Genomic DNA, 72089 nt, shown 5'->3' on the forward strand with positions numbered 1-72089 from the left:
TAATCGAGCATGTCGGTTAAGTCCTCGACAGTAGCTATGTAGTGGGTGGCGGGTGGGAAGCGAAACTCCCGTCATCAGCCTCCAGTTCGAATCGGACATAGTTCGGCTGTGAGTCCCCTGCTAAGGATAGATTTTTTAACGATTTCAGCACGTGGCCTAAAGGCGAGTGCCGGAAGATGTCCGTGGTGCTGAATTCGGCGATTGGTGACCAATCTGGCTCGACGTAAGCGGACGCCTATGGTTCGGAACTTATCACCAGATACGAGTCCGAGGTTCCGGAGACACAGATATCACCCGAGGTTAGGTCTGTGTGTGGCTCCGACGCCGCGGAGTCTGCGTCTTCTATGGCGGGGTTGAGCTTCCCATCCTCGGATGGCGCGATCTACTCCGGATCTAAGGCCAGAGCGGTCACAGGTGCAGTTTCCTGAGTATGGTCCGATGACAAATCTAAGTCATGTTCATCGTAGGGATAGGGAGCGACTGCCGTGGTCTCGAATCCGTCGAAGATCAAGTCTCCGCGGATGTCCGCGACATAGTTCAAGCTCCCAAATCTGACCTGATGACCAGGGCGTAGCTGTCGATCTGGTCCAAATGGTCAAGCGAGTTGGCCCGCAGTGTGAAGCCGCCGAACACGAAGATTTGTCCGGAGAGGAAGGTTGCCCCTTGGACGGCATCATTGTTGACGATTGAAGGAGCCATCAAACCTTTTGAGGACGGCACAATGGAACTCTCAATGAAAGCACCAATGTGGGTGTCAAAACCGGCGGATCTCAGGTAGGGGGTCCCGAACTGTGTGTCTAAGTTGATGGTAACAGGAGACCGGGACACAATGTTTACCCAGGTTCGGGCCCTCTTGAAAGGATCGAGAAGAGGTGTCTAGAGGGGGGGTGATTATACACTAAGTACCAAAAGTTGCAGTTTTTAATTTCTTTAAGTTGAAGTGGAGTTTTGGCACAAGTTTAACAAAAATGATACATATCAAGCAAGCATGCAAAGAGTACATGAGCAGCGGAAAGTAAAGCATGCAACTTGCAAGAATGTAAGGAGAACGGTTTGGAGAATTCAAACGCAATTGGAGACACGGATGTTTTTGTCGTGGTTCCGATAGGTGGTGCTATCGTACATCCACGTTGATGGAGACTTCAACCCACGAAGGGTAACGGTTGCGCGAGTCCACGGAGGGCTCCACCCACGAATGGTCCACGAAGAAGCAACCTTGTCTATCCCATCATGGCCATCGCCCACGAAGGACTTGCCTTACAAGCGGTAGATCTTCACGAAGTAGGCGATCTCCTTGCCCTTACAAACTCCTTGGTTCAACTCCACAATCTTGTTGGAGGCTCCCAAGTGACACCTAGCCAATCTAGGAGACACCACTCTCCAAGAAGTAACAAATGGTGTGGTGATGATGAACTCCTTGCTCTTGTGCTTCAAATGATAGTCTCCCCAACACTCAACTCTCTCTCTCACAGGATATGGATTTGGTGGAAAGAAGATTTGAGTGGAAAGAAACTTGGGGAAGGCTAGAGATCAAGATTCATATGGTGGGAATGGAATATCTTGGCCTCAACACATGAGTAAGTGGTTCTCTCTCAGAAAATGTGTATTGGAAGTGTAGGTATGTTCTGATGGCTCTCTCCACGAATGAAGAGTGGGTGGAGGGGTATATATAGCCTCCACACAAAAACTGACCGTTACACACAATTTACCAATCTTGGTGAGACCGAATTGAGAAACTCGGTCGGACCGATTTAGCAAACCTAGTGACCGTTAGGATTTTCGCTGGGACTGAGATGCAACTCGGTAGGACCGATATGGTTAGGGTTAGGGCATAACGTAATCTCGGTGTGACCGATTACACAAACTCGGTGGGACCGATTTTGGTAATAAGCTAACCAGAGAGTTGGTCAGGCAAACTTGGTGAGACCGATTACACAAACTCGATGGGACCGATTTTGGTAATAAGCTAACCAGAAAGTTTGCATTGTAATCTCGGTAGTACCGATTTCTCAATCTCGATGATGCCGATTTTGGTTATGGACATACACAGAGAGATTACAATCCCATCTCGGTGAGACCGAGATCCCTATCGGTGAAACCGATTTGCCTAGGGTTTGTGGCAGTGGCTATGACATCTGAACTCGGTGGCGCCGGATAGAAAGAATCGATGGGGCCGAGTTTGACTTTTGGTTTAGGTCATATGTGGATGTGGGAAGGTAGTTGAGGGTTTTGGAGCATATCACTAAGAACTTTGAGAAAGCAAGCCATTAAGCAACACCTCATCCCCTCTTGATAGTATTGGCTTTTCCTATAGACTCAATGTGATCTTGGATCACTAAAATAGAAAATGTAGAGTCTTGATCTTGAAGCTTGAGCCAATGCTTTGTCCTTAGCATCTTGAAGGGGTTCCACATCCTTTAGTCCATGCCACTTAATTCGTTGACCTTGTCTGAAACATACTAGGTAAAAGTATTAGTCCAACAAGAGATATGTTGTCATTAATTGTCAAAATCACCCAGGTAGCACTTGTGCTTTCAATCTCCCCCTTTTTGGTAATTGATGGCAACATACATCAAAGCTTTAGATAAGGATATAGAGAATAGCAAGTAAAGCTTTGGAAAAACATGTAACAAGCATAGGCTCCCCCTACATGTATGCAATCATGTCAATATGGAATATAGAAGCATGTGAGAGCATAACCATAACAGAGTAGGCAATGTGTTACATGTATCTTGGCTATATGCATCAGGGCAAAAGATATGAATATGGGAAATGTACCTTCATGCCCATGAGTCCTTCTTGCAAACAGCATGTACATCAGCAAGAATTTCTCATACACATGACTATGATGCATATACTTACCTTGTGGTCTTGAGTTGGCTAGGATGGGATGAGCCTGCGTAAACAAGGTTAGATAACACAGATGCACCTACTAGCTGGAGCAAACAAAAGAAACCACAAGAGTACCAAGACTGGGATGACATGTAGAGTGAGTACAGAGTACCACGATAGATATTGACATGTCCCCAAAGAAAAAAGATATGCAAATAATTTAAGAATTTTCTCTCCCTTGGATATCTTGCTCCCCCTGAATCTAGCATGGGATACTGGGAGAAGATAGGGAACAGAAAAACAGAGCTCAAAGAAACAAATGAAAAGAGCTAATGCAAATAAGCACATATGAACATGTCTTTCCCCCAAGAACACATGTGGCATCTCTCCTCTTGAACATCAAGCATCTGGGATCCTTGAAGATTACTCTTTCCCGGAGTATTGCCTCCCCCTAGAGATCTCTCCCCCTAGAGATATGATTAAGATTTGATGTGATCTCTCTCTCCCCCTTTGACATCAATTTCCAAGAAGGGTCTTATGGAATTTTTTGTGAATGGGTTCGGTCCTTGAATCACAGTACAAAGCATTAAGGTAAATGTGATGCTTGCAGAGGACAAGATTCATTGAGTGGAGCTGGATTAAGAATAAAGCAGGAATAAATGGCAAAATGTTTTTCCCGTAGTGAAATCGGTGTCACCGAGTTGTATGCTTCGGTTGCTCTGAAAATCTTCGGCTAGACCGGAAACATGAAACCGGTGGAACCGAGTTCATCACAGAGAAAAACACTTGTCACCTCATCTCACTAGACAAAAAGATCTCACAAAGATTTGCAATGAATTGGATGCAGAAAATGCAGAACAAAGAACAAAGAAAAGAAACTAAAAGATCTAGATGAAGTTTTTTTGGAGAGAGGAAACAAATATGCATGAGACAAATGCAAGAACATAGAAAAGAACACAAGAGAACTTCATCTAGAGTTGGGTGGTGACAAAGTCACCTATGTTAGAGTATATTGACTTAGGAGTCAAGTGAGATCACTTGATCACAGGTCGTACTCATCGTTTAAGCTCAAAATGGGGTTACCATTTTTCGTTTAAGTATCTTGATGTATTCACATCTTGTCGAGTTGCTTTGACTCATGACTTGGAGTAGAGCTTCTCTAAGATGGAATAACATACCTTGGGTGGCGGTGTTGATCTTTCTCATGTAGTTGAACTTGTGTGGGTTGCTCAAGGTTGATGTAGCCCATCAAGAGTTGGGAGTACCCTTTGGATTTTTAGTTCATCTACCTACATGGGTTAGTTTTCGCAAGGAAGAGCACTTGTGTATCCAACATGACAATTATGAAACTCAACATAGAATTTGTCAAAGGATATGTTTGAAAGGTTTCGTGTTTCCTTGTCTTCAACCACCATTGTGTAGAGACTTGGTGATGTAGAGATTGCTCAAGATGTGAGTGAGTTGCAATCTCATAGAATTAGATTCATCCAATTACCTACAAGGGTTAGATAACATGCAAGATGCAAACTTTCAAGACATAAGATAATCATCATAGGAGAAATATCAAGTGATTAGTCGTAAGCTCAAGTCTTGCATGTATCCAATGGAGTTACTACTCCAAGTTTGAAGCATCAATGATGTTAAATTCACCTCTTAACCTGCAAAACACTTTCACATCAAGTGGTTTAGTGAATATATCTGCTAATTGCTTATTGGTGCGAACATGCTTAAGGTTTATGTCACCCTTAGCAACGTGATCTCGAATGAAATGATGACGAACTTCAATATGCTTAGTTCGAGAGTGTTGCACGGGATTGTGAGCAATCTTGATAGCACTTTCATTGTCACAAAGTAATGGAACATGTTTCACATATATCCCATAATCTTTAAGAGTTTGGGTCATCCAAAGTAATTGAGCACAACATGAACCAGCAGCAATGTATTCCGCTTCGGCAGTGGATAAGGATACTGAGTTTTGTTTCTTGGAAGACCAAGACACAAGAGATCTACCAAGGAATTGACAAGTACCCGAAGTGGACTTTCTATCAACCTTGTCACCGGCATAGTCCGAGTCGGAGTAGCCAACAAGATCAAAGGAAGCCCTCTTTGGATACCAAATGCCAAAATTTGGTGTATGTATTAAGTATCTCACTATCCTCTTCACGGCCTTAAGATAACATTCCTTAGGAGCAGCTTGATATCGTGCACACATGCACACACTTAGCATGATATCGGGACGTGAAGCACATAGATATAATAATGAACCAATCATAGAGCGATGAACCTTTTGATCAACCGGTTCACCATCTTTGGTCAAATCAAGGTGTCCACTAGTAGGCATGGGTGTAGTCATACCTTTGCATTCTTGCATATTGAACTTCTTGAATAAGTCCTTGGTGTACTTCGTTTGAGAAACAATGGTACCTTCCATAGTTTGCTTGATTTGAAAACCAAGAAAGAATTTGAGTTCACTCATCATAGACATCTCAAACTTCTCCGACATTAGCTTCCCAAACTTTTCACTAAAATGAGGGTTAGTTGATCCAAATATAATATCATCAACATAAATTTGGCATAAATAGTTCTCCATTAACCCTTTTAGTAAAAAGAGTAGAATCTATTTTTCCAATTTCAAAGCCTTTTTCAATAAGGAACTTGGTCAAGCATTTATACCATGCTCTAGGAGCTTGTTTAAGACCATAAAGGGCTTTGTGAAGTTTGTAGACATGATTAGGTTTCTTAGGATTGACGAAGCCGGGAGGTTGCTTAACATAAACTTCCTTCTCAATTTCACCATTTAGAAAAGCACTTTTAATGTCCATTTGGTACAAGGTGATATCATGGTGATTAGCATAAGCAAGTAAGATGCGAATGGACTCAAATCTAGAAACGGGAGCATATGTCTCACCATAGTCCATACCTTCGACTTGTGTGTAGCCCTGGGCGACGAGACGTGCTTTGTTGCGAACCACTTGTCCATCTTCATCATGCTTGTTGCGAAACACCCATTTGGTACCAATGATGTTGTGGTTGTTGTCGGGCTTCTCGACTAATGTCCACACTTGATTTCTCCCAAAGTTGTGTAGCTCTTCATGCATAGCGTTTATCCAGTCCGGATCCTCCAATGCTTCTTCAACCTTCATAGATTCAATGCTAGAGATGAATGAGTAATGTTCACAAAAGTTAGCCAAACGAGTTTTAGAGCGAGTGATTCTCCCGGTTCGGATATCATTGTAGATTTGCTCCATGGGATGATCTTTAGCAATTCTTGCTCGAACTCGTGAAAGCTTTTGCTTGGGTCTTGGTTGAACATCTTCTTCATCTTGTCCTACTTCTTGGCCTTCCTCATTGTTAGCGTTGTCGTTCTCTTGTCGTGGTGGAGAAGGAGGTTGTTGACGTTCGTCTTGGTGCACTTCCTCGTTTTCTTCATCTTGGTGTGTCCCACTTGTGGATCCTTCCGTATCAACTCTTGGTTCACCTTGTCGTGAGGTAGAAGCTTCCACTTGGACGGACGAGGTACTCTCCTTCATCTTCGTTGGACGATTCTTGCCAATAGACAAGTCTTGGATTGCTTCCGAGGGATCTTTGTCTCCTACATCAATTGGCAATTGCTCTACTTGCGCGCCGTTAGATTCACCAAACTTCACATCTACCGTTTCTTCAACCTTTCGGGTGAAATTGTTGTAGACATGGTATGTGTGAGAGTTTGAGCCATAACCAAGTAGGAAACCTTCATGCGACTTAGGAGCAAATTTAGAATGACGATGCTTATCAAGAATGTAGCACTTTGAGCCGAATACTCAAAAGTATCCAACTTGGGGTTTGTTACCGGTGAGGAGCTCGTATGCCGTCTTGCCGAGTAGCTTGTGAAGATACAAGCGATTTGTTGCATGACAAGCTGTCTCAACCGCTTCCGCCCAAAAGTGTTTTGGCGTCTTGTACTCATCAAGCATCGTTCTTGCCATCTCGATAAGAGTCCGGTTCTTCCTCTCAACGACTCCATTTTGTTGAGGTGTGTACATAGCCGATAACTCATGTGAAATCCCTTCTTCGTCAAGAAAGGTGTCCACATTTCCGTTCTTGAACTCCGTTCCATTGTTGCTCCGAACCTTCTTGATCTTTACGTCAAATTGATTTTGGGCCTTCCTAGCAAAGTTTTTGAAGATCTTTTGGACCTGCGATTTGTCATCAAGAAAGAACACCCACGTAAATCTTGAAAAATTATCAACTATGACTAGACCAAATGAGTTACCACCGAGACTCTTGTAGGCATTTGGACCAAAGAGATCCATGTGAAGTAGCTCGAGTGGTCTTCTTGTGGTCATGATGTTCTTAGCGTGATGACTTCCTCCAACTTGTTTCCCTGCTTGACAAGCACTACAAAGTCTATCCTTGTCAAATATGACATCGTTAACGCCAAGGATATGATTTCCTTTAATGAGTTTGTCAAGGTTTCGCATGCCCACATGGCCAAGCCTTCTATGCCACAACCAGCCTTTAGAAGATTTAGCAATTAAGAAAGTTCTAGGTTGAGCCTTTTTAGTGAAATCAAGAATGTAAAGATCTCCTCTCCATATACCCGTAAAGACCATTTTATGATTATCTCTACGAAACACTTGGCAGTCTACTTCAGTAAATAGCACATTGAAACCGAAATCAGCAAGTCTAGATACTGAAAGTAAGTTGTAGCCAAGAGATTCAACGAGCATGACATTTTGTATGGAGATATCATGTGAGATGGCCACCTTACCAAGGCCAACCACCTTACCCTTTGAATTATCACCAAAAGTGACATACTTTCGAGGGCCGTCGTTTCCAGCAAGCTCATGGGACATGTCTTTATCTCTGGTCATATGATCAGTACATCCACTATCAAGAAACCATTCCTTTCCTCCAGCCATGTAGCCACGAAGATTTGCCATAAGATCAAAGTGTCTCATCGCATCATCGAGATCATAGTCACTATCATCATCCTCATCATGGTATCCATGTTCAACATCATTTTGTGATTGATCAATTCCTAGAGAGGGTAATTCATTAGACAAATGCTCATCACAATGGTCACCTTTATGGATTCTAATAGCTTCGGATATGATATCGCTAATGATCCCAACATTTCCTATTGCACGCATGAGATTGGTAAGCTCAAATAGACAATCACCAAAGCTAGGATCACTGGAATTCATCTTACTCAAAGCAATAGACTTATAGAGAATTTCATCTAAATTTTTCAAGGAATAATCTGGAAATCGTTCCTCAAGAAATTTCCATATAGTATAGGCACAATCAAGAGTAGGCAAACTAGCAATCAAATTTTTGGGCAATCCTCTTATGATATGATTGATGGTTCTAAGATTGCGAATCATGTCAAGATCCTCTTCGGGTGTGGGATGCAAGGGATCAATATGAGGTGCACAAGGGCTAGCAATGTACTTGTTCAAGTGATATTAATTGAAAATCTCAAGCATTTCATTTTTCCACTCATGAAAATATTCGCCATCAAGAATAGGCACTCTATGTCTAAGACTCCCCAAAGTAGACACATCCATCTTCCTCCAAAGGTGTTTAAACCAAGGCAATGGAGACCAAAGCTCTGATACCAATTGAAAGGATCGAGAAGAGGTGTCTAGAGGGGGGTGATTAGACACTAAGTACCAAAACATGCAGTTTTTAATTTCTTTAAGTTGAAGTGGAGTTTTGGCACAAGTTTAACAAACATGATACATATCAAGCAAGCATGCAAAGAGTATATGAGCAGCGGAAAGTAAAGCTTGCAACTTGCAAGAATGTAAGGGGAAGGGTTTGGAGAATTCAAATGCAATTGGAGACGCGGATGTTTTTGTCGTGGTTCCAATAGGTGGTGCTATCGTACATCCACGTTGATGTAGACTTCAACCCACGAAGGGTAACGGTTGCGCGAGTCCACGGAGGGCTCCACCCATGAAGGGTCCACGAAGAAGCAACCTTGTCTATCCCATCATGGGCATTGCCCATGAAGGACTTGCCTCACTAGCGGTAGATCTTCACGAAGTAGGCGATCTCCTTGCCCTTACAAACTCCTTGGTTCAACTCCACAATCTTGTCGGAGGCTCCCAAGTGACACCTAGCCAATCTAGGAGACACCACTCTCCAAGAAGTAACAAATGGTGTGTTGATGATGAACTCCTTGCTCTTGTGCTTCAAATGATAGTCTCCCCAACACTCAACTCTCTCTCTCTCTCACAGGAAATGGATTTGGTGGAAATAAGATTTGAGTGGAAAGCAACTTGGGGAAGGCTAGAGATCAAGATTCATATGGTGGGAATGGAATATCTTGGCCTCAACACACGAGTAGGTGGTTCTCTCTCAGAAAATGTGTATTGGAAGTGTAGGTATGTTCTGATGGCTCTCTCCACGAATGAAGAGTGGGTGGAGGGGTATATATAGCCTCCACACAAAAACTAACCGTTACACACTATTTACCAATCTCGGTGAGACCGAATTGAGAAACTCGGTCGGACCGATTTAGCAAACCTAGTGACCGTTAGGATTTTCGGTGGGGTTGAGATGCAACTTGGTAGACCAATATGGTTAGGGTTAGGGCATAACGTAATCTCGGTGTGACCGATTACACAAACTCGGTGGGACCGATTTTGGTAATAAGCTAACCAGAGAGTTGGTCAGGCAAACTTGGTGAGACCGATTACACAAACTCGGTGGGACCGATTTTGGTAATAAGCTACCCAGAAAGTTTTCATTATAATCTCGGTAGTACCGATTGCTCAATCTCGGTGAGACAGATTTTGGTAATGGAAATACACAGAGAGATTACAATCCCATCTCGGTGAGACCGAGATCCCTATCGGTGAAACCGATTTGCCTAGGGTTTGCGGCAGTGGCTATGACATTTGAACTCGGTGGCGCCGGATAGAAAGAATCGGTGGGGCCGAGTTTGACTTTTGGTTTAGGTCATATGTGGATGTGGGAAGTTAGTTGAGGGTTTTGGAGCATATCACTAAGCACTTTGAGCAAGCAAGCCATTCAGATACACCTCATCCCCTCTTGATAATATTGGCTTTTCCTGTATACTCAATGTGATCTTGGATCACTAAAACAGAAAATGTAGAGTCTTGATCTTGAAGCTTGAGCCAATCCTTTGTCCTTAGCATCTTGAAGGGGTTCCACATCCTTTAGTCCATGCCACTTAATTTGTTGAACTTTTCTGATACATACTAGGTAAAAGTATTAGTCCAACAAGAGATATGTTGTCATTAATTATCAAAATCACCCAGGGAGCACTTGTGCTTTCACCTCTCTATGGAGCTAATACCCTACTTCCTGCTTGATTGATCTTGATTATGAGTATTACAAGAGTTGATCTACCACGAGATCGTAATGGCTAAACCCCTAGAAGTCTAGCATGTATGGTTGTACATGTTTCCGTACTAAGCCCTACGGTTTATATAGACACCGGAGGGGACTAGGGTTGTACAAAGTTGGTTACAGAGAAATGAATGTTCATATTTGGTCGCCAAGCTTGCCTTCCACGCCAAGGAGAGTCCTATCCGGACACGGGAGAGAGTCTTCGGTCTTGTATCTTCACAGCCCATTAGTCTGGCCCATGTCCAACAGACCAGATGCCCGAGGACCCCTTAGTCCAAGACTCCCTCAATTACTACTAGTGAATATGAAATCATTTGGGGCAGACATAAAATATATCACTTCAACCCAATTATCGTAGTAACTATTTTAAAAGAAACTAGCTAGATGCCCGTGCATTGCATGGAACATCAAGATGCATTTGTATCACTAGTTTATCTTGTGAGAGACTAGCAAGATGCCCATGCGTTGCACGGAACATCAAGATGCATTTATATGAGTAGTTTATCTTGTGAGAGAAAAGGATGAACGAGGGAAGGCCTTATTTGCAAATGTGGAGAAGGGTGTGGGTATCTTTTTGCAAAATTGCCATAGTTTCCTTCCTATCTGTCAGATATAAATCGGACAGCCTATATTGCAGGATGGCAGGCACACCATCATCACCAACTCTGTTTTTTATCTCTACTAGCAAGTTGGCCATGCGTTGCACGGAACATCAAGATGCATTTGTATGAGTAGTTTATCTTGTGGGAGAAAAGGATGAACGAGGGAATGCCTTATTTGCAAATGTGGAGAGGGGTGTGGGTATCTTTTTGCAAAATTGCCATAGTTTCCTTCCTATCCATCATATATAAATCGGCTGGCCAATATTGCAGGATGGCTGGAACACCATCATCACCAACTCTGTTTTTTATAAGAGTAGAGACTCCTATAAAAGACTCGGTTGGTGATGATGGTGTGTCTGCCATCCGCCATTTCTGACCTTCAGATCTGCATCTAACGACTATGATGTAAGTCATGGCATTTTTGCAACAAGACACCACTTCTCTGCTTCAAATTGCAGAAATCCCTTAGTATATTTAAACCAACCACATCCCAACCCCACCTCATCAAAACAGCAACAAGGAATATATTTTGAGTGAAACCTAATACGAGTATATTATTAGTGATATATACACCAAATTAGAGTGTTTTTTCTTTCAAGTCTGTGATTATGTATTATTATACTCCCTCCGTCCGGAAATACTTGTCATCAAAATGGATAAAAGGGGGTGTATCTAGACGTATTTTAGTTCTAGGTGCATCTCTTTTTATCCATTTTGATGACAAGTATTTCTGGACGGAGGCAGTATTTTGGCTCCGTTGCAACGCACGGGCACATTGCTAGTAAGAGTAGAGAAAAGGATGAATGAGGGAAGGCCTGATTTGCAAACGTGGAGAAGGGCATGGGTATCTTTTTGCAAATTGCCATAGTTTCCTTCCTATCCGTTAGATATAAATCTGACGGCTTATATTGCAGGATGGCACGCACACCATCATCACCAACTCTGTTTTCTACTCCCTCCGTTCCTAAATATTTGTCTTTTTAGAGATTTCAACAAGTGACTACATACGGAGCAAAATGAGTGAATCTACACTCTAAAATATGTCTACATACACATCCGTATGTGGTAGTCCATTTGATATCTGGAAAAAAAATTAGGAACAGATGGAGTATAAGAGTAGACATGGAGATATATCTCCAGCATAGTCTACAACAAAAATGTGTTGGACTGGTTAGCGCCGGATGCTCGCAACGCGATGACATGATTTCGAATTCTGTCTTTAACTTTAGGTTTTTATTTTATATATTACTTATTCTTCTTTCGCTATTGTACTGACAGTGGAACCCACAGAGTACTTAGAATACAAGATTAAGGATGGACTTGTTTCTTTTTAACTTTCTGTACGAAGCTATAGCCACCCTGCAAGTCACGTGTACACTGTACATGCAATTAACTTTTTATAGAGGGAGAATCATACACGCAATTAACTCAAATGGATTGGATGTGACTCTATTATTTTCAGCATAAGAGCTTCTCCAACGGTAGCTGGCAAATTTCCTCCCGCTTCCTTCCGCGGAGGATGACATCAAACGCCAGCGGCATACATTTTCACAACTCTAACCAACCAGATGAAATTCGTGCAAATATGGACTGTTTTCATATAAGCATGCAGAATTTCGTATAAAAAAGCTGGATCTTCATATAAACATGATGTATTTCATTACATTTACATGAACTAAGCAGTGCTAATCCGACTCTCTTGGTATATTTAATACTCCCTCCGTCCAGAAATACTTGTCCTAGAAATGGATGTATCTAGACTTATTTTAGTTATAGATACATCCAATTTATCCATTCTTAGAAAAAATATTTCCCACCAGCCAAAGAGGGAGTACCTAATCTAAATGGCCGTCCGCGGATCCCTTTGTCTTCCTCATGTCCGGCAGACACTTGCGGGGCCGACGGAGGTCCTCGGAAGAGACGAAACAGTAAAGAAACCACCTGAATGCGCAGTCGTCGCCTCGGCGGTGGCCTTCATGAGACCCAAGTGGTGGTGGCCTACCGTGTTCTACTTCTCAATGATGGCGGCAGACATGGAGAAGCTTGTCACCGACTCGTCGCTCTCCATGCACTTGGCTTCTATCTCTGCCTGCATGGCATTGCAGTAGGCACGGGAGGCGCGGCCGCAGGCATGAGAGGCGTGCCCACAGACACGGGAGGCGCGGCCACCGCAGACACTAATGGCGCAGTACGACGCAGCAGCCATGATGCCCGTACCGGCGTGCTCGCCGCCGTGCCGGCGTAGAGCAACTCGCCACTCCTCATCCAGCTGAACTGGAGCGGTGAGTTGCTAAACCACGCGCCGGATTAGGGCGGCAACTGCCTCCGTTGGGCCAAGCGAGGTTGATGAAGCACCAAGCGGCCTCGCCCGTATTCGGAGGGCTCGGCGGGCCACCCAACCGGGTAGTATGCCAGAGAACGGCTCCTCGGAAGCCATCTGAAGAGTGGAGAAAATGGTGAAGGAGGACATGGGGGAGCGCCGGAGGGGTGCGATTCTTGCCCGCTGTCTGTCTGGCCTCATTTCAATAGAGGGTGGACAGTAGGAGCTTGGCCAGCGTCTAGCCTCGTTTAAACTAAGGGCGGACGGGAGGAGCTCGGCCGGTGTTGCGTTTAATTCTGGCCTGCTCATGAATGGACGTGTGGTCGGAGTAGGTTTCTCGGTTTGCATGCGGGTTTAACGGAGGGGCTTGATGGAGGCGAGGAGGCGTGTTCAGCCGGGCGTGCGGTGGGCGGCACAATACTATTCGATTTGAGAGCGGGCAGCATAGTTCCCGATACGGCTTTAATGCAGATGAGGGAGGGGTAGCGGTTCCCGAAATGTTGAACGGCCAATGATGCATCCTCCTTAAATTAGCATCATGCATGCATGAGGGAAGTAATGGGAAAAGGACTAGGAAAAGGGGCTGCACGATATGAATGAAATGCAGTTTGCACTCATATAAAGGCGCCCCTCCATTCCAATGCATCTACCACATCGTACGCACCTAAGCATTTGCCTAAGCACCTACACTAAGTGCAAAAGTGCTCACTTCAGACCCATGGCGGCGATGCACGCGAGCGGCAACCGGCTGTGCCAGATGGTCCACAATGTCGGCCTGCGGCATGGCGCCGAGGATCGTCTCAAGACGGTGTTCGCAACCGGCTGGTGGATGGCCGCCGTCGACGCCAACTATGACTCTTAGTTGGACCAGATGGTCATTGCCACCACCAACATGTTCACCATCCTCAAGAAGCTCGGGGACGACATCACCGTACTCCTCCAGCCCGCGCGCCCGGGCTCCTCATTGCCTGCCACCCTAATCGGCCTCCATGGCCGGAACATCTTTCAAGCACTGGTGGCCCTGCGACTGCCCGTCGACGCTACGAAGAATGTCCACGTGGAGGTCACGCTCGCCGCGAGGCGCCTCGCCCTACAAGAATTCGTCGACCTACACATCCACATGTATGAGAAAATCGTGTACATAGGTATCTACAAGGCCATTGAGGAGGCTACGATGTTGGCCTTCCTCAACTGGCTGGAAGCCTTGGATGCCTTTACTGAGAAGCACCTTTACCTCGCCACAAAAGCCGCCGCTCCTTAGCCGCCGGTCGGTGGCCCGACGCACTGAGTTGAGGAGGAGGAGGTCGTACGTTGATGGATGCATCATTCTTCTTGCCTCCTGTAACCACCGCAGCGGTCGCATAATCGTGGCCTTAATTCTTATTGTGCTATTGCATTCTCGTTCCAGTCAATACTGACATGTGCGATCCCTTTGCTTAATTATATGCATCATTGTAACTAGTACTCCATCCGTCAATTTATAAGTTGTGCTTACCTTTTCCATCAACTTCGTGCAACGCACGGGTATCTTGCTAGAAACACTAGAACATGTCGGACCGCATGTGACCAAACCAACGATGTGCCAACCTAGCTACTACGTACCCTACTTATCTGGCGGAAATAGCCCCGCCCTAGCGTTTCCAATCGTTATTTCTATCTATCGATCGTGCCAAGGAGCAGAACCAAATGTTACAATTTATACATTTTTCTCTACTCCTACTACTCCTATAAAAGACTCAGTTGGTGATGGTGGTGTGTCTGCCATCCGTCGTTTCTGACCATTAGATCTGCATCTAACAGCTGTGAGGTAAGTTGTGGCATTTTTGCAACAAATAGCCCACTTCTCTGCTCCAATTTGCAGAAAACGCCTTATCATCTTGAAAGCAACCACATCCCTCCCTCACCTCATCAAAACTGCCTGAGAAATATATTTTGAGTGAAAATTAATATATTAGGAGTATATCAAAACAAGAGTGATTTCTTTCAAGTTTGTGAACAAGTACTACTATTCTACTACTTTGGATCCGTCGCAATGCACGGGCACATTGCCAGTAAAAGGAAAAGGTCTGCCGCGTTCGCGTCGCACCCCCACATGCCCGGGAATCGGGAGTACTCCATGGCCTGTCCGACACGCCACATAGCTAGGGAAGGCATGTTGCCTAGCATTTTCACTTTCATGTGGGACCGCCGTTGAGCAAACCGACTATGGGCAAACCACACCCCGCCCGCCGCCGGGTTGGGAAACAGAAACGAGGGGAAGATCTAGCTATAGAACGGAAGCCAGGAAATTTGGTGTCTGATGGGGCTCGTTGATAGAGTGTTATTTATTCATAACTAGCAAGATGCCCATGCGTTACACGGAAAATCAAGATGCATTTGTATGAGTAGTTTATGTCATGGGAGAAAAGGATGAACAAGAGATGGCCTTATATTTGCAAATGTGGAGAGGGGTGTGGGTATCTTTTTGCAAAATTGCCATAGTTTCCTTCCTATCCGTCAGATATAAACCACACGACCTACATTGCAGGATGGCAGGCACGCCATCATCACCAACTCTATTTTTCATAGAGACACGTAGACAGGATGCACATAGAGGAATTTTGTTACTACATGTTGTTACATACTACTAGTACCTACTCCCTCCTTCTGGTTCACTACTATTACTCCCTCCGTCCTGGCTTATTGGTCCCCTTTGTACTCAATTCATGGGCTCGTTTTCCTCAAGAAATTGTCTTTACCAATGTATTAATATCAGGAATGCATGCGCGAACAACGAATGATTAAACCTTGCATGCAACGTTTTGACAAAGCATTGACTTACGAACATGTGAACGTGAGGGACTACAACCTCGTGCATGCATGCAATAGTAACACGTACACATGGACGAAAAAACGCGCGCGACGCCCTAATGCATGCATGTCTGAGCACACGACGGAACACACACGGTCACGCTCAAGTGCTCAACCTACACGTGCATGCACACACATACTCAGTCAAGGTAAGTTAGTGACAGTATAAACACCAGAAAATGTATATGTTGACCGCAATGAGCGTATTATGAAGTCCACTGACCGTATTTTTACAAATATACAGATATAGAGAGTAGAGATTTGGTTACCAAATCTTATGCGTGCAATGCACGTGTACAATACTAGTTGGTTACCAAATCTCATCTGGGTTTGGCATGAGCTCGTACTGCGGGAGCACCACAAGGCCTTCCGCAGGATTTACATTTCCCTCTCGGGGCCCACGAGACCGAGCTTCAGTGGCTTAGTGCACCGGCCTATGAGTAAATGACATGCGGACCTTAAATGCGGCTGGCCCACATGTCATTCTCATGGTGGTGGCGTTGTTTGTGACTCACTCATTCGAGATGAACCGGCCGGTGGTGGCGTGGCCGTGGCGAGGGTGCCACAGCTGGGCGTCGAGGCGTAGATGGCCACACCGCCAGGTACTACCTGTAGTACAGAAGTACTCCAGCTAAGGATTGATGCCTGAGATGAAATGTGTCACAGCCGCTGGATGAAAATTCAACGGTGCGGGAGTACGGATCGGAGCACAGGAGCGGAGCAGGAAAACCGCGTCCAATCGGGTGTGGTATGGTACAAAGTTGATGGTCGCCGCAGTTTAGTTGGCCCGCATGTCATGCACACAAAGGCAGAGGAGCGGTGGGGCCGAGAGGGATGAGGCGCATGTCGGGGGACGTCGTGCTGTGGGTTGGAGCGGCATCGTGGGAATCGCGTGTGGGTGTGGGAGTGGTAGAAACAAGAAATGTGATGGTCGCCGTGGTTCAACTTCCATGGACAAGCTGTCATGTCTGCTGACACATGCATTGCATACCGCTCACTGCAAGGAGCAGTAGTAGAGAAAACTTGTTCCAAAGATATCATTAGTTTTCACAGATGGGATTACTCCTGCAAGGGTCATTCACAATAGGTGTTTTGTAAAAAAAATGCATCTTGATGTTCCCTACAATGCACGGGCATCTTGCTAGTTACAGAAGAAGCCCACATGGGCATCTTGCCGCAGGGTGTGCCACGGACCCAAACTCAATTTTTTTTTCACACGCTTAGGTGCACCGGATGTCGTGCCACGCTACAAAATGTAAAAAAATAGCTCCAATTTTCTTTAAAACCTATTATCTTCAAACCATCAAAACAGCCCAAGGAATATATTTTGAGTGAAGCATGATTTACTTTTACTGATATATGTATATCAAAACTAGAGTGTTTATATTTCAAGCCCGTGAACAAGTATTATTCTACTACTTTCGATCCATAGCAACGCACGGGCCAGCACATTGGTAGTTGTAGTCTCTATCTCTATCTCTACTCTACTCTTACTAGTAAGGTACATGTGTGTTACACGCATGAGATTTGGCAACCAAATTATGAACAAACACCACACTATAGCATGTAAGCTTTGAGTCATATATGCATGATGTAGATGTTCGTTTAATTTTTATAGTTCATCTCATTCAAAATCAGTTAGCTTTTATAAAAAAAGTTAATCTATTTTAAGATTCATGGAATTGTGCATTGTAAAGCATAAAGTAAAAACAAATAATGGCAAATCATCTAGGAATTTTTTTAGCAATTATGATACGGAAGATTCTAGAACAAAGGAGAAGTGCTTGTGTTTTGAGATTTGTGCATTATGCTTTATTTCAACCATGGAGTATTCTACATGTCGCATAATCTGGTTAAATATAGATGATATCAAATGGTCGGTAGTGCTCGGATTTGCTATCTCTGCACCGTCGGATTGGCTTCATCCAACGACCATCTTTCAAAATTATTCGCACACTATATAGGGGTATAGATAAAAAACAGAGTTGTTGACAATGGTGTGCCTGCCATCCTGCAGTATATGCCATCCGATTTATATCTTACGGATAGGAAGGAAACTATGGCAATTTTGCAAAAAAAATACCCACACCCCTCTTATACTAGCAAGATGCATGTGCATTGCACGAAACAGCAAGATGCATTTGTATGAGTAGTTTATCTTGTGGGAGAAAAGGATGAACGAGGGAAGGCCTTATTTGCAAATGTGGAGAGGGGTGTGGGTATCCTTTTGCAAAATTGCCATAGTTTCCTTCCTATCCCTCGGATATAAATCGGATGTCCTATATTGTAGGATGGTAGGCACACCATCATCACCAACTCTGCTTTTTATAAGAGCTCTTATAAAAAGCAGAGTTGGTGATGATGGTGTGCCTGCCATCCTGCAATACAGGTCGTCCGACCTATATCTAACGGATAGGAAGGAAACTATGACAATTTACCCGCACTCCTCTCCACATTTGCAGATAAGGCCATCCCTCATTCATCCTTTTCTCCCAAAAGATCTTGATGTTCCATGCAACGCACGGGCATCTTGCTAGTCTCTACTCTTATAAAAAACAGAGTTGGAGATGATCGTGTGCATGCCACCCTGCAATATAGGCCGTCCGATTTATATCTAATGGATAGGAAGAAAACTATGGAAATTTTGCAAAAATAAACCTACACCCGTCACCACATTTGCAAATAAGGCCTTCCCTCATTCATTGTTTTCTCTCACAAGATAAACTACTCATACAAATGCATCTTAATGTTCCGTGCAACGCACGAGGATGTTTCCTTGGGGGTCTCTCCAGCGCTGCGTGGCCGTAGTTGCAAGTTGACGCCCCTTGAGATGCCGACGTTGAGGGGCACTCGGATCTTGTCTGATGAGCAGGTAAGATGACTTTGATCAGGTAGTAAATGCATTCTAAAGACTATTTCTGTGTCCATTTCCTAATTTTCCCCCTGCCCATTGTTTCATAGGTTAGGCTCGGTGCGAGTGGAGATTGGCTTGCATATGTGCGGGAGGGTACCAACATCAATTTGCACAACATTTACAACGGTGACACCGTTCCCGTAGAACCTTTGTCCAACATTGGGATCAGCCATGCAACATGCCATCGCCTGAATCGATGGAACCATGGTGAGATTGAAGAAGATAGCATGAACCTTGCACATGGCGGTCAAAGGTGGACGATGCTGTCTACGGCCGATTTGTTGCCGTACAAGTACGAAGACGCTGTGCTCCTTTCTAACCGTATCTTCGCGGTGATAAACCAGGGGACTTGTTTCGTATGGGACACATCCTATGGTATACTCCCTATCTCCAGTTTATTTGTTTTGAATTTTTTATTTTTATAGGTTTCAAATTCAAATTTAGAGCTCCCCATCACATGTTGAGATTACAATGTCCATTAAATTGTTGCGTGCATGTATAGTAAATAAACAAATCTCGAGTTTGCCCCGAGTTCATGCAGCGGTAGCACCACAAGGCCTGGCGCATGAGTTACATTTACCTCCCGGGGCCCCGGGTCTGAGCTTCAGCGCCTTACGACACCTGCCTTTGAGTCAATAACATGTGGACCCAATAGGTGGCTGGTCCACATGTAATGCTCCCGAAGGCAGAGGGGCAATGGGGCCGAGAGGGGTGAGCCATAGGTCGGGGGACGTGTGGTGTCATGGGTTCGAGCGGCGTCGTGGGAATCGTGTGTGGCTGTGGTAGAAACTTGATGCTCGCCGCATTTCAGTTGGCCCACATGTCATGCACACAAAGGCAGAGGGGCGGTGCGGCCGAGAGGGGTTGAGGCGCACGTCGGGGGACGTGGTGCCGTGGGTTGGAGCGGCGTCGTGGGAAACGCGAGTGGCTGTGGATGAAACGTGATGGTCGCCGTAGTTGAACTTCCATGGACAAGCTGTAATGTCTACGGACACATGCATTTCATACCGATCACTGGAAGGAGTAGTAGAGAAAGCTAGGCAGATAAATAGTTCCTTATAGTCAAGCGGACCCACGCTACTACTTGTTCCAAAGACATGCACACCATCGAAATAGTCCATCTATATCAATATACACAGAGAGGGAATATATTTTTTACAAGAGAGGAAATAGTTCATCCATCCATAATGCCCTGCTGCTGGTGCAACATGTTCTTCTTCTTCTTCTTCTTCTTCTTCTTCTCATTTTCTATGGGAGACGGCTTCGCAACAAGCTCTCTGGACCTTGCAGCTATCTCAAAACTCACACGGGCATCGAGGGCAGCATATTTTATCCGCTCGTACGTCAAGGGATAATTCTCCCATCCAGAAGACCTTAATGAAAGTGCTAGTTATCGACTAGAGGGGGAGTGAATAGGCGATTTTTATGAAAGTCTTCAAAACATGGAAGTTTCGAAGACAAACAATAGAAATGACCCTATTGATATGCAGCGGAAGATAAACTACACTAAGCAGGCCATAGTCAAGTATGCAATAACATGAGAGTACGAAGACAAATAGCAGCTAGGTAGTAAGGATCAGGATGGAAGATGGTATGAAGCCAAACTACGACACTAGTCAGACAGTGAAGACAAATAGGTAAAGCAAACAGGCAATGACTTCACAAAGATAAACTCTAAGTAAAGAGAAGGAGAGGATAGAACCGGTCACTTGTTGAGGACACAGGATTTGTTGGACGAGTTCCAGTTGCTGTGACAACGGTACGTCTGGTTAGGGAGGCTGAGATTCAACTCAGAAGACCGCGTCTTCACCTTATTCCCCTTGAGCAAAGGACACCCAGTCCTTGCCGAATTACTCTGGTAAGTCTTCAAGGTAGACTTCCAAACCTTCACAGACTTCGTTCACCGGCGATCCACAATGACTCTTGGATGCTCAGTACGCGACGCCTAACCGGCTGGAGGATTCACAGTCCTCAAGTGTAATAAGTCTTCAGGTCACGCAGACAGAAAGACTTCAGTGATGCCTAACACTCTTTGGCTCTGGGTGTTTGGGCTTTGTCCTCGCAAGGATTTCTCTCTCTCAAAGGCTTCGAGGTGGGTTGCTCTCAATACGACAAAAGCCGTGCACTAACTCTAAGCAACCACCAATTTATGGTGTAGGGGGTGGGCTATTTATAGCCACTTGGCAACCCGACCTGATATGTCCGAAATGACCCTGGGTCACTAAGGAACTGACACGTGTTCCAACGGTCAGATTTCAAACACACGCGGCAACTTTACTTGGGCTACAAGCAAAGCTGACTCATCCAGCTCTGGATAAGATTTGCTCTCATTGTCTTCACTCGAAGACATGGGATTTTGGTTGAGCATCACTTCAGTCACTCTGACTTTGTTCACTTGGACTCCACTTAACAGCACGGTGGTTCCTATGACTCAACAAAGAAGAAAAGGAAACAATGAAACGACTAAGACTTCCCGCTCCATAGTCTTCACTCGATGTCTTCTCATGTCATAGTCTTCAATACGAATATCTTCACATACCACCATTGTCGTCAATGTCTTCATACATTTTTAGGGGTCATCTTCGGTAGGTAAACCGAATCAATGAGGGACTACTACCTGTGTTATCCTGCAATTCTCACAAACACATTAGTCCCTCAACCGGGTTTGTCGTCAATACTCCAAAACCAACTAGGGGTGGCACTAGATGCACTTACACTTAATGCCAGCGTCTCATCACCCTTCTGAAGATTTGTTCCTAGCACAAAATTTGCTACGTCGAATAGGGATGGTGTCGGTTTATCACAATCTTCTACAGGAATTTTTATTTTGGTTTGTACGTCAGCCATGCTTTTCAAATCAAGGTTGTACGGCTCCAACTTCTGTTTGTCCCCTGCGATGGCTGTCCCACAGAAGTATATGTCCTCCTGAGACAAGAAATCATGAAGCTCACCTGGTATGGAGGTGCGTGTATGATGTGGTACACCAAAACATCATCTTTGAGGCACAACTAGAGGACAGTGGCGCGTTGGATCTTCCCAGTGGCACACTCTGTGTACTCTGCGTCGAGACCGATGACCTTCACCTGCACCTTTTGGAGGGAGTTGTATACATTGTTGATCCACTTCCGAACCTTGGGTGGTCGGTGATTGTGGCAACTATGCTCAACGAGCCTTCGACGAGGACATGTTGGACGATAAAAACCTGCATCCCGATCTCTTTCGCCATTTGGAACCGCTGGACCAAAGGGCTATGGTTTGGAGAATTAGGATTAGATGGCTAGTCGAACTAAAGAAGATGATTATTTAAATGGGCTTCGGAATTACTCCAGGAGGATGTGAAGAGGTTAAAACAATGTGAATGCAGTGTGGTTTGGATGCAAATGTAGATGGAGGAGTAGTGAAGAAGCCGAGGAAAATTGGTTCCTGATGGAGAAGTAAATGGGAGAAGTGGCCTGTAGGCAGTTGATTAGACGGCTAGGTAGACTAAATGAAAAGGCTACGCGGGTAGACTGAGGAGTGGGGCCTGTCCCTGTACGAGACATTTTATGATTCCTTTTTATTTCTGCACCCCTCCTGACAGGTGGGACCTATGCAAACGGATAAAAAATGTGTCGCAGGTGGTTCGGATGGATATTGGTGCGTGCGTGGGAGACACAACATTCTCTAGTTAAGGAATATGCAGTTATCCTCAAAAAAGAAAAGTCCTTCTTCGCACTACTGCATGCACGAGAATTTGGTTCTGCTCACAATATGGATGATACCTGGAGGATGAAGTGAACCCAGAGGCATGCTAGCACGGGAGTACTACTCATGTTCCTACTACTCCTACTAGTAGTAGTAGTAGTACAACTATGGCACACTTGATGGTCAAAATACTATTATTCATCAAGTCCTCACAGTGAAGTGACAAGACCCTGCGCCCGAGGTGACACCAGTCCAAGCGGCGTGTCCGGGTTACCAAAGTCAAACTCACCTTGTGCACTGTGCAGTCACTGTCACCGCCGCTGTATAGTATGCCTCGCCTCGTCTCCCTCCCCCTAGCACCACTCCATCTCCATCTCCGTCTCGCCGGAGATCCTCAGGTCACTCTTCATCATCTCACTGTGCCCCCGCGTACCCTCGCCTCGCTCGCCTCCCCAGTACCACTATTCCCTCGCTAGCCGCTCCAGCACCGAGAGCCTTCTCCCCCGTAAATCAAGCCCCCCAAAAACCCACCTTCCAAACTCCACCATGGCCGAACGTGAATCGCGCAGCATCCATATGAGCCACGATTGGAGCAATCTCCCCAGTGATGTCCTCGACCTCTGTTGTTCGTGTATGGATATGTTGAGGGCCCTGCGGCTGGCTGCATGCTCGAGGGGCATGCACACGGGCATCGTCGAAGCGAGGCCTAAGCTTTTCAAGACACCCTGCTTGCTGCTATCTAGTCTTGCGAGATTTGCTCACTATGATATGGAGGTGTACATGATGCCCCTCGACTTCAATCCGACCTCCATTAGCCGAAACTCCTTTTCATGTATGTAGTGGGTCACCGTACATCATTGCCCTCGACTTCGATCCGATCACCATCGCCCGAAACTTCCTGCAGGTATGTACTGGGTCGGCATGAACTCCCAGTGGATGGCTGCCGTCAGAGAAGACGAGAAAAAGTCGGTGCTCGTGAACTTACAGACCTCCCATGAGATTATCCTTCCTTCGTTGGATGACATAGAGTTTTACCGTCACGGTCCAAGTCATCTAGATTACGTGGTCAGTTGGACGCACCTTGTTTTGCAGAAGATTGTAATCTGCCAACTGCCCACACGACATGCAGATTATGCAGACTTCAAGCTAATTGCCTTGTTCGACAAGGGACTCGCCTATCTTTCAGCCGGTGACTTCTTTAGCTAGAGATAGCTCAGCTCGCAGTGGATCGTTGTCAAAGCCGATACACACTTCTTTGATGCTATTGAACACAATGGCATTATCTACGCGATCGACAAAGCAGATGGCACCACGTATTACTGGGACGATGCGAGTATGTTGTTTCCATCTGATGTTAATGATGACGCCATGAAACTGTTTGAACTTTTTGTGATGATTGACATATCCCTGTTTGAGTAGAATTTGAGTAGAACTATGGCAACGTATTAGAGACGCCGTAAATCAGCTACATTTGGAATGAGTTAATTCATGCGATTGTGACCATGTCATTACAGCCAATTTGTACCCCTGAATAATCAAACGGTTAGGAAGATATTGATATTCTCCTTATTTTATAGTAATTTATATAGTACTAAATATGAGTGCGTATCAATGGCCATGTTAGTTTCCTTATTGTCATGATGTAGAAACATGCATCACACTGTTGGTTTCATCTAACCATACATTAGGGAAGTAAATGTGCATATGGAGAACTCTATATTTGGAAGTAGTGAAATCCTGTAATGCTTACCATGTGTACATACCTATGTTCCCCCTTCAGCAATCAATGGCTAGAATAATATGCTCACAAAATTTTTGCCCACAGAACATGAGTATATAACAATGCATGGTCTGTTAGTTTCCTTGAAGAATTTGTTTGTGAGGATAGAACATGATTACATAACATGCATGACATGGTAGTTTCCTGTGAAGAATCGATTGTGAGACAACATGAGTATAACCATGCATGGCACTTCTATATTTTCGAACCCAATATACATTTCCCTATATTTTCCTCCTAGTTCCAACAGGGACATATCAATGATGTTTCTTGCATTATCCTACTCATACTCTGAACAATGCTGATCTTACATTAACAATGTGTGACGCCCTCGATTCAATCGTACACTAATCATACACGCAAATGTGTACGATCAAGATCAAGGACTCGCGGAAAGATATCACAACACAACTCTAGACACAAATTAAAATAATACAAGCTTTATATTACAAGCCAGGGGCCTCGAGGGCTCGAATACATAAGCTTGAATACACAAGAGTCAACGGAAGCAACAATATCTGAGTACAGACATAAGTTAGACAAGTTTGCCTTAAGAAGGCCAGCACAAAAGCATCTACGATCGAAAAGGCAAGGCCTCCTGCCTGGGAGCCTCCTAACTACTCCTGGTCGTCGGCAGTCTCCACGTAGTAGTAGGCATCGACGGTGGCATCTGGCTCCTGGGCTCTGACATCTGGTTGCATCAACCGGAAAGAAGAAGAAAGGGGGGAAAGCGGGAGCAAAGCAACCGTGAGTGCTCATCCAAAGTACTCGCAAGAAAGGATCTACACTACATATGCAACATTATCAAAGGAAGGCTGTATATGTGGACTGGGCTGCAGAAATGCCAGAATAGAGGGGAGAACCTAGTCATGTCGAAGACTAGCATCTTCTGGAAACCACCATCTTGCAGCAACAGGAGGGAGTAGAGTAGCATAAAGTAAAGTAGTAGTAGTGTTATCAACCTCGGCCAGAGATCCTTTCTCGACTCCCTGCGAGAAAGCAATCCCAGAGCCATACTATCCAGTTATCATCACAATCCATTTCTCATCACAAGTATCCAGTTCTAGTTGTATCGATCAGGATACAACTCCAAGTGTTCGTTACCGTAGGATAGCCTATCGATAGATGTTTTCTTCCCTGCATGGGTGCACCAACTTACCCACCACGCTCGATTAACTCCGGCCGGACACACTTTCCTGGGTCATGCCCGGCCTCGGCCAAACAATATGCCGCAACCCAACCTAGGCTTAATAGAGAGGTCAGCACGCCGGACTAAACCTATGCCCCCAAGGGTCATGGGCCATCTCCCCGGGAACTCCTACACATTGCGTACGCCGCCGGTGAGCAGACCTAGCTACCTCCTTCAACAAGGAAGGTGCTTACGCAGTCCAACCTGGCGCGCACCGCTCAGTCACTGGCGTCTATTAAGCTTCAGCTGATGTATATGATGCAGAACGCCCATACTATGCCCACGTGATGGTTAGTGCTATCAGGCTAGAGGCCCCTCGGATCAAATATCCAAATCATAGTGGATTAGGAACGCGCGGTAACAAGCAGAGACTCACGAAAGATGTGACCCCGTCGCCCTGTCTCGAGGACTTGCGGCAAGGGCTAAGAATGCCCAGCCACGCCTCGTAATTATCTCGCGGGCACCCTCCAGGTCAACGCAACTCCACATCACTCGCAATTAAGCTCGCGCGGGTACCCCTCAGAGCCGACCCGTCTTTCCAAGTAACAGTGGTAAAGTCCAAGTATCCGTGTGTACAAACATCAAGGGGAAAACCCGAGGAATCACCCCCGGTGAATTCCACTCGATGTAATCATCAAGGTGAACATAAGAGGAACCACCCCTGAGGTTCACACTTGAGGGGTTGCACGACAGAGTCGTATCAGAAGTGGTTAAGGCAGAATCACCCTCGATGACCACGACCGAATAGCTACACTACAGGGTTAACATCAGAAGTGCTGTAGAGGTTTCACCCTCGGCACTCGATAGTAACCTAGTAGTGTCGAGCAACTAAGGGGAAAGTGATGTGCTGTGCCGGGGCCTGGTCTTCGATCTCATTGATCGGGTCTTCAATGATGAAGCAGGGGCAACAAGGACAAGGTGGGGGTCACTGATGGATGACTAACCAATCTATACTAAGCAATTTAGGATAAGTACGTAGGTAACAATGAGCAGGTTACAAAAGCAGGCTATGCATCAGAATAGGAGCAAACAATAACAGTAGCAAAATCTAATGCAAGCATGAGAGAATGGAACGGGCGATATCGGGATGATCAAAGGGGGGCTTGCCTGGTTGTTCTGGCAAGGAGGGGTCATTGTCGACGTAGTCGATCACAGGGGCAGCATCGGTCTCGGGGTCTACCGGAGAGAAGAGGGGGAAGAAACAATAAATATAAAGCAAACATAGCATCACAAAGCATAACATGGCAATACGCTGTGCTAGGGGTGAACTAACGCGGTACTACACGTGGAAGACGGAGGGGATTAACATCCGAGGATGAATTCCCGGCGTTAGGCGGATTCCGGAGAGAGGAAAAGAGGGGGAAAGTTCCAAGTTCAGCATACTAGGGGTATGTGACAGATGAACGGACCACGTACTCAGATTTGTTGGATTTTTCTGAGCAACTTTCATGTAGAAAACATTTTCATCCGAGTTACGGTTTAATTTCTATGAATTTTCAAAGATTAAAGAATTATGTGGATTTATTAATATTAACGGAAAAGGAATACTACGGCAGCATGACATCACTGTGACGTCAGCAGTCAACCGGACGGCTGACTAGGTAAAACTGAGCAGTGGGGCCACAAGGGACCCACATGTCAGCCTCTGTGGGTTAACAGTGAATTAACTATTCACACAGGGTTAATTAGGGGTGTGGGCCCGATGTGTCAGTGAGTATTCTAATTAGCAGATTAATTTGAAAAATTAATTATCTTAATTAAGTGCAAGGGCCCACAAGTCAGTGGCAGGGGGTGAACAGTGCCCGCGTTGACCGTAGTCAACGCGGTCAACTACAGCGCTGGGGCTCATTGTCACCCTCACCGGGGTGGGCCCTACGCTTGCCAGGTCAGCGGCGGCGCCGGAGGAGCTTCGGCGATCTCACACACGACGGCAGATCACCGGAGATGCTCGAAAAAGCGCCACAAGACACCAAATCACATGCGGTTTGTTGCATTCGAACGATGTCTCGAAGCCGCACCGCGTGGTGTGGTTGGTTGGACTCAAGGGTGACCGAAACTGCGCCGGCGACGAGTGGGGGTGGCGGTGGCTTTCGGGTGGAAGTGGATTAGCAGTAGCAGTGCACAAACGGGCGAGGCAAAGGGGGGAGCGAGGTCCTACAGTGCGGGTGAGCTAAACGGGCACTGGCACGGGACCATTTGGTCGTCGGAAGCTCGTCGGCGATGACCCCCCATGGTGATTGGCTCGGGCACGTACGAGACAGCAACTACGGGCATGTTGGGGGCGAGGAGAAGAGAGCGGGGAGGAAGGAGAGCTCACCGCGAAGCATAAGGAGGCTCGGTGGCGGTTTAGGAGCTGCAGGGGCGGCGCCGGAGATGAAGAAGATCGACGGCAGCTGGAGATGGGGACGAGGACGAACGGCGGCTGCGGTGCTTCCCAGCTCCACCTGAGGGCACCAGACAACGGAGTCGACCCCGGCGGAGCTTCACGACAAGACGGCGGAGCGAGGCGGTGGTTGTGGCCGTGGTGACGACGGAGAACGGCGGCGACCGCGTCGGTCTCCTCTCCAAAACGAAGCAGAGGGAGAGGTGGATCTGGGGGAGGAGAGGTGGAAGTGGGGGGGAGAGGGGATCAAGGCTACAGGGAGGGAGGGGATCCTTATCCCTCTTCGGTGAGGCGCGTGGTGACGAGCGGGTTCGACAGCGACCGCTCGCGCGGGTCGGTCGAACAGGAGAAAGGGGAAGACGACAGGGGAGGGGAAGTGGGCCGGCTGGCATGGGTCGACGGCCAGCTGGGCCATTTGGCCAAGTGGGGTAGGGGCCTTTTTTCTCTCTTCCCTCTGCTTTCCTTTTCTTTTCTTTTTTTTGATTTATTCCTGTTTTGCAAATTGCTTAGCCACCATTAGAGTTTTATAAAATATGTGACTTAGCTCAACAATTATAGTGCAATATTTACAACTGCCAAAAAATGGTTTGGAGCCAAAATGATTTCATTTGAATTTTTAATAAATGATACCGCACTTTAAATTTCTGTTTTGATGCTGTTTCATGTTGTTTGAGTCACATAATGAATTTAGGTGATTTTTTTTCTGAAGATAATTAGTTATGAATTATTTTCTATTTAATGAACAATTTAGTTTGCATGTTTGAGAAATTTTGAATTTCACTCATAAGTTGAATTTGAATTTGACTTTGATTTTTCATCAAGTGATAAATAGCTCAGTAAGCATGGTGACTTGGCACCATTAACAGGGGATTACTGCAGCATGGCACTGGGGGTGTTACAAATCTCCTCCACTACAAGAAATCTTGTCCCAAGATTTAAGTGGTGAAGTAGAGAGTAACTTCGGGAGAACTAACCCTTATAGGGTTAATTATCTAGTGAACAATTCAGGGAATGAGGCAGAAGTATCTCTCGAGTTGAAACTTAATTAACATCAAGAGAAAAGTACGAAGGTACAATAGGAAGTTTCAAGAGAATGGATAAACAATTGATACCTGAACAAAGTGTGAGGAAGGGGTTCAGAGCATCGGGAACAGATCATCTCTCAAAAGGTGGCTCGTGACATGATACGAAGCCAAATGCAAGAATATTTCGGAAGCAAAGATGTACATGAGACTCAGGTTCCGATCCTGTGGAACTGTGGGTTATGAGCCCACCATGTGGGTTAAAAGTAGAAAGGGGGCCGATAGCAAGGCATGTCAGATGATAGACTGTCAGTTATGTTGTCAACAACATTGGTACCAAGGGCGAGGGATGGAGAGAACTATTTTCCTGCTCGTTGAACGAGGCGGACCAATAGGCAAAGTTCTCATCCATCGATGGTTACCGGAATGTCAGCAGCAATAATAACAAGGTCTTACAGACAAATTGTACACCGAGGTGTTTTCATAAGCAGGGAACTATTACTGCTTAGATATCATAAACCACCAGAAAGGTTAAACAAAACAATGGAAAAGAAAAGGTGATCATTAGATTAATCAGAACATTGTAAAGGAAAATGTGTTCACACACCAGGATTGGGAGTATATCCTTCCCAAGGGGAAGCAGAGCCGGATATACATGATATGACAGCAAATTCAAAAGCATTTAGATAACGGGGCGAGGGAAGAATCATGATATTACCCATACAACGGTGTTTGGATAATAGATCAAGAAACATTCGACAATCACTACAGGAATCAGCTACTTTGCCGTCTGCCACGGCGGACGGCAAAGGCCTGAACGGCGGACGGCAAAGGCCTTTGCCGTCAGCCACGGACGGCAAAAGGCTCCGGCAAAGTAGGCTTCGGTAAACAGCTACTTTGCCGTCTGCTACTGACGGCAAAGTTTTTGCTGTCTGCGGCGGACGGCAAAGAGAGCGCGGCGGACGGCAAACAGAGCGGACGGCAATAATTGCGCTGTCAGTCCGTTAAGTGGCTAACGGAAGGCCTTTGCCGTCCGCCGCTGACGGCAAAATTTCAGGGGCTTTGCCGTCCGCCGTGTGATGTCATCTACACGTCACTACATGGCAGGTTCTTTGCCGTCCGCCACTGACAGCAAAGTCTTTGCCGTCTGCCACTGTAGGCAAACTGACCAAATGGGTCAGCTCCCAGGAAGCATAGCTGGATGCCACGTGGCTTCTTTGCCATCTGCGGCAGACGGCAAAGAGCCCGTTGCCGTCAGTGGAAGACAGCAAAGTGCCTGCATTGCCTCTGTTTTTTCATATACCCAACCATTTTCACAGCAAATAGATGATACATATATATTTTTCACATGGCAAGTTCACAGCAAACATATGAGATATCCAACACATATAATTTCATCATACATGCATAGTTCCATCAACCATACATAGCAAGTTCGACATACATGCATCCAACCATACATATTACAATAGTGTCATCCTACCATACATGCATAGTTCATAGATACAAAGGAAACATAGTTCATCCAAACAAGCACTCCATCTATGTAAGCTTCGTGAAGTGAATGAATTCTGCAAAATGGGAAATAAGAAAGTTAGAAGAAGAAGATTAGAAGAAGAAGAAGAAGATTAGAAGAAGAAGAAGAAGAAGAAAATGAAGAAGAAGAAGAATATATGACATTTATGAGCTAATTTAGGTGAAATTGATCATTTGTGAGCTAACTTAGGTGAAATGGATCATTTATGAGCTAACCTAGGTGCAATGGATCGCTTATGAGCAAACTTAGGTAAAATGCATCATTTTAGAGGTAACCTAGGTAAGATGGATCATTTTGGAGCTAACCTAGGTAAAATGGGTCATTTTAGAGCTAACTTGGGTAGAATGGATCATTTATGAGCTAAGTAAGGTTAAATGGGTCATTTTAGAGCTAACGTAGGTAAAATGGATCGTTTATGAGCTAAGTAAGGTAAAATGGATCATTTTAGAACTAACTTAGGTAAAATGGATCGTTTATGAGCTAACTAAGCTAATTATGCCATTTTTGACATAAGTAAGCTAAGTACATGTCATTATTGAGCAAACCTAGTTAACTAAGCATATTAGAGCTAACTTTGGTCATTTTGGAGGAAACAAAGCTAAGTACAGATCGTTTGAGAGCTAACTTAGGTAAAATGGATGGTTTTGGAGGTCAGTAAGCTTATTAAGTCATTTTGGAGGTGAATAAGCTAAGTCTAGGTCATTATGGTAAGCATTGGAGGAAATAAAGCTAAGTCTAGGTCTTTATGCATGTGTTAAGCAAAACACTAGATAAACTTACCAAGATGTAGGAGGTGTAGGAGCGGGGTGGCTCGTGTCGGTAGCTGGAGAAGGATCGTGCGATGCTTGTCTGGAGTTACGCTGCACCAAAGATCATTTCCAATGTCTTGTTAGCATGATGACACTCAAATGTTAAGACTAGCAAGTAATGTCCATTCAATAAAACTCACCGTGGTCCCAGGAGCAATCACTGGCATCGGCGGAGCGGTCTGACCTGTCTTCTCGCACACAGACTGCACATTTGGTTTTGACGACTCAGTCATACTAGTTAGTAATGAGACAAACACTACATGAATGTTTTGGCTAATCTGCAGAAGAAACTTACCACAAGGAGCTCGTACATGGCCCTTGCCTGCATGTCATTCCGTGCCCTCTCCTCCTCCATCATCTTTGTCGTCCTCTCCTCCAACTCCCGCTGCCTCTCCGCCGCCTCCGCCAGAAGTTTCTCTGTTCTATCTCTCTCACTCTGTATAGCAGCCTGCAACACCACTCACATGACCATTTGTAATCATTGATGGAAGCGCAGAGAATGTAATGGAGAAAGATTACTGAGTACGTATCACTAACCTTGATGGCGAGTTGCACTAGCCGTTCACGAGGCCTTATCTCAGGAGCAGAGCTCGACTGGCGCTCCTTGATCTCTGGGAGAGTGCTAGGACAACGGATAAGTCCATCTCCAATGGCTATGGAGCCATGGGACCTCCCGCCACCAGATATCATCAACAGCTCTGGATCAATGGGACCCTAGCTCGGGTTAAAGTCCTCCCCTTTCCTCGCCTTCCCCTCATCTCTATATCTCACGAGCTTCTTGTGGGAGGAGATGTTGGTGAAGTTGTTTGCATCATCAAGGTCAGACTGAGAGAAAGCCTTGACTTTCTTGAAAGAGGCAGTGTGGGCCATGGCATACAGGTCGTACACCTCTGGCACCCTATCCGCCTTATTGTAGCGTGCCTGAAAGAAAGAAACAATGAAAATTAGTAATTAAAGGGCTCAAGCTAGCATGATGAATGAATTGCATGAGTCATGAAGCAAACCACATACCCAGTTGCGCCCGAACTGATATAAGTTGGAGCTGCCTTGATGGTGTGGCACACCTTCCATTTGGGCACGTTTGTCCTTGGCCTCGTTGTGGAGGGCTAGCCATTGTGGAGAGCACCACCCATCGACCAACACCTCCCAACAATCCATCTGATCCGCACACCATCTCGGAGGCGCCTAAGTTAGCAAATAGAAACTTGAGCGCTATGGCTAAGAATTACTAAATGAAGGAACTTAAGTAGAGAAGGCCTTAAGAATTACCTTCATGTACTGCTCCTTACTCAGGAACTTATCGCGGCACGCCGGCTTGGTCTTCTTGATACCACGCAAGGCGTAGTAGTCTCGAACAGCCTGCACCCGAGCCTCGTGCCGTAAGTTCTGGAGTAGGCGCTTGCAGACGTTCTCGATAACATGTGCCGCGTCCTCCTCGTATCCCTCCTCACACCTGTAGAATGTCTGCAATCAAATGAGACAATATTGATTAGTACAATTAATAACTAGCTAGTTGAAGATTTTTAAATGTGTAAAGGATAAATTACCCAAAACTTTCTGATCACCATGTCTGCCCTCGTGTCGCACACGACACCGTTGACAATCTCATCCGGCGGGGCCGGGGCAGCCACGTAGTGCTCCCAGCTCAATCCAAGCTCTGGAAGCCGACCCTCACCAGGCAATGTGACAAACCCCGGGAAGTTTTGCCGGCAAAGAACTCCAAGGACGGAGTTGGGCCGGCGGACACTATGATGGTGGTCCCAACCCCTGCAGCATGACAAGGCCAACGCATTAGTTATTTGAAAAAACATGAATGCACAAGGTACAAAAATATTAAATGCACTTACGTACCTCTCCCCATCAGGGAAAATCAACCACCTCTGCTCGCGGGTCACTGGCACGGACGGGAGCCGTGTAGCACCACGCCGGTAGACGGTGCCCCCTCCTCCTCAAGATCAGTCGGCTCCCCACCATCATCAGCATGGCCACTCGGCTCCTCGGGCTGATCCGGCCAGGTACCCCATCCGGACGTGTGCTCCTCCGGGGTCACGTGGGCCGAACTCTGGTGGGCCGAAGGCCAGTCGACCCGAGGCTCGTGGGCCCAAGACCCGTGGACCGGAGGCTCGTGGACCGGAGTCCGTGTAGCCTCCTCCTCGGACGAGTCCACCCTAGCAGTCACGTGCTCAGGTGAAACAGCCGGGGGTGGCGGCGAGGAAGGTGCCGTAGCCCTACCTCCTCTCCCACGACCACGTGCCCCACCTCCTCTCTTCCTACCTCGAGCTCGTCCCCTGCTGGGCACCGCGGTCGACGAAGAAGGGCCCGGCGGTGTGGCCATACTATCCAGCAACGCTCGGCGGAGAGGTGCGTCTGGAATGGAAGACCTCAGACCACGCTCCCGACCAGCGCCCACCATCTTTCAACACCTGCCATGACAAACAGTAAACGAAATTAGTACAACATAAAAAAAGACCGACATGAATAATAATATGTGTATCACTTAAGTGTATCATCATCAAGTACAACATAAAAAAATGTAATACCTGACACTACTAATAATCTCGATCAGAATCATCAATAAATGCATAATCATCATCATCACTATAATCAATGACGGGCTCATAGGGTTCATTGGCATCAACATGTGCAAGGCCACCTTGACGTAATCGGTCAAGCATTGACAGGTCATCCGCAGCAGTAACCTCTTCTTGTTCCGGCTCTTCTTGTTCCTCCTCTGGGGTGATGTCGGATTCATTGTCGCTGTCTACTTCAATGTTTTGGGGTGAAGTATAGCGGTTCTTGAAACGCTTTTTGGAAAGACGTGTCTCTTGGAAGAATTCTCCTTCATATGTGTCTGGGTTAATGTGAGGTTCATAATCCTCTTCCTTTGGGGGAGAAAGTCTAGCACGTGGCGACACTTCATAAACGACATCCCAACCTTTCAGATTTGGATTAGTTTGGCAGGCCCACGGTAGATAGAATACTTCGGTCGCCTGTTGAGCCATAATATAGACATCAGGAACATCTAAATGAGTGCTTTGGTTGATTTCAACTAGCCCTACATGTTCATGAGTCCTTCTAGTCTCCTTCGGCTGAAACCAATAACATTTGAAGACTACGACATTCCGTGGATTTTCACCATAGAACAGAAGTTCATAAATTGCTTCAACTCTCCCATAATACTCGGTACCTCCTTCGCCGATAGCAGATACACAACAATTTGTTGACTTTCGGTCGGCCATAGATAGCTCTTTGCCATAGGTACGAAAGCAATACCCGTTGATGTCGTACTTGTCAAATGAACGGACCTTATAGTCAAAACCATTAGCGACTTGTCTCAATTTGGCGTCCATAGACTCTGAATTAGCCTACAAGTTTAATATGAAAGGATTGTTGCATTATGCACAAATTAGCGAATGATATGAAATTGTCTAATAGAAATTACCGTTTGTTTGAACCAAGAGATGAAACCGGGATAGCCACCTCCTTGCTTTGCGAGAAGCTCATACTCTTCGACGGAATCCTTTTGGATCTCCGCTCCATACGAGAATATGGTGACGTATCGATTGTATGACATATCCAGGAATAAGAGTAGTTCAAAGGAAATAGAAGTTGCGAAACAATGTACCGAGAACTTACTCGATGTACGGCCGCACTTCTATCAGGTTGTTGAAGATATACAACGAAATGGTCCGCCATTCTTCGTTATCCAAAGATACTGGATGTGAAACACTAGCTGGTGCGAGATTCCCTTTGAATAGGCTGAGGTTGGATCCACCCTTTTTAGGCTCGTCAGCATTGTACCGAGGCTTCGGATTATGCAAATGACGATTTTTGGCTTCGTAGTGCGCTGTTACGAAGTTTGCCGCCTCCTTTGTGATGAATGCCTCAGCCATCGATGCTTCAATTCTACGTTTATTTTTACATTTTTCTCGAAGCGTCTTCTGCATCCTCTCAGTTGGGTAGCACCAACGATTTTGCACGCCCCCCCAATCTTGCCTCGGTCGGGAGATGCAAAATCAAATGCTGCATTGGATTAAAGAAGCCCGGTGGAAAGATCTTCTCTAACTTGCAGATCAACTCCGGCGCCAACTCTTCCATTTCTTCTAGCACGCCAGGCGATAGTTCTTTCGCACAAAGAACACGGAAGAAATAGCTGAGTTCTGCCAATACTAGCCATTCATCCTCAGGGATGAAGCCACGCAACATCACCGGAAAATGTTCTTTCTTTGCATAATCTATCCGGGGGGGAGATTGAGTGGAAAGACAAATACGGGCCAACAACTGTATTGGGCTGCCGTCATACCAAACACACTGAACCCATCCGTGCTGATGCCGACTCGAGGATGCCTCGGATCTGCCGCTTTGTCAGCATGTAATTCATCAAACTTTTTCCACGCAACACCATCCGATGTGTGTACCATCATCAGATTCCCATCTGCATCTAGTTCGGTTCTTTTGCCTGTTTTGTGCCATGTCATCTGTCTGGCCGTCTCTTCGACCATGAAAAGATGTTGAAGTCTTGGTACGATTGGCATATACTGAAGAACAGTAACGGGGATTTTGGTCTGTGTCTTCTCACCCATACCGTTGTCTACCACAATATACCTGGAAGACTTGCAAATGGGACAATAGTTCAAGTCCGCATAGTCAAGCCTAAATAAGGCACATCCTTTCTCACAGGCATGTATCTTCTCATAGGGCATCTTCAGTGCACGGAGGATTTTGTCCGACTGGTACAGGTTTGCAGGCATTACATGGCCTTTGGGTAGAAAGCGTCCAAATACTGTCATAATTGCGTCATAGCATTCTCTGCCCAAGTTGAACTGAGCCTTCAGAGCCATTACTTGTGAGATGGCATCCAACTGACAAAGCTCAGTGTGCTCGTGGAGCGGATGTTTCGAAGACTCCAACATTTCATTGAAGGCCTTTGCAGATTCCTCCATCTCCTCGTCCGAATCCCGAGCATCATCATAGCCTTGCACCATGTTTTCCATCCCGGTACCATGCTCGTCGGTGCGACGACGATCCACCTCAGCTCGGTCACGTTGGGCAGACTCACCATGAAATGTCCACACCGTATAATCGGGCGTAAAACCACTCTTCTGCAGGTGTTTGCCCATTTCAGCCTCTGTCTTCTTTTCCCAATTGCCGCACCGGAAACAGGGGCACCAGGTTTTCTTTTGGCCATTTGCAAATGCGGCTTGCACAAACCCCTTAGTTTTTGTGAACCATTCAGCGCTCCATTTGTTCTGACCAGTGTGACCGGTATACATCCAAGCACGGTCACTCATCTTGACTTTCAGAGCTACTGGACACACAACAATTATATATGTAATTCACCATGTATATATTCATCAGTTGATCTACTTTGTCAATTTTATTACGTCCATGCAACCTACACTCTAATAGGTAATGATAGGTCCTAATCCCACCCGTGTATGTGTAGATTGGGTTTATTTTCCCATGCTATGCTCCGGATCCGACGCAAAATTTCGGCAGCACCTCCCCGCTGTTCTCCTGATACACGTCTCTGCAATAAACAGAGAGGATGTGTACCCGGAGAACAACAGGGGAGGCACTGACGAAATATATGCGTCGGATCCGGAGCAAAGCATATGGGAAAACGAACTCAATCTACACATACTCGGGCTGTCCATGGATAGCGTTGGACAATTCGAAAGAATCAAGGTTATATATATGCAAATGCATGCATATTTATAACTATGATGCTTTCGAACGGGAGACACATATTGGTTACGCATACTGATGATTCAAGACACATACATAGCTAGCTATCAAGTTTCATCGGAATAGATCAAATAATTAATGGGGGAGGAGGACTTGTCATTTGTGCTCACCCACGAACGAAGGGGCAGAGCTCGTCAAACGCACGGCGAGGTCGTCGAACACCAAACCTCGCAGCGATGAAATAACTGCACATTTAAAACTACACGATCAACACAATTATATATGATGTTTTTCATAACAAAATCGAAAAATATATGACCTAACTAATAATTCACAAATATATGACCCCGTCGGCCTCTGGAAGGCCAAAGAACCCCTTTTCGGGAGGTGTCGGGGGTCGGGGTGTCCTGTCGGTGTCGGGGTGCCGTGTCGGGGTCGGGGTGCTGTTTTGGGGTCGGGGTGTGGTGTCGGGGTCAGGGGGTCGGTTGTCGGGGTGTGGTGTCGGGGTCGGGGTGTGGTGTCGGGGTTGGGGGGTCAGGGGGTCGGGTGTCGGGGGGTCGGGTGTCGGGGTATCGGGGTGTCGTGTCACGGTCGGGGTGTGATGTCAGGGTGTCGGGGGTCGGGGGTCGGGGTCGGGGTGTCGGGCCGGGATGTCGGGGTGGCGTGTCGGGGTCGGGGTGTCGGAGGTCGGGGTCGGGGTGTCGGGGGTCGGGGGTCGGGGTGTCGGGCCGGGGTGTCGGGGTGGCGTGTTGGGATCGGGGTCGGGGTGTCGGGGGTCGGGGTCGGGGTCGGGGTCGGGTTGTCGGGCCGGGGTGTCGGGGGTCGGGGTCGGGGTGTCGGGGGTCGGGGTCGGGGTGTCGGGTGTCGGGGGTCGGGGTCGGGGTGGCGCGTCGGGGTGGCGCGTCGGGGTCTTCTTCTTCTTATTCTTTCTTCTTCTTTCTTCTTCTTCTTTTCTTTCTTCTTCTCCCTCCTCCTCTTCCTCCTCCTCCTCTTCTTTCTTCTTCTTCTTCTTCTTCTTTCTTCTTCTCCTTTTTTTCCTCTTCTATATTGTTCTGTTTTTCAACTTTCTTCTTATTCTTCTTCCTTTTTTTCCTTTTTCCTCTTCTTCCACCTCTTCTTCTTTTTTTCAACTTTCTTCTTGTAATAATAATCTAAACCTAAATCTAGCACTAACCTAAACCACTAACCTAAATCTAGCACTAACCTAAACCTATCAATAACCTAATTAAACCTAAACAGCAAAGAAAAACAGTAGAAAAAAAAGCTCACCTTGGCTCCTCTCGATGGAGGATGGAGGGGGCGGCACGGCCGCCGGGGCGGCGCCGAGCCTGGCTCCTGGGCGGCGGCGAGCTCCGGGGCGCGAGGCAGACAGGACGGCGAGCTCCGGGGCGCAGGGGCGGCGAGCTCCGGGCCGCAGGGGCGGCGACCTCCGGGGCGCAGGGGCGGCGAGCTCCGGGGCGCAGGGACGGCGAGCTCCGAGGCGCAGGGGCGGCGAGCTCCGGGGCGCGAGCCTGGCTCCGGCGCGGGCGACGGGACGCCGGGGCGGTGGCGGGTGATGGGGGCGACGGGGCGACGGGGCGAGGGGAGGTGGGGCAAGGGGGCGGCGGGGCGAGGGGAGGTGGGGCAAGGGGGCGGCGGTGGGTGGCGGGGGAGGCGGGGCAAGGGGGCAGCGCGGTGGGTGGCGGGGGAGGCGGCGGGTGGCGGTGGTCGTCGGGGAGGAGAGGGAACAGAGAGAGATGGGCGGGGTGGGGCGCCGTTAGTAACCTAAACGTTTGCCGTCCGCCCCCCTTTGCTGTCTGCTTACTTGCTCTTTGCCGTCTGCTAGCAGACGGCAAAGAGGGGGGCGTTAAGTTTTTTTTAACCAGCTCGTCAGTGGGTCCCCCCCTCCCTCTTTGCCGTCTGCTAGCCGACGGCAAAGAACTGGCTGATGGCAAAGAAGGTCTTTGCCATCAGCCAGTTCTTTGCCGTCTGCTTTTGGGTAGCTGATGGCAAAGAGCTTCTTTGCCGTCCGCTAGCAGACGGCAAAGATCTGGCAGATGGCAAAGTAGCTGATTCCAGTAGTGAATGTGCTTCCAATGTTCTTATTGATATACGGAATACCTCAGTCATGCTTCAAGGTAGCATTAAAATGGTGTTACAAGTAGGGGTTGGAGTTGAAGATCACAAGAAATACTCAAGGAACAATTGCAGGAATAGCAAGGAGTCCAAGGTATAACCAAGACATGATCAAACATGTGTTGGAAAGAAGACAAGGGAGTTGTCGATGATAACTCAAATCATTGAGGGTCAAGGATGGTAGTTCTCATCACAAATTTGATTCATATGCTGGAAGAGCTCAGAATGTTGACGAGCACGACACAATTGTTGAGATATTTGAGGAAGATGAAATCGATAGGCGATGACATCAAGTCAAAGGAATGATGAATCAAAAAGTTATTGGAACAACGGGTACAACGCAAACTCGAAACCAAGCTTGTTGTTCAAGGTGAAATGATATGACAAGGAAAAAAATCAATGTAAGCTTAGCTCATCGTCGAAAATTGTGCAGTTAAAATTTATCATGATAATGATATAGCCGATTAGGCTAGGAATGACTTGAAGGATTATTAAGCTCGTAAGCAACAAAAATTACTTAGAGTTGTTGAATCAGAGTGCGGGATCGGTTCTCTTATCGGTGTTCTCGGGTGACTGATAACTCAGAACCCGGGGGAAAATCTAAAATCGGTGAGAAGTAATACTAGATGAATATTCGTAGGAAGCAACTCATTTATTTGATATTCTCGAGATACCAGGGGTAGTATTCGAAGGTAGACCATATTAGAGTTTGGACATGTTTATTGATATGTAGAAGGCAAGCAATTCAACTTGTCCGAGAAAGGGGATCAAAGAAGACAATCTTGGTTGGAACCACGATTGCAAAGGCCAAAATCACAGATACAGGATCAAATTATACCAAGGGAATAATTATTGTTACGAGAAGCTTCCATGATAAGATCTACATCGGGTCCATGGGCATGAACACAAAGGTTGAAGGTCGACTCCCACTTCTCCAATGCATAACATCTCATTCGCTTCCCACTTTTGAAGAAGTTGTAGCGATGAAATTTTATCTGAAAAAAAGCCAGTAGAGTAAAACCCTCATAACTTTCGAGTTCACACTGATTTAGGGAAGGCATATGTTGAGCCCATCGGGGCATCTTAGGAACATATAACGCAAGCTTCAGGAGTAAATTATACAAGCTCAAAAGCAGAGCATGGTTGACAAAAGCAGATGGATTCAAATTGTCAAAGACATTATGTATCATGGGGATAACTCATAAGAATTTTGAATGTGAAGGATTGAAAGTGCAACTATCCCTAGGTGGTTTTGGTAATTCATAACAACATATAGCTCATTGAGCTAATGCTATTCCAAGATGATTATTTCAGGAAAGCTCAATGATTGGCATGGCATGGATGTGAAAGTGGAACCCTCAAAATGCTAAGGACAAAGGATTGGCTCAAGCTCAAAAGCTCAAGACTCTTCATTTTATATTTTAGTGATCTAAGATCACATTGAGTCCATAGGAAAAGCCAATACTATCAAGGAGGGATGAGGTGTTTCTTAATGAGCCTCTTGCTTCATGTGCTTAATGATATGCTCCAAAACCCTCAACTACTTTCCCATATCCACATATGACCTAAACTCTAAGCCAAACTCAGTCCTACCGATTCTTCCTATCTGGCGCCACCGAGTTTCACTTGTCATTAGCCACTGCCAAACCCTAGCAATTCGGTTCTACCGATAAGGATCTCGGTCCCACCGAGATGGGGTTGCAAACTCTCTGTTTCCCTTTCATAACTTTTCGGTCCCACCGAAAGAGCGAATCGGTCCCACCGAGATTGCAATGTAAACTCAGTGTTTCCCCTTTGTACCTTTTCGGTCTCACCGAGTTCCACTCTGTCTCACCGAAAGAGCAAATCGGCCCACCGAGTTTGCCTGACCAACTCTCTGGTTAGCTAATTACCAAATTCGGTCTCACCGAGTTTGTGTAATCGGTCTCACCGAGATTACGTTATGCCCAAACGCTAACCGAATCGGTCCTACCGAGTTGCATGTTTGTCCCACCGAAATTCCTAACGGTCACTAGGTTTACTACTTTGGTCAGACCGAGTTTTCTGATTCGGTCCCACCGAGATTGGTAAATTGTGTGTAACGGTTGGATTTTGTGTGGAGACTATATATACCCCTCCACCTCCTTCTCATTCGATGAGAGAGCCATCAGAACACACACACCATTCCTACTCATATGTTCTGAGAGAAAACCACCTACTCATGTGTTGAGATCAAGACATTCCATTCCTACCATATGAATCTTGATCTCTAGCCTTCCCAAGTTGCTTTCCACTCAAATTTTCTTTCCACCAAATCCAAATCCTATGAGAGAGAGTTGAGTGTTGGGGAGACTATCATTTGAAGCACAAGAGCAAGGAGTTCATTACCTACACACCATTTGTTACTTCTTGGAGAGTGGTGTCTCCTAGATTGGCTAGGTGTCACTTGGGAGCCTCCGACAAGATTGTGGAGTTGAACCAAGGAGTTTGTAAGGGCAAGGAGATCGCCTACTTCATGAAGATCTACCGCTAGTGAGGCAAGTCCTTCGTGGGCGATGGCCATGGTGGGATAGACAAGGTTGCTTCTTCATGGACCCTTTGTGGGTGGTTGCTTCTTCGTGGACCCTTCGTGGGTGGAGCCCTGTGTGGACTCGCGCAACCGTTACCCTTCGTGGGTTGAAGTCTCCATCAACGTGGATGTAGGATAGCACCACCTATCCGAACCACGGGAAAAACATCCGTGTCTCCAATAGCGTTTGAATTCTCCAAACCCTTCCCTTTACATTCCTGCAAGTTGCATGCCTTACTTTCCGCTGCCAATATACTCTTTGCATGCTTGCTTGAATTGTGTGATGATTACTTGACTTATCCTAAAATAGCTAAAATCTGCCAAGAACTAAAATTGGGAAAAGGTTAAGTTTTTATTTGGTCAAGTTGTCTAATCACCCCCCCCTCTAGACATACTTTCGATCCTATAAGTGGTATCAGAGCTTTGGTCTCCATTTGCTTGATCTCCATAGCTTTTGGTGGTCATAGCCTTGGTTTCACAACCTAGGAGAGTATGGCGTCTAGCGAGGGAAATTATCACCGTAGAGGTCCTTACTTTGATGGTACTAATTTTGCTAGTTGGAAGCATAAAATGAAAATGCATATTCTTGGACATAACCCCGCTGTTTGGGCTATTGTGTGTGTTGGTTTGCAAGGTGACTTCTTTGATGGGAGAGAACCAAACCGTGAAGCTACCGCGGATGAGTTGAAGATGTTGCAATACAATGCTCAAGCTTGTGATATTCTCTTCAACGGATTGTGCCCCGAAGAATTCAACAAAATCAGCCGCCTTGAGAATGCAAAGGAAATTTGGGACACTTTGATTGATATGCACGAAGGTACCGACTCCGTCAAGCAATCGAAGTTGGATGTGCTTCAAAGCCAACTTTACAAGTTCAAGATGAAGGATGGTGAAGGTGTCGCTGAAATGTACTCTAGGCTTGCTCTCATCACAAATGAGATTGCCGGCTTAGGAAGTGAAGAGATGACCGATAGATTCATCATCAAGAAGATCCTACGAGCCTTGGATGGAAAATATGATACCGTGTGCACATTGATCCAAATGATGCCCAATTACAAAGATCTCAAGCCAACGGAAGTGATTGGAAGAATTGTTGCTCATGAGATGTCACTTAAGGATAAAGAGGAACTTCACAACAAGTCAAGTGGTGCCTATAAAGCCTCATGTGAAGCCCCTACATCATCAAGTGAGAAACAAGACTTCAATGAAGAATTGAGCTTAATGGTGAAGAACTTCAACAAGTTCTACATGTGAAGCCCCTACATCTTCTAGTCGAGAGCAAAACTGTTACAATTGTGGAAGACCCGGACACTATTCCAACGAGTGTACGGCTCCCTACAAGAGAAGAGAAGATTCTCCAAAAAGAAGAAGCAAAGGATCACCACCAAGAGAGAGAAGGAGTAGAGATGATCGTTATGAACAAAGATACTCACGGAGAAGCAAGGATTCGGAAAGGAAGGAAAAATCATCAAGGAGCTACACAAGACGAAGACATCAAGCTCATGTTGGTGAATGGGTATCCGACTCCGACAGCCACTCCGAGAGAAGTTATCACTCCGACTCCGAAGATACTCAAGATGAAGGTGTTGCCGGTCTAGCACTTGTGTCAACCAACTCCTACGACATATTTGACTCACCAAATGAAGGAATTGGAAGATGCTTCATGGCCAAAGGTCCTAAGGTAACACACCCCGAGTATGTTGATTTCAATAGTGATGAAGATGACTTGTTAGGTGATGATTTGCTTGGTGCCAACTCTAGTGATGAATACTATGATAAAAGACCAATTAATCATGCTAATCAAGATAAACCGAGTGACAATGATAAGGAGAAGATTGAGGCTCTAACTAAAGAACTAAAAACTCTTAAGTTAGCTCATGACACTATCTTCGAAGATCACCGAGAACTTTTAAGAGCTCATGAGAAACTACGCTTTGAAAAGCTCAATCTTGAGCAAGAGCATGAGTTCTTGAAGGCAATCAATGATGATCTCCGCAAGAAAAGTTCTTCTTACATTGCCAAGCATTTACTCTTATCCACTTACATGCCTCAAGTCAAGTCTAGTAACAAGAAAGATTCTTCCTCTAGTAGTAACAATGATCATGCTAAATCGAATATTGTTGCTTCTAGTAGTTCTCTTGATTCCACTAATGATTCTCTTAGCCAAGTTACACTTGAGCAAGAAAATAGCTTATTGAAGGGAATTATAGAGAAAGGAGTGTACAAGAGCCTTGCCGGGAGTAAGCAATTCGAGGAAATTGTGCGCAAGCAAGAAATGCACCGGAAGAATCAAGGTGTTGGTTTTGAACGAAAGTTCAATGCCAATGGAGTTGAATGGGAAGAAGATCAATACCCCAAGACAAAGTTTGTCCCTCAACAAGAGAAGTTTTTCAAGGGGACGCAAGCTCAAGATGATCTTCCACCACGAGACTACGAGCAAAAAGGCAAGGACAAGCTTCAATAGGAAATTGATGCATTTGAAGAAGCTCCAAAGACCTTAGTCAAGTGGATTCCCAAGACTACTTCAAGTTCCACTTCATCAAGTACGACTACAACTCCAAGGATTCCCATCAAGATGATGTGGATCCAAAAGAAGAAGAACTAGAGAGTTCTTGAGGGTGACTCCGCCAACATACTTCATTCTTATCATTTTGGCAAGAACAAGTGCAATCAACTTCCACGTCTTGCACTAGTTCAAGGAGTCATAAACCCTCTTGTTGGTAAGACAAGGGACAAGGTAACCTAAAAGTTTTCATGGACATCATCTTTTGTGTGCATCACTCTATGTCTATGGATATCCTTGTTTGTTCCTTGTGGGACTAACCCATGTAGGTATTGAAAGTGCAATTCACTCAAATGGATAGATCCAAGAGATCTACATCAACATTGAGCATCCACATCTTCAATATCTACATGAAGTCATCATCGACAAAACCCAAGGTTAGTTCATCCCTCTTAGGGGGGATATCGCATCTAGGGGGAGCTTTACTCTAAGACTTGAGCTAAAGCAACTCTAAAGATGCGAACAAAACAATGCTTTATGTAAAAGTGGTAACCCCACTTGAGCTTAAACGATGAGTATGACCTACGATCAAGCGTTCTCACTTGACTCCTAAGTCAATATACTCATATATAGATGACCTAGTCATCGCAAATTGCTTGATAGATGCTAGAATTGGTTGTGCATGCTTTGCCACATATTTCATTTGCTATCTTATTGTGTGAGCATGTTGGTTGCATATTTTACTCATTCAAGGACATCCACTTGTTGTTTTGATTATTTGGCTTTATCTTCTTTTGCCAAGTGGATGGACAAGAATGCCTAAGAACCTCCTCTAGCTATCTATGCTTTTCTCGTCTCAAACTCTATTCATGCTGCATCACAAAATTTGATCAAGTCAGATTCGAACCACTCTGTGTGAGGAGCGCTCGGACTCCCCGATTCGTCATAGACTTAAACTTCCAAAACCTCTTTATGATTCTCGGTCTGACCGATACTCCACTTTCGGTCCTACCGAGATCATTGAGTTGATCTAGGTTTTCGATCTCGGTGCAACCAATTTGAACCCTTCGGTCACACCGAGTTTCAGTAACTGCACGCAGTTATGAATCTCGGTGCCACCGAGTTGTTCAACTCGGTCACACCGACAGGGTCGGGCTATATATAGTCACGGGCAAAATTTGGAAATTTTTCCGAACCCCTTCGCCTGCGCGATAGCCTGCTCTGCGCCCGAGGTCTCCGGATCGTCTTCTCGCCGCCAGCAGCCTCCAGTCGCTGGTCTCCATCGCCGTCAACGGGATTTCTGCCCCGCCGTTGCCGCCGTAGCAAGTCCCCGCCGAACTAGGGTATGGACTTGATTTTTGTGCTATTCCTCGATCTGATTCCTAGCACATTGTGATCATACTGTTTCTAGCCACGTTTGATAAACTTCTATCCAGTCAAAACGCTCATAGATTAGGTTTGATTCGAAAATTCTAGGTTTAGGTTTCCGCAGGAACCATCTCGGACCCACCGAGTTGAAAAACTCGGTCCCACCGATTTGGCTTATGCCATTGCACAAGTGAGACTCGGTCTGACCGAGAATTACTTATCGGTGTGACCGATTTTGGAACTGTGTGAAACCCTAGCAGTCTCGGTGCCACCGAACTGTGACTCGGTCCTACCGAGTTCACTAGTTTAGGTTCCAAAACTGCTTCGGTATCACCGAGTTTGAAAATCGGTAGATCCGAGATGATTTCAGTGGAAAACTAAAACTAAGTTTTTGGATCATTCTTTTTGCAAAAATCTCTGTATTTTGTGATGCTCATCCACTCTATCTCCTCTATAATCTATTCACAGGGTCAGCAGTCAGTTTGCATCATGTCAGACCAGAGTGACAGCCAAAACTTGTCAGAGCAGCAAGTGCAGTTGAGTGAGGGCACTAGCCCCTCAAGTTCCTCAGATGATGGCAGCAGGAGCACACCCAGCAACCTGCCTAAAGCCGCCACTAGACAAAGGAAGAAGAGAACCTCAGATTCTGAAGATGAGGACTATGTGGCAGAGGAAGAGGCCACTTCCAAGAGAGTTGAGCCAGCTCAAGGATCAAAGCCAGGCCTGAAAATCAAAAGGCCAGCAGGCAGGCAGCCCATGTCAAAGGCTAGAGCCTCAACTGAGAAGCCCACTTCCCAAGAGCCAGCTGCAGCTGAGGGCAAGAAAAGGAAAGAAAGAGTGAAGAAGACTATGGCTAGAGTGCTTGGGAAGGCCTCCATCATGGTAGAAGAGGATGAGGAAGAAGAAGCAGCTGCACCAGCGCCCAAGGCAGCCAAACTTATGGGAGATGCCATAAGGTCAGGGGGAGCTACATCCAAGCCCAAGGAAGCACCTAAGGCTGCATCTAAGCCTAAGAGTGCACCAAAGAGAAACACAAGAAGCATACCAGCCACTGAGAAGAACAAGGCCCCAGTGCCTGAGACTGTTGCTGAGGACGAGGAAGAGAATGTCCTTCGGAAGCTCAAGCCCAAGATCCCAGACCACAACGATGCTCATCCTGTGGCTGAGGATATGAAGCTCAGGAGAGACTCAGGGCTCAGGAAATGGAGAGAAGCAGATCCATACGCTTCTAGGAGAAGGACTGCAGTGGACTATAGGTTTCATACCAAGGAGCAGCAGGATTTCTATGAGACTGTGCTGCTAGATAAGAAGCCCATTGTCTGTGATATGCGATGGGTTGATTGGACATACATCAAGGAGAATGAGGAGCACTATCCTGGAGTGCAAGACAGCTTCATAGCTTGTGGAGTAGCTGACTTTGTTGGGCAGAAGCTCACAAAGTGGAATGAGGAACTTATCATGCAGTTCTACTCCACAGCTCACTTTTATCCGGATGGCAGGATCACATTGATGTCAGAAGGTACAAGGTACCACTCTACTGTTGAGGAATGGGTGAAGCTAATCAATGCCCCAGAGGAGCAAGCAGATGACTTGGATATCTATGCCAAGAAGAAGATGGACCATAACTCCATGTCCAACATGTACAAGGAGATTCCGGATGAAGCACTCGACACGTTCAAGTTTGGCTCAGTGCATTATCTGCTATCAGGATTGCCTACGATCAACTGGATCCTTAGGCACACCCTTCTGCCCAAGTCTGGAGATCACAAGATGATCAGAGGTCACGCGATCAATTTGCTTCATGTTTTTGACGTGCCTCAAAAATTCAAAGTCTTGAGCCTCAGAGTGGAAACGATGAAAAGGACCGCGGCAGATCAGAAGAGGAGCTGTGGATATGCCCCTCAGATTCAGGAGCTCATCAACTCCAAGATGGGCACGGGCGTATATTTGTTGGATAAGGAACACCTGCCCATCCGTCCAGATTTTGAGAACAATGAAGTTGTGATGACAGAGAATGAGCCATCGTCTGCACAAGCATATGCAAAGAAGGAGAAGGCGAGGAAGGAGAAAGCTGCCAGGATGCCTACTCAAGCGGAGGCATCTGATTACTTCTTTAAAACCAAAAAAGAGCAGCTTGGTTACTTGATTGCATCCACGCTGAGAATTGAGCAAAGTCTGGCCAACCTCACTAAGAATCAGCAGAGCCTAGAGAGGATCATGGAACAGAAGTTCTATGACTTGGATGTCAAAGTAACGGAAGTTCAGTCTGCAGTGGAGCAGCTCCAGGAGGACATGAATGAGAGGAGAGGCAGGACCACGACTCATGCTTTTTCTAGAGTGCCACGAGGCCCGAGGTCGTCTGCCGTGCCAGTTGCTGACACCAGAGCCACTACTTCAGCACCAGCTACAGCCTCAGCTCCAGCGTCTACTTCAGCTCAAACTCCAGCGACTACTTCAACATCTACAGAAGCCTTCGTCCTTGGAGTGATCCGGACTCCGCCACCACCTGAAGATCAAGCCTGAGCGTCGATCTAGTGCTATGCATTTTCTAGGAACTTTTTGGTAACTTGTTGCCAAAGGGGGAGAAGATGTATAGATCATAGGCTTCGAGAGAGAGAGTGTGTGTTGCTTTTCTCTCTTGCTTTATTTGGTGGTTTTTCGAACCTTTTCTGCTTTTGAGTGCTTGATACTACGTCATTATTTGTGAGACATCGATGATCATGTGTTTGATCATAAGCTACACTTAATGTTTTCTATCTATCGTTTGTGATCATTCACTATTCTTGGTGATGAGTGCATGTATTTCATTCTTATCATTTTGAGCGCTCCACCAAGATGTATGTGACATGGAAGAGTAACCCATGACTCTAACTCTTTGTGCATTTGCAGTCCAAAGCAAATTTTAAATATGCACAAATTTAGGGGGAGCTCTTACTTATCACATACTTCTCAAAGCGACGATATACTTCATGATTATTATCATTTGTCGAAGCTTTGATCTATATGTTGTCATCAATTACCAAAAAGGGGGAGATTGAAAGTGCAACTATCCCTAGGTGGTTTTGGTAATTCATAACAACATATAGCTCATTGAGCTAATGCTATTCCAAGATGATTATTTCAGGAAAGCTCAATGATTGGCATGGCATGGATGTGAAAGTGGAACCCTCAAAATGCTAAGGACAAAGGATTGGCTCAAGCTCAAAAGCTCAAGACTCTTCATTTTATATTTTAGTGATCCAAGATCACATTGAGTCCATAGGAAAAGCCAATACTATCAAGGAGGGATGGGGTGTTGCTTAATGAGCCTCTTGCTTCATGTGCTTAATGATATGCTCCAAAACCCTCAACTACTTTCCCATATCCACATATGACCTAAACTCTAAGCCAAACTCGGTCCTACCGATTCTTCCTATCCGGTGCCACCGAGTTTCACTTGTCATTAGCCACTGCCAAACCCTAGCAATTCGGTTCTACCGATAAGGATCTCGGTCCCACCGAGATGGGGTTGCAAACTCTCTGTTTCCCTTTCGTAACTTTTTGGTCCCACCGAAAGAGCGAATCGGTCCCACCGAGATTGCAATGTAAACTTAGTGTTTCCCCTTCGTAACTTTTCGGTCTCACCGAGTTCCACTCGGTCTCACCGAAAGAGCAAATCAGTCCCACCGAGTTTTCCTGACCAACTCTCTGGTTAGCTAATTACCAAATTCGGTCTCACCGAGTTTGTGTAATCGGTCTCACCGAGATTACGTTATGCCCAAACCCTAACCGAATCGGTCCTACCGAGTTGCATGTCAGTCCCACCGAAATTCCTAAGAAAGAATGCAAAGGCATCGGATTATAGAACACTTGAATAATTCGATGCTTAGATAACAAAGGAATTATGATTTCCAAAACGAAGGATCAGAAGCAGACGCTCTAATCAAGGATGGATAAGTAGAATAGACCTAGGGGCACAATCAATGACAAATAGATTGGTCAAGAGCCAGCTCATGTTCAAAATGACATCTGAGCCGGAAAGATAATTTAGAAGGATCAACTGATGATTGCATGCTTTCACACACATGTTGAATCGATAGGATCAAAATGATTGTGTCAATGGATACTAATGAATATTGCTACACATATGGAAAGCATCCATAATGCAAGAAGACAAGTATTTGCAGAGCAATAGTTTGAAGAGGATTCTCGGAAGATCGGATAGTATTTACGAGTATTTTGAAAAGCATGTGAACAACTGGGGATGAGTGGACCCCGGTTAATGAATTATCCTTAGTGCAAAAAGAAGCTGCAAAGCAGAAGGCACAAGGATTCTCGGAACAACCGAGAGTGCTAGGGGTATCTTGTAACAACATGAGCAACTGGGGATGAAGGTACAAGCGGCAAGGAGGTTATTCACGAGGATTACCGGTGGTCAGGAACTGTAAGGCAGTGGGCACAGAGTCACGAGAAACATCGAGGAGTACTCGCAGAATCTTCTGGCGAAGCAGGCGATCATCGGTAATGTCGGGGCTCTCCGGGAGGAAGTGGGTACGAGAACCTAATGTCAGAGTTAGCAAAATCATTTAACCCGAAAGGAAGAGAGATCACAGTCCCAGAGTATAGATGAGGAGTAAAAGATCCTAATACCACCCAATGGCGATGTGGGCCTGTAAGACACACAGCCATGTTAGTAAAAGTTTTTCAGTGACTAGACTCGACTTCGGCCAAGGAGTTGGAAAGGGGACTACCTACAGGCAGTCGGCTCTGATACCAACTTGTGACGCCCTCGATTCAATCTTACACTAATCATACACACAAATGTGTACGATCCAGATCAAGGACTCACGGGAAGATATCACAACACAACTCTAGACACAAATTAAAATAATACAAGCTTTATATTACAAGCCAGGGGCCTCGAGGGCTCGAATACATAAGCTCAAATACACAAGAGTCAACGGAAGCAACAATATCTGAGTACAGACATAAGTTAGACAAGTTTGCCTTAAGAAGGCCAGCACAAAAGCATCTACGATCGAAAAGGCAAGGCCTCCTGCCTGGGAGCCTCCTAACTACTCCTGGTCGTCGTTAGTCTTCACGTAGTAGTAGGCATCGACGGTGGCATCTGGCTCCTGGGCTCTGACATCTGGTTGCATCAACCGGAAAGAAGAAGAAAGGGGGAAAAGGGGGAGCAAAGAAACCGTGAGTACTCATCCAAAGTACTCGCAAGCAAGGATCTACACTACATATGCAACATTATCAAAGGAAGGTTGTATATGTGGACTGGGCTGCAGAAATGCCAGAATAGAGGGGAGAACCTAGTCCTGTCGAAGACTAGCATCTTCTGGAAACCACCATCTTGCAGCAATAGGAGGGAGTAGAGTAGCATAAAGTAAAGTAGTAGTAGTGTTATCAACCTCGGCCAGAGATCCTTTCTCGACTCCCTGTGAGAAAGCAATCCCAGAGCCATACTATCCAGTTATCATCACAATCCATTTCTCATCACAAGTATCCAGTTCTAGTTGTATCAATCGGGATACAATTCCAAGTTTCCATTACCGTAGGACAGCCTATCGATAGATGTTTTCTTCCCTGCAGGGGTGCACCAACTTACCCACCACGCTCGATTAACTCCGGCCAGACACACTTTCCTGGGTCATGCCCAGCCTCGGCCAAACAATACGCTGCAACCCAACCTAGGCTTAATAGAGAGGTCAGCACACCGGACTAAACCTATGCCCCCAAGGGTCATGGGCCATCTCCCCGGGAACTCCTGCACGTTTCGTACGCGGCCGATGAGCAGACCTAGCTACCTCCTTCAACAAGGCAGGTGCTTACGCAGTCCAACCCAGTGCGCACCGCTCAGTCACTGCCGTCTATTAAGCTTCGGCTGATGTATACGACGCAGAACGCCCATACTATGCCCACGTGATGGTTAGTGCTATCAAGCTAGAGGCCCCTCAGATCAAATATCCAAATCATAGTGGATTAGGAACGCGCGGTAACAAGCAGAGACTCACGAAAGATGTGACCCCATCGCCCCGTCTCGAGGACTTGCGGCAAGGGCTAAGAATGCCCAGCCATGCCTCGTAATTATCTCGCGGGCACCCTCCAGGTCAACCCAACTCCACATCACTCGCAATTAAGCTCGCGCAGGTACCCCCCAGGGCCGACCCGTCTTTCCAAGTAACAGTGGTAAAGTCCAAGTATTCGTGTGCCCAAACATCAAGGGGAAAACCCGAGGAATCACCCCCGGTGAATTCCACTCGATGTAATCATAAAGGTGAACGTAAGGGGAACCACCCCCGAGGTTCACACTTGAGGGGTTGCACGATAGATTCGTATCTCGTATCGGAAGTGGTTAAGGCGGAATCACCCTCGATGACCACGACCGAATAGCTACACTACATGGTTAACATCAGAAGTGATGTAGAGGTCTCACCCTCGGCACTCGATAGTAACCCAGTAGTGTCGAGCAACTAAGGGGAAAGTGATGTGCGGTGCCGGGGCCTGGTCTTCGGTCCCGTTGATCGGGTCTTCAATGATGAAGTAGGGGCAACAAGGACAAGGTGGGGGTCACTGGTGGATGACTAACCAACCTACACTAAGCAGTTTAGGGTAAGCAGGTAGGTAACAATGAGCATGTTACAAAAGCAGGCTATGCATCAGAATAGGAGCAAACAATAACAGTAGCAAAATCTAATGCAAGCATGAGAGAATGGAACGGGCGATATCGGGATGATCAAAGGGGGGCTTGCCTGGTTGCTCTGGCAAGGAGGGGTCATCGTCGACGTAGTCGATCACAGGGGCAACATTGGTCTTGGGGTCTACCGGAGAGAAGAGGGGGAAGAAACAATAAATATAAAGCAAACATAGCATCACAAAGCATAACATGGCAATACGCGGTGCTAGGGGTGAACTAACGCGGTACTACACGTGGAAGACGGAGGGGATAAACATCCGAGGATGAATTCCTGGCGTTAGGCAGATTCCGGAGAGAGGAAAAGAGGGGGAAAGTTCCAAGTTCAGCATGCTAGGGGCATGTGACAGATGAACGAACCACGTATTCAGATTCATTGGATTTTTCTGAGCGACTTTCATGTAGAAAACATTTTCATCCGAGTTACGGTTTAATTTCTATGAATTTTCAAAGATTAAAGCATTATGTGGAATTATTAATATTAACAGAAAAGGAATACTATGCCAGCATGACATCAGCAGTCAACAGGACGGCTGACCAGGTCAAACTGACTAGTGGGGCCACGGGGACCTACATGTCAGCCTCTGTGGGCTAACAGTGGATTAACTATTCATGCAGGGTTAATTAGGGGTGTGGGTCCGATCTGTCAGTGAGTATTCTAATTAGCAGATTAGTTTGAAAACTTAATTATCTTAATTAAGCGCAAGGGCCCACAAGTCAGTGGCAGGGGGTGAACAATGGTCGCGTTGACCGTAGTCAACGCGGTCAACTGTGGTGCTGGGGCCCATGGTCAGCCTCACCGAGGTGGGCCCTACGCTTGCCAGGTCAGCGGCGGCACCGGAGGAGCTCCGGCGAGCACGCGCATGATGGCAGATCGCCGGAGATGCTCGGAAAAGTGCCACAAGACACCAAATCGCACGCGGTTTGTTGCATTCGAACATGGACTCGATGTCGCGCCACGTGGTGTGGTCGGTTGGACTTGGGGCTGACCCGAACTGTGCCGGCGACGAGTGGGGGTGGCGGTGGCTTTCGGGTGGAAGTGGATTAGCAGCAGCAGTGCACAAACGGGTGAGGCAAAGGGGGGAGCGAGGTCCTACGCGTGCGGGCGAGCTAAACGGGCACTGGCGCGGGACTATTTGGTCGCCGGAAGCTCGTCGGCGATGAGCCCCGGCGGTGATGGGCTCGGGCACGTACGAGACGGCAACTACGGGCACGTTGGGGGCGAGGAGAAGAGAGCAGGGAGGAAGGAGAGCTCACCGCAGAGCACAAGGAGGCCCGGTGGCAGTTTAGGAGCTGCAGGGGCGGCGCCGGAGACGAAGAAGATCGACGCCAGCCGGAGATGGGGACGAGGACGAACAGCGGCTGCGGTGCTTCCCAGCTCCACCTGAGGGCACCAGACGACGGAGTTGACCCCGGGGAGCTTCACGACAAGACAGCGGAGCGAGGCGGTGGTTGTGGCCACGGTGACGATGGAGAACAGCGGCGACCGCGTCGGTCTCCTCTCCAAAACGAAGCAGAGGGAGAGGTGTATCTGGGGCAGGAGAGGTGCAAGTGGGGGGAGAGGGGATCGAGGCGACAGGGAGGGAGGGGATCCTTATCCCCTCTTCGGCGAGGCGCGTGGCGACGAGTGGGTTCGACGACGACCGCTCGCGCGGGTCGGTCGAACAGGAGAAAGGGGAAAACAATAGGGGAGGGGAAGTGGACCGGCTGGCGTGGGCCGATGGCCAGCTCGGCCGTTTGGCCCAGTGGGGCAGGGGCCTTTTTTCTCTCTTCCCTCTGCTTTCCTTGTTTTTTGATTTATTCCTGTTTTGCAAATTGCTTAGCCACCATTAGAGTTTTATAAAATATGTGACTTAGCTCAACAATTATAGTGCAATATTTACAACTGCCAAAAAATGGTTTGGAGCCAAAATGATTTCATTTGAATTTTTAATAAATGATATGGCATTTTAAATTTCTGTTTTGATGTTGTTTCATGTTGTTTGAGTCACATAATGAATTTAGATGATGTTGTTTTTTTGAAGATAATTAGTTATGAATTATTTTCTATTTAATGAACAATTTAGTTTGCAGGTTTGAGAAATTTTGAATTTCACTCATAATTTGAATTTGAATTTGACTTTGATTTTTCATCAAGTGATAAATAGCTCAGTAAGCATGGTGACCTGGCACCATTAACAGGGGATTACTGTAGCATGACACTGGGGGTGTTACACAATGCCTGTCCTTTTTGATATGATGCAGTGTCCCTATAGTTACTTCCCTTTGTAATCACACCACCTTTGCCAAAAACAGGGAAGCACAACTGGTTCCTCGCTCGATCAGATGACGACAAAAGACTGATGATCACTCGGACACATGAGCCGGAAAATTTATATTGCAAAAACCCCACTGTATGCAAGCACCGTGAAATACGTGAGTATCCGGACAGTGGTTGTTACGTCTATGAGCGGGATACCAGCTTGTTGGGGCCTTCAGGATTTTTGAGTTGGAGGCGGGTAAACAGCCTTGGTTCACACTCTTTGTTTCTCGAACTCAATTATCTGATTAACCAGGAGATCACCGTTGGCAAGGACCTTGATGGCAGAGAAGATCTGTTTGCTATGGAAAACTGTGTCTACACAGCGAGCCCTAGGAGTTTGGGAGCAAACTCCCCTGATTGTCAACGATACAGTCTGTAGCCAAAAGAAGGTGAGAATGACAAAGGCATCTAGATTAACTTTGAACCTTGGATGTGTCGAGTCCGACAGGCAGTGATGTGGTTCAAGCCTTCAGTTTGATAGGTAATTCGGCTATTGCATCGGAAGGGTGGAGTACTGGTGTCTCCCGATCACTGGTGGCTAAACCGGGGCTGCAAATTATGATGGTGTTGGATCATCTCTCTTTGAATGACTTGTTGTCTTTGCTTCTTGTTCTGGATGGGTAGTTCTCTCTTTTGTTATGCGTATTCCTTGTCATTTGTCACCCTCGTCTATGTCACTCTTACTACGTAATAGTTGCCTCTATTTAGAATGTCATTCTCGTCTGGATCACGAGAGTCTAAGCACTGTAGATGGGTGTGTTTTGGTGGTGTAGCAAGACTTCTTATGAAGTATCATGTCTTGCTATTTATGTCAGAAGTAGACACTAGTCAGCGTTTGACTGTTGTATATATCTTTGTTTCGAACTGTTTATTGTCTCAAACTGCTGGTGGGCTAAATGTGGGCATCACCATTCTCCAGTGTTCAGAGTATATCTCCTTTTTTTCAAGTTATAATTTGAGCTCAGTGTCTTTTCGATAATGTACACTTGTTTGGGCCAGTGAGGTGTCGTTGAATATGGGCCAAGTAGTAACGCAATGCCAAATAGGTCAATTATGAATCTCAGGCCGGGCTCTCAAAAGATCCTTAAAAAACAGTCGGGCTCTCAAAAAAAGAATAGGGACTCTTAGGCTGACATGTGGGTGCCACCGGTGTTTTCGTGCGCTTGCGCGCCGAGAGCATATTGGCGCGTGTTTGAAATTCATGCTACCTTTTCATCCCCAATCTCCCGCCCCTCGCCCACCTCTGGAATCTCGATTCCTACTCCAGTTCCCCCAAATCCCCCTCCTTTACTCTTTGTACTCAAGCGCACTATCATGTCGCCGGTTAACGCGGATCTCTGAGCCGGAGATCCTAAGGTCCATCCTGCCTTTGGGCGCTGTGTGCTGTCGCTCAATAGTGGCATGGCGGCGCTTGATGACCAGTTTGCCGGCAAAGTGCTGATGGTAACCATCAATGGCGACCGGCATCCCGGCTCGCCGGACGACCTTGTCAATGCTCTTGGCATTGCGCACGGCATTCCAATAAGTGACTTGCTCGTCGAAGTCTGCCGCCACCGGTTGATTTCTTCGTCAGGTTCCGGACAACTTTCGACTGCAGTCATGTGTTCGAATCTTCCCAGTGTTTGTTCTGCCATGGCGCGCTGGTGAGCTTTGATCGGTGGCACCCAGGATGGGGCTCGGTGCCCTCCGAGCTTGAGTTTTTAACAAAGCTTACCTTCCACGGCATGCCTCGACGTGCTTGGAACAGCGAGTCCATGAATGAGCTTATCAACAACCTTGGGGTGAGCTCGTAAGTATGTTTTTCCTCCAGACAGCTGGGCTCTGACGGTTATGGCATGGATGAAGAAGTCGTCCACCATACCGAAGGTGATTGGTGTTGAGATACCGGTGCAAGAACCGGGGTTGTACTATTTGTCGCCACCAAGGCCGCCGCGGACCACGTTAGGGATGTACCCGTATCGAGTGTTCGTGCATGTCGAAGAAGTGGTCAGTCCATCAATTGAAGTCCTACCGCTGCTGCTGGTGCCTGGGTCCGTCGATGACGTCCATTATAGGAGTCAACGTCAGACTTTCCCTGTGTTTCTCAGAATGATGGATGGCACATGGCCTACTCCATCGCGCGGCGGAGGTCACTGCTTCTTTGGGAGAAGAGGCAGGGCTGGCTTCCTGGATGTGCTCTAATTTGAGGTAACAACGGAATCTTGTCAGATACTGTACTAGTTAAATCCGAGCTATGGGTGTGCAACACTGATGTGCCAGTACATTTGATTGTGACATGTTCTATTTTTTTACCTGAACGTTTTTAGAAAGGGTTGTACATCAACTTAATGTTCTAGCAGAACTTATATACTGTGTTGTCTGTCTGTTTTCTTTGTACAACATTCAAGATATTTCCCCATCATTGATAAAGACGATGAAACGTTATGTACGAGTTCGTTGGTTTCAGCATAGCCCTACCCATAGCGATCTACTGCTTCCACCCTGATTGTGCCGCCTGCGTGAAATTCTTGTATGCAAGTTCAGTGTGCTATGATGTTCTATATGATTGTGTCAACTATATAAGTTTTTACTGAGCATCATCAATGCATATGGCTGAAAGATGTATTTACGAGCATCGACCGATGAGTCTCTCTCTCTCACACACACACACAAACACAAACACACACACACGCACAAGTGGGACCCGTTGAATTATTTCTTCGCTCGCGACAGCTTTTAATTAGGTTCCACTGTACTCTAACTTTTTTCTTAAGTTATTAATTGAGCTCAGTGACTTCAAAAAGTTGTATCGAAGCCTTGTTTGGGCCTTTCTGGCGTCGCTGAATGTGGTCTGAGTAGCCATGTAAGGTTGTACTGTACTACACAGGCCCTTTTTTCAACATCAGCAATGCAACTGGGCCGACAGTTGTACACAATCCGGGTCAACTTGTTATTCTCCGCCCCGCTGGGCTGCAAATCTTTCCTAGGAGGGATGCATTAGGCTTAACAAGAAAATGGGCTTTAAGAAATAATAAGTGGGATGTAATTATAAAAACTGGGCAGTAACTATAATAAATGCACCAAACACATAATTAGTTTATAAAATATTACTTTTGGATTTTGAAATTTTAATTTCATTAATTGTTGCGCGCGCAATGTTTAGTTGGATTTTTACGTAATAAAAATTTATATTGAAATTGTATTTAATCTGGCTAGAAATTTTGAGACAAAAATATTTCGGATCCCATCAAAATGTGGGAAATTTTATTGAATTCTATTTCGAACGGTTGTTTGAAATTATTAATCGTTGTCCTAGCTAGAAAATGGGTTGTGCTTTAAACAAACTGTAAATGGGCTCTAGTAAATTCCATTAGAATTCAAAAATGGGTTGTACATTCTTACAAATCACAAATGGGCTATAAGTTCTCTGCCACAGACTTGTGGGCCTACCTAAGTTGATGCGTATGCAAGGCTTTGTCAACTTATAGTCAACACACGGTTCTAGCAGCAGTGTCCGTTGGATGTCCGTCCAACTGATGTCGTGCTTCATCTTCAATCTCGGATATTCTAGCTTCAGCCACGCAAAAAATGATTCCTCCCCCTGACATCTGGGGTGCACCATTTCGGAGGCTGACCTGTGGGCCTACTAAGTTGACGCGTACCAAGGGCTTTGTCAACTTAGTCAATATAAACGATTCTAGCTGCAGTGACCGTACGATGTCCATCTAACGACCGTCGTGATTCTTCAACCTCTGATCTTCTTGCTCCAGCCGCCCAAAGAAGCGCCGGTCGTGCCGCCTGCTCCTGCCTCCCGTGGCTGGCCGTGTTGCCGCGGAGGCCTCACCGCCCCCTACCACTCGCACCGATGGCCAGGCCCTGCGGCGACGGCATCCTCACACCGCAGCCGAACCAGTAAACTCTCGTACTCCTCTCCGCATGGGCATCCACTGCCGCGTCTTCCCTGGCTCCACGTCGTCCCCTTCCTAGGCCTCGTCGTTGTCCACCGCCTTGGTGCTCTCGGCGCGGCGTGGTTAATGTGGTCAACGACCGACTTCCATCAGAAGAGTACTGTACGTGGAGAGGCTGATAGCTGGGTCCACGGCTGCAGCAAGGAAGTGCCTCCTTATTACGCGAAAAATAATTATTCCTCCACCTGACAGCAGGGACCCACCAGACGGGCCACCGTATTTCGTAAAAATACGTTTCCCCCTGACTGTTGGGACCCACCAGCTACATCTTCGCATGCAAGGAAGCGCGTCCATATTACGGGAAAAATGATTTGCCCCTGACTGCTGGGACCCACCAGCTACATCTTCGCATGCAAGGAAGTGCCTGACAGTCGGGACCCACCTGGTCAAAGCGTACGTAGCGTTGTCATTCTGGTCACGAATGTGTACGTACATATGATCGGTCTGTCTGCAGGCTGCAGCGATGAACCGTGGCCGTGTAAGGAAGGGCACGTGTCGTAGTAGAGGGGTGCACGTGTCGTAGTAGAGGCGCGCATGTAGCTTGTACACATACGTACAGCGGCCAGGGTGCAAAAAGTAAATATGGCCACGTATGTACATACGGGCGGGGTCTCGAACGCCTACTCGCACATATGTACGGCTAGGGCTCGTGTACATGGCTGGGTCGGAACGGAGGAACTGCGTCGTCATTGTGTTCATTGGGAGGCCAAGGAACGCGTCGTGTTCATCGGGAGGCAACGGAACGTGTGCTGTTCATCGGGAGCCAACTGGCTTGGACGGAACAGCCGATGGAAACGAGGCCTGGCGTACCGCAAAATGGAGGAAACGGACTTGTGTTCGACTAGCCATGGTCGAAACGGGATCCCTTTCATCAGGAGGGGTCTGGAGTACCGCAAAACGGAGGAAACAGACCTCCTACGATCGAAACGGGGTCCTGTTGATCGGGGGGTGGCGTACCGCAAAACAGAGGAAACGGACTTGTGTTGGAGCACTACGGTCGAAACGGGGTCCTATTCATCGGGAGGGGTGTGGCGTACCGCAAAACAGGACTCCACGGGATACTGTTCGTCTCCATCGTCGACCTCCTCCAGCCTCCACGGGCTACTGTTCATCCACCGTCGACCTCCTCCAGCCTCCACCTACGACTGTTCATCCACGGGCTCTTGTTCATCCAGCCTCCACCACGCGCTCCTCCACCGGCTACTATTCAACCAGCCCTCTCCACGGGGTCCTATTCAACCACCCCTCCACGGGCTACTGTTCATCCAGCCCTCCACCGGCTACTGTTCAACCAGCCCTCCACGGGGTCATCCTATTCATCCAACCCTCCACGGGGTCTTGTTCGTCCACCCCCCAACCGGCTCGATCGATCGGGGTACTATTCATCCAGCAGCAACGGGCTCTACTACCACGGGGTCCTGTTCATCCAACCCACCACCGGGAACTGTTCATCCATACCCCCCCCAACAACGCTCACTGTTCAACTAAAGGCAGCATCAATCGGCTTCAGTTAGCAGCAGTAGCGAAGGAATCACTCGGGTTCAGTTAACAGCAAGGGATCGATCCCTCGGGTTCAGTAACGTAGCTAGTGCAATCGCTCGGGTTCAGTTAGAGCCCAACGCCTCGCTCGGGTTCAGTTAGAGCGCAACGCCTCGCACACACACACGTACATACGAGAGAAAGGCGGATAGCTTGGCCCCCGACCACCCACCGTAACGAGGAACTCCCCCGATATTTTCCTCTCCCTCGCTTCTACCATAGTTTTTTCCCTCATGGACGGCCCAAAGAATGTCAGCAGCTGCGTCTTCGGCCCACCCAGGACGAAAAGCCCATTTTCTGTCATGATTTTTTGTCATAGAAGTAGGACCCCACCACATCTATGATGATACTGGGTTTTTTCACAATTATCGTCATAGAAGTGTCTTAAGCATGACAGAAAAAATTTCATTCGGCCCGAAATGTCACGGATGTGTCATTTTTTAGTGAGTATAAACCCCTGCATTTCTTGTTCTTTGGGTTCGTCGAGCTAGGCCATGGAATCATCGGGCGAGCGAGCTGGGGAGAGAATGTTCTTCGTGCGCACCCCAGAGTTCGAACCTCTCAAGGGACTGCGGAACCCATGATCCGACATTTGGCGCGCCAGGTAGGGGTGCGCCGAAGCCTCTCTTCCATCGACCGATGCACCACCTCTCTGCCGCTTCCATGGCTGATGCTCATCGAGCCCGTGCTAAGCGCCAAGCCGCTCTCAACGCTCGCGTTGCCCAGATGGTGCATGATGTCTACTATGTAACCTTCTTCTTATAGACGTTGTTGGGCCTCCAAGTGCAGAGGTTTGTAGGACAGTAGCAAATTTCCCTCAAGTGGATGACCTAAGGTTTATCAATCCGTAGGAGGCGTAGGATGAAGATGGTCTCTCTCAAGCAACCCTGCAACCAAATAGCAAAGAGTCTCTTGTGTCCCCAACACACCCAATACAATGGTAAATTGTATAGGTGCACTAGTTCGGCGAAGAGATGGTGATACAAGTGCAATACGGATGGTAGATATAGGTTTTTGTAAACTGAAAATATAAAAACAGCAAGGTAGCAAGCGGTAAAAGTGAGCGTAAATGGTATTGCAATGCTAGGAAACAAGGCCTAGGGTTCATACTTTCACTAGTGCAAGTCCTCTCAACAATAATAACATAATTGGATCACATAACTATCCCTCAGCAAGCAACAAAGAGTCACTCCAAAGGCACTAATAGCGGAGAACAAACGAAGAGATTATGGTAGGGTACGAAACCACCTCAAAGTTATTGTTTCCAATAAATCCGTTGGGCTATTCCTATAAGTGTCAGAAACAGCCCTAGAGTTCATACTAGAATAACACCTTAAGGTACAAATCAACCAAAACCCTAATGTCACCTAGATACTCCAATGTCACCTCAAGTATCCGTGGGTATGATTATACGATATGCATCACACAATCTCCAACACATAGAACCTCAAAGAGTGCCCCAAAGTTTCTACCGGAGAATCACGACGAAAACGTGTGCCAACCCCTATGCATAGGTTCATGGGCGGAACCCGCAAGTTGATCACCAAAACATACATCAAGTGAATCACGTGATATCCCATTGTCACCACAGATACGCACGGCAAGACATACATCAAGTGTTCTCAAATCTTTAAAGACTCAATCTGATAAGATAACTTCAAAGGGGAAACTCAATCCATTACAAGAGAGAAGAGGGGGAGAAGAAACATAAGATCCAACTATAATAGCAAAGCCCGCGATACATCAAGATCGTGCCAAATCAAGAACATGAGAGATAGAGATCAAACACATAGCTACTGGTACATACCCTTAGCCCCGAGGGTGAACTAATTCCTCCTCATCATGGAGAGCGCCGGGATGATGAAGAAGGCCACCGGTGAGGGTTCCCCCCTCCGGCAGGGTGCCAGAACAGGGTCCTGATTGGTTTTGGGTGGCTACAGAGGCTTGCGGCAGCGGAACAACCGATCTAATTTCTGTTCTAGAAGTTTTACGATACGTAGGTATATATGGTTGCAAGGGGTACGTCGGTGGAGCTTCGGGGGCCCCACGAGGTAGGGGGCGCCCTAAGGGGGTGGGAACGCCCCCCACCCTCGTGGCCAGCTCCCGTATCTTCTGACGTAGAGCCCAAGTCTATCCAGTGGCTTTCCTTCCAAAAATAACTTCTCCAGTTGATTTCGTTCCGTTTCGACTCCGTCTGATATTCCTTTTCTTCAAAACACTGAAATAGGCATAAAACAACAAATCTGGGCTGGGCCTCCGCTTAATAGGTTAGTCCCAAAAATAATATAAAAGTGGATAATAAAGCCCAATATTACCCAAAATAGTAGATAACATAGCATGGAGCAACCAAAAATTATAGATATGTTGGAGACGTATCAAGCATCCCCAAGCTTAATTCCTGCTCGTCCTCGAGTAGGTAAATGATAAAAAAGATAATTTTTGATGTGGAATGCTAGTTGGCATAATTTCAATGTAATTCTTCTTACTTGTGATATGAATATTCAGATCCATAAGATTCAAAATAAAAGTTCATATTGACATAAAAATAATAATACTTCAAGCATACTAACTAAGCAATTATGTCATCTCAAAATAACATGGCCAAAGAAAGTTCATCCCTACAAAATCATATAGTTTAGTCATGCTCCATTTTCGTCACACAAGAATGCTCTCATCATGCACAACCCCGATGACAAACCAAGCAATTGTTTCATACTCTAGTAATCTCAAACTTATAAACCTTCACGCAATACATGAGCGCGAGCCATGGATATAGCACTATGGGTGGAATAGAATATGATGATGGGGGTTATGAGGAGAAGACAAAAAAGGAGAAAGTCTCACATCAACGAGGCTAATCAATGGGCTATGGAGATGCCCACCGATTGATGTTAATGCGAGGAGTAGTGATTGCCATGCAACGGATGCACTAGAGCTATAAATGTATGAAAGCTCAACAAAAGAAACTAAGTGGGTGTGCATCCAACTTGCTTGCTCACGAAGACCTAGGGAATTTGAGGAAGCCTATCGTTGGAATATACAAGCCAAGTTCTATAATGAAAAATTCCCACTAGTATATGAAAGTGACAAAACAAGAAACTCTCTATCATGAAGATTACGGTGCTACTTTGAAGCACAAGTGTGGAAAAAGGATAGTAGCATTGCCCCTTTTATTTTATTTTATTTTATTTTTTTCTCTCTTTTTTGGGCCTTCTTTTTTTTCTTTGGCCTTTCTCTTTTTTTGGGACAATGCTCTATTGAATGATGATCATCACACTTCTATTTATTTACAACTCAATGATTACAACTCGATACTAGAACAAAGTATGACTCTATATGAATGCCTCCGGCGGTGTACCGGGATATGCAATGAATCAAGAGTGACAAGTATGAAATAATTATGAATGGTGGCTTTGCCACAAATACTATGTCAACTACAAGATCATGCTAAGCAATATGACAATGATGAATGTGTCATGATAAACTGGATGGTGGTAAGTTGCATGGCAATATATCTCGGAATGGCTATTGAAATGCCATAATAGGTAGGTATGGTGGCTGTTTTGAGGAAGATATGAGGAGGTTTATGTGTGAAAGAGCGTATCATATCACGGGGTTTGGATGCACCGGCGAAGTTTGCACCAACTCTCAATGTGAGAAAGGGCAATGCACGGTACCGTAGAGGCTAGCAATGATGGAAGGGTGAGAGTGCGTATAATCCATGGACTCAACATTAGTCATAAAGAACTCATATACTTATTGCAAAAATCTACAAGCCATCAAAAACCAAAGTACTACGCGCATGCTCCTAGGGGGATAGATTGGTAGGAAAAGACCATCGCTCGTCCCCGACCGCCACTCATAAGGAGGACAATCAAATAACACCTCATGTTTCAAATTTGTTACATAACGTTTACCATACGTGCATGCTACGGGACTTGCAAACTTTGACACAAGCATTTCTCAAATTCACAACAACTCAACTAGCACAACTTTAATATCACTACCTCCATATCTCAAAACAATTATCAAGCATCAAACTTCTCTTAGTATTCAACACACTCATAAGAATTCTTACAAATCTTGTATGCTTAGCATATTAGGATTTTAAGCAAATTACCATGCTATTTAAGACTCTCAAAATAATATAAGTGAAGCATGAGAGTTTATCTATTTATTCAAAATAAAACTACCACCATGCTCTAAAAGATATAAGTGAAGCACTAGGGCAAACAACAAACTACTCCGAAAGATATAAGTGAAGATCAATGAGTAGTTAAATAATTATGCAACTATGTGAAGACTCTATAACATTTAAGAATTTCAGATCTTAGCACTTTATTCAAACAGATAGCAAAGCTAAAAAAAAAATTATGCTCCAAGCAAAACACATATCATGTGGTAAATAAAAATATAGCTCCAAGTAAAGTTACCGATGAACGAAGACGAAAGAGGGGATGCCTTCCGGGGCATCCCCAATCTTAGACGCTTGGTTATCCTTGAATATTACCTTGGGGTGCCTTGGGCATCCCCAAGCTTAGGCTCTTTCCACTCCTTATTCCATAGTCCATCGAATCTTTACCCAAAACTTGAAAACTTCACAACACAAAACTTAACAGAAAACTCGTGAGCTCCGTTAGCGAAAGAAAACAAAACACCACTTCAAGGTACTGTAACGAACTCATTATTTATTTATATTGTTGTTAAACCTACTGTATTACAACTTCTCAATGGTTTATAAACTATTTTACTAGCCATAGAGTCATCAAAATAAGCAAACAACACACGAAAAACAGAACAGTCTGTAGTAATCTGTAACTAACGCAAACTTATGGAACTAAAAAAATTCTAAAATAAATTGGTGGACCTGAGGAATTTGTCTAGTAATCATCTGCAAAAGGAATCAACTAAATAGCACTCTCCAGTAAAAATTTGAAGCTAATCTCGTGAGCGCTAAAGTTTCTGTTTTTTACAGCATGATCATAAAGACTTCACCCAAGTCTTCCCAAAGGTTCTACTTGGCACAAACACTAATTAAAACATAAAACCACATCTTAACAGAAGCTAGATGGGTTATTATTCCTAAACAGAAACAAAAAGCAAGAAACTAAAATAAAATTGGGTTGCCTCCCAACAAGCGCTATCGTTTAATGCCCCTAGCTAGGCATGATGATTTCAATGATGCTCACATAAAAGATAGGAATTGAAACATAAAGAGAGCATCATTAAGAATATGACTAGCGCATTTAAGTCTCATTCACTTCCTATGCATAGGGACTTTGTGAGCAAACAACTTATGGGAACAATAATCAACTTGCATAGGAAGGTAAAACAAAGATAACTTCAAAACTTTAAGCACATAGAGAGGAAACTTGATATTATTGCAATTCCTACAAGCATATATTCCTCCCTCATAATAATTTTCAGTAGCATCATGAATGAATTCAACAATATAACCAGCACCTAAAGCATTCTTTTCATGATCTACAAGCATAGAAATTTTACTACTCTCCACATAAGCAAAATTCTTCTCATGAATAATAGTGGGAGCAAACTCAACAAAATAACTATCATGTGATTGAAAATTAAGATCAAGATGACAAGTTTCATGGTTATTATTCTTTAAAGCATACGTGTCATCACAATAATCATCATAGATAGGAGGCATGCTTTCATCATAGTAAATTTTCTCATCAAAGCTTGGGGGACAAAAAAATATCATCTTCATCAAACATAGCTTCCCCAAGCTTGTGGCTTTGCATATCATTAGCATCATGGATATTCAAGGAATTCATACTAACAACATTGCAATCATGCTCATCATTCAAATATTTAGTGCCAAACATTTTAATGAATTCTTCTTCTAACACTTTGGCACAATTTTCTTTTCCATCATACTCACGAAAGATATTAAAAAGATGAAGCGTATGAGACAAACTCAATTCCATTTTTTGTAATTTTCTTTTATAAACAAAACTAGTGATAAAACAAGAAACAAAAAGATTCGATTTGCAAGATCTAAAGATATACCTTCACTTACCTAGCCTCCCCGGCAACGGCGCCAGAAAAGAGCTTGATGTCTACTACGTAACCTTCTTGTAGACGTTGTTGGGCCTCCAAGTGCAGAGGTTTGTAGGACAGTAGCAAATTTCCCTCAAGTGGATGACCTAAGGTTTATCAATCCGTAGGAGGCGTAGGATTAAGATGGTCTCTCTCAAGCAACCCTGCAACCAAATATCAAAGAGTCTCTTGTGTCCCCAACACACCCAATACAATGGTAAATTGTATAGGTGCACTAGTCCGACAAAGAGATGGTGATACAAGTGCAATACGGATGGTAGATATAGGTTTTTGTAAACTGAAAATATAAAAACAGCAAGGTAGCAAGCGGTAAAAGTGAGCGTAAACGGTATTGCAATGCTAGGAAACAAGGCCTAGGGTTCATACTTTCACTAGTGCAAGTCCTCTCAACAATAATAACATAATTGGATCACATAACTATCCCTCAACATGCAACAAAGAGTCACTCCAAAGTCACTAATAGCGGAGAACAAACGAAGAGATTATGGTAGGGTACGAAACCACCTCAAAGTTATTCTTTCCAATCAATATGTTGGGCTATTCCTATAAGTGTCAGAAACAGCCCTAGAGTTCATACTAGAATAACACCTTAAGATACAAATCAACCAAAAACCCTAATGTCACCTAGATACTCCAATGTCACCTCAAGTATCCGTGGGTATGATTATATGATATGCATCACACAATCTCAATTCATCTACTCAATCCAACACATAGAACCTCAAAGAGTGCCCCAAAGTTTCTACCGGAGAATCACGACGAAAACGTGTGCCAACCCCTATGCATAGGTTCATGGGCAGAACCCGCAAGTTGATCACCAAAACATACATCAAGTGAATCATGTGATATCCCATTGTCACCACAGATACACACGGCAAGACATACATCAAGTGTTCTCAAATCTTTAAAGATTCAATCCGATAAGATAACTTCAAAAGGGAAACTCAATCCATTACAAGAGAGAAGAGGGGGAGAAGAAACATAAGATCCAACTATAACAGCAAAGCTTGCGATACATCAAGATCGTGCCAAATCAAGAACACGAGAGAGAGAGAGATCAAACACATAGCTACTGGTACATACCCTCAGCCCCGAGGGTGAACTACTCCCTCCTCATCATGGAGAGCGCCGGGATGATGAAGAAGACCACCGGTGAGGGTTCCCCCCTCCGGCAGGGTGCCGGAACAGGGTCCCGATTGGTCTTTGGTGGCTACAGAGGCTTGCGGCGATGGAACTCCTGATCTAATCTCTATTCTAGAAGTTTTACGATACGTAGGTATATATGGGTGCAAGGGGTACATCGGTGGAGCTTCGGGGGCCCCACGAGGCAGGGGGGCGTGCCCTAAGGGGGTGGGCGTGCCCCCCACCCTCGTGGCCAGCTCCCGTATCTTCTGACATAGAGCCCAAGTCTATCCGGTGGCTTTCCTTCCAAAAATAATTTCTCCAATTGATTTCTTTCCGTTTCGACTCCGTCTGATATTCCTTTTCTTCGAAACACTGAAATAGGCATAAAACAACAAATCTGGGCTGGGCCTCCGGTTAATAGGTTAGTCCCAAAAATAATATAAAAGTGGATAATAAAGCCCAATATTGCCCAAAATAGTAGATAACATAGCATGGAGCAATCAAAAATTATAGATACGTTGGAGACATATCAGTGCCCGTCGGCGGGCCTCCCCGTCGCTCTCCATCACCCACTGCCAACGCCGCCACCGGCCCGGCGGGGAACGAGTAGCAAGCTTCATCGCTGCACCCTTCCGTGTGGCGGGACAGACGCACCGCCACCCCGTCACTAACTCCGGCCGGCTCGTCGTCCCATGCTCGCCGCGGACCAATGGACGCGCAGGCTGCGCTGCTCATGGCGCGCGAGCTCCTGCGCTACAGCCCCGTCGATGACCTCTACGAGGACTGGCTGGACCGCATCGCCGAGCTCGTCAGCGCTGCTGGGGGCTCTCCTGCACCGTCCCTCTCGATGCCTCGTCTGCCCCCTGTTGCGGGCGACGTAGCCAATGGAGCGCCTCCACCACCTCCCTGTCAAGATGTCGTCCTCGGACCGAGACGCACAGCCCCGCGGCGTGACCCGCCACGTAGGGCGCCCGCGCGTGAAGAAGAATGCTACCAGGAGATCCAGCGGCCGCAAGAGCATGCTCCTGCACTCCCAGCACCACCATGGCAGGACCGTGTGCCGCCTGCGGTGGCTGTGCGTGGGTGCCAAGACCAGGCTCCACCTCCATGACAAGCTCAAGTGACCACCGCAGGCTGCCGCGCCTTCACCCCCGAGCTACGCAGCGTTGTCTGGCCTGGCAAGTTCAAGCCCGACCTGCCTCCGTGCTACGACGGCACCCCTGACCCTGCTGAGTTCCTGCAGCTCTACGAGCTGAGCATCGAGGCGGCCAACGGTGACGAGAAGATCATGGCAAACTAGTTTCCCATGTCTATCAAAGACGGCGCACGCTCGTGGCTCCTGAACCTACCCGTGGGATTGATTTCCTCCTAGGGCGAGATGCCCGAGCGTTTCGTCGCCAATTTCCAGGGCACTCGCGACCGCTCGCCTGCCGCGAGTGACCTGCGGTGCATCAAGCAGCAGCCAGGGGAAACCCTACAGAAGTACATCCAGCGCTTCAACAGCGTTCGCCTCAAGATTCCCAAGTTGACGGACGAGGCCATCATCTCAACATTCTCTGATGGCGTCCATGATGTCAAGATGAAGGAAGAACTCGCCATACACGAGGACCTGTGCACGACTTTGTAGATGTTCAACATGGCGACCAAGTGTGCGAGAGCTGAGGAGGGACGTCTCTCCCTCCTCGAGGTTCCAGCTGCTGACCCAGAAGACAAGAAGGCCAAGACCAAGCACGTGAAGCACAAAGGGAGCGGCCGTGCTCGCGGCTGAGCCAGAGATTAAGCGCGGCCGCGACCACCCAGAGTCATCCAAGGGCAGCCACCCGTTCTGCACCTTCCACAACATACACAACCACAACACCAATGACTGTCAGGAGCTCAGGGCCATCCGCGACGGGCGCTTCGATCAATGCCTTGAACGTAATGACCGAGGCTACGGCCGTGGAGGAGGCTGAAGTGGAGGACGCTAGGACGACCACGGCCCCAGTCAGGAGTGGCGCGATCAACCTCGTGAGGATCGCTGGCAGGGCCAGCCTCGCGAGGGTGCCTGGAGGGACCAACCTCGTGAGGACCATCCTCAGGGCAAGGCCAGGCTCCCTCCGCTGCCACCACCACCAAGGAGGAATGACGACCATCACCAGGACGAGGGGGCTGGGGGCTTCCAGGAACCGCGCGCCATTGCCTCCATCTTGGGCGGCGCTCAGGCCCCAGCCTCCCAGTGTATCTTCAAGCAGTTTGCTCGCGAGGTGAACGCGGCCCTCCCCAGGCTCGAGGCCACGCGCCCACTCAGGTGGTCCAAGTTCTCCATTACCTTCAGCTTGTCCGATCAGCTCAAATGCGCGGCAACTATCGGCGCCCTCCCGATGCTCTGCTCGCCCATCATCTACAACGTCCTTGTCACCAAGACCCTCATCGATGGTGGTGCGGGGCTCAATGTCCTGTCCGTCGAAACGTTCGACCGCCTCCAAGTGCCATATGATCAGCTACAGCCAACCAAGCCCTTCTCAGGAGTGATCGACGGCTCCACCACCCTGATAGGGCAGATCCGCCTCCCTGTCACCTTCAGCAAGCGCGACAACTACCACACTGAGCTCATCGACTTTGACATCACCCATGTTTGCCTTCCATACAACACCATCCTTGGGTATCCGGCCCTGGCCAAGTTCATGGCAGTGACTCATCATGGTTACAATGTCCTCAAGATGCCAGGGAGTTGCAGTGTCATCACGGTCGCGTGCGAGGAGAAGGACGCGGTGTGCTCTCTCGAGCGTGCCTACCAGGCTGCGGCGGCCGAAGACCCAGACAATGAAGAAGAAGAAGTTGCTCGGCCAAGAGCCTCAGGAGAGCGGTGTCTCCAGCGGCACCACCTCAGGACCAGCCCCCACGGATGGGGCGCCTCCCTCCCTCGCATAGGAAGGCATGCCCAGCGCCCTCCTCAGGCTGGGCTCGGGGGCTCTCTTTTGGAAGGCCTCTGACTTAGCCAATGTCATGAGGGAGGCACTCAGGCACTAGGTGGAGGCATGCTTCACCGCACGCTTCCCTCATGAGGGGACAAGGCAGGGAATGCCTGGTGCTCGGGAGTTCGTCACCAAGGCGACTGAGGAACTTCAAGAGGCAAGAGCCATGCGCGGCAACCGCTGCCCACCTCCTGGCGCAGCTCCTTGTCCTAGCAAGGACAACGAGCTGCGCGTCTGCGTCAACATCCTCGAGCTCAGCAGGGCCGCATCCCAGGAGCATTTCTGGCCTTCACACGTTGGCCGGTGAGAGGGTCCACCTCACAGCTATGTTCGCATGCCATTTGGCTTGCCGAACGTGGCCGTTACCTTCCAGCGCCACCTGCGGAGCGTTTTGGTGGCTCAGGAGGCTAGGCACCAGGCGGAGATGGCGACGGGTCTTCATGAGCCTCCCGAGTCCCCAAAGCCTCCCGAGGCTCAGGACCCAGGTGGCTCGTGAGGGACAACTTCTTCAGCACGCGTCTTCAGCTACTTCAACATCCCTCCAGCAACGGTGCCAAGTGACTCTTTTTCAGTTTGTTCAGTTGGGGGTGCCCCTCGGGCTGCATTATCCCCAAGTCGCACAGGCCTGTCCCTATGACGTGTATCCTTCTGTGTCTTTAACTTACTCTGTTGGGGGCGCCCCTCGGGCTGCATCATCTGCAGGCCGCATGGGTCCGTCCCTGCGACATGTATCGTTCTAACATTTATCTGAACTAGCTTGCCTCCTCCCATGAGTCACTGTATGATTATCACCTGCTTGCCTGTTGCCCTTCGCGGCCTCCCGCGTTGCTGACCGACCTCCTGCTCATCCCGCAATGGGTGCTACACATGCTGGCATGGCGCTTGTGCTCGGGTCCATCCCTGCAATGCTGACAAACCTGAGTGATCGAGCTCTGGCTCATGGCCCGCCCCATGCATGTCACCTCACCAGATCCTCAGTGCCTTCATCTTCTTGCGGAAAGATCAGTGGCAGGACAGCAAACGCGATCGTGAGGCGTATCCTCCTCTCGAACTAACCCGCAGGAATCTTCGGAGCTTAGCTACGGGTGGCCTTGCCGGCTGCCCTCCTTCCACGTGATTCGCTTGCGCGTTAAAGGGGGGGGGGCTACTGAGCATCGCACCTCAGGAGCTCCTACTAACTCTCCAGCCCTTACCCCCTAGCCTTAGCCACGGCATCGCGTCCTGGCATACCAGCGGCGGCTGAGCTTGCTCGAGGGTTGGGACACGAGGACGCAGAGCACTTAGATGAGCAAGGAAGGGGGAATCCGGCGTGAGCCTCACCTAGTAACACTGCCACTGAAGCGCAAATCGGACGCTGTAGAGGAAACCACCTCGGGCTCGACAAGATAAGTCACATATTCGCGTTAGCACGACGTCGCAATTGGAATTTTTCGTTCGGGAAGCCTTGCTTTGGCAATGCCGCCTTCCTTTTCTGCCTTCGGGATGCTGCTTGCACGCCAAAGGGGACCTCCTGAGCATTGCGCCTCAGGAGCTCTTACCGGACCTGGGGCCGCTCACCTCATGGCCTTGACCACGACATCGCGACCTGGCATACCAGCAACAGCTGAAGCCTGCCTGGGGATTGGGACCTGTCAGCGTAGAGTGCTAAGCTACCGGAAGGATGAAAAGGGGGACAATGACAAAGCAAGATACACAACAACAGCCTAGAATTATGAACAGTAAGTGCTGGAAAATAAGCATTACAGTTTCTTTACAAACCCCCACGGGGTTCGTCTCGATTCCTTGCAGGGAACAAATGAAGAAAAAACCTCAAGGAGCCCTGACTACAGCCGCCGTCGCCAAACCCATCATCAATAGTGGGCCACGAGAGGCCGACACCAACCCCATCCAAGTCATTGACGACGACGGGCGGATGCCGCTGCCGCGCCCCGGGCGCGATGAGAGCTTGGTGGC

The sequence above is a fragment of the Triticum urartu genome, chromosome 3A (assembly GCF_056163025.1).
Source record: "Triticum urartu cultivar PI428250 chromosome 3A, HENAU_Tu73, whole genome shotgun sequence".
Lineage (NCBI taxonomy): Eukaryota > Viridiplantae > Streptophyta > Magnoliopsida > Poales > Poaceae > Triticum > Triticum urartu.